Genomic DNA, 72089 nt, shown 5'->3' on the forward strand with positions numbered 1-72089 from the left:
TGACTGACAGAAAGAATACAACGCTGAAAGACTACCATAGCAAGGGTTCTTAAAAGACAGTTCAAAATGCAAACAGACTTTGAGAAAAATGATCGTATACCGTGACTGTTCCGAACTCAGTGATAGTTTGTAACAAAACTGTAGATGTGTGATCGTGTAATGATTTTGTACACTCCATCGACGACTAGGCGATGTCTATGCAAATTATGACAAAGTCTATAAGAGTTATTATACATTGTATGTTAATTATGACGACGTAATTTATGCAAATTACGATACGATATATATGAACCATGACACACATCGCCCATATTTATGATGTACATGCCGTCTCTCAGGCTGAAATATGACGTACTTTACGTACTTGAGTGATGACGTAGATAGTGTAATTATTATGTGAATTACAGTTTACATGACGACACCGGATTTGATGAAGGTTGAATATGGAAGGTCATATTTTGTATTATTTCTCCTTTCTCTATACAAATATATATTCCTTTTCTCACTTTCTTTGAAGTGTTGCAGTTTTATAGGCAAAAATATTGTCCAGGTCATTTCATGAATTGGTTAAATTTCGTCAATTCGACTCTTCATATATTCACACAGCGCAGTAAATCAGGTCGTTAATACACACAGCAGTTCAACTAAATGCACGGCCAGAAGTTGTATTACATTTTTGTACCTGCAAATAATGTTAAAACTGCACTTTTGCTTGTCCTACCGTACCGCTTGGCGGCATTGCAGCAAAGAGACATGTTAGCGCTGTCGAGCTTGAAATTTGATGTCGACTTAGTTCCTGAACATTTTGGCATTTACTGGGTATATTTAGGATGAAGCTACAGTTGACTTGGGAAACAAAGTCTGTCTCGGCAAATCTCTACATTGCCGCTACGTCATTTTACTGCTTGGCTCGACAAAAATCACAGTAACTATTAAAACTTTGCCACATTTCCTCGTCTGACGTGACAAAATCTTGCCTGCATTGCTACATTTTCAAAGCACGTTGCTAACGATCTGGTGGCAATCATCACCAAATCTTTAAACACCATATACCCTTTCAGGCATACCAATGGAGTAAATGTAACAACTGTACTTCAAATGTTGTCATACCAGACCAAAATATGTAGCATTGAAGTAAGATTTTTTCTGCCAGACAATTATTTGTTTCAAGTCAACAGGCATCCATTACTGTAACATTGCGCGGTAAATATTTCTGTTTTAGAGAGATGTAACCTCTATTGTAACCTCAGCGTTAACCTTCATCCTAAGGTATGAATAATAAAAAAAACCAGCTCGTTGCCAATTTAATGGAGTCTCTAACAATGTTTTATTTGCGGTAAGTGTCACTGGTGTTTACCTTGTAAAGTAAACTTCTCTTCTTCAGGATATGCCTAGCGTACCTGGCTATTGGACTCGGTCCTTGTGTATACAAGTTTACGAGTTACTTGGTACCTCTCTGCTGCTGGTCGTCAACATCTTATTTAGATCAGTTCAGCTTCATATGAATGAATGATATATCACGATTTATACACATTTACCCGGCAGCTTGTATACACACTTGTTCGATATTAATAATTAGGTAGTATGCCTCAACATTTTTCACCATTCAGTCAACGGAAATTCGAGTGACCTAAGGGGCCTTGTCTCTGGGCGTCGAAGCCAATACCCTTAGCTCACGAGTATTTTCCGGCTGAAGAAGTATCTAGGGGCCTTCCGCAAGCATTATGAAAAGTAAAAAAGGCGATTTTGAACTTTTTGACTCATATCTCTAGCACCACAGAAGTCATAGACGCGCGTTATCGTAACATAGAACGATTTGGGTATACATCCCATATTTCGCGTTCAACTTGGCTGTGTTTATATCGTATTAGGAGTATTAATGGAAAAGCTTTACTTTTACAAGTCCCCATTCTATTTATATACCATTCTCATCAGCGTTCTCAAAGATATAGTGGGCCAATCGTCGCAAATCCAGCACCTTTTTGCGGCAACATCACGGTCGTGGGTGGTTCTGCTATCTACTGTTGCCACAAAAAAGGCAATGTTATTGTGCATACCTAAGTTAACTTCTTTTTCTCTGAAAATACATTGTTAACTGTCTGGTTATGCTCTGTGTCATAATATAGGCGCCTTCAAGACGCCATGCTAGCAAGGATAGATGCGAAAAACATCCATGGCCGTAGGTGTGCTTTCTTAATTACTAAAAAGACAGCTGCAGCCTTAGGGATTTTTGTCACTTCACGCAGTTTCCCTCGTTAGAGCAAACCAACATGATCTTCAATGTTGCTTTCTGGCGCTGATTTAGTGCAGTGTTCTCACAGCATTTTGAGAAAAACAAACCCTGATTCCATAGGTTACACTGAACGATGTCCAGGTACGCACAGTGACATGCGTGATGGACGATGACAACGAACCAAAGTAATTTAAAATAATGAGATTAGAGTTTGTACTGACGTCACCAATTTTTATCTACCATTCTATTATACACACTATACAAAAATCTTCATGTCATATTTGAAAAGTTCAACTCAGCAGAAGTAGTAAAGTTTGATCTCGTCCTGCACGTTGTATATGTAGGAGACTGATTTCCCTGAAAATTAAACTTTATCATATGAACGCTTCTGCTTTATTTGTCTTTTTGAAATGATAAAAGAAATCTGGAACCGGGAGTTCACAGTCAGACCTCGTGATGTTGAAAAGAGTACGCATCAGCAATAAAAGTGTATATGTAACGCAAAACTTTATTGTAATCAGGACTATTGACAGTACAATATGTGATATCGAATTTATGCAAATTGTTAAACCCGTACTAGCTGCAACTAGGACATTTTTCTTCATGATATATACATTAAAAATAGTCAGTTTTATTTTTAAAGAAAAAGAAAAAAGACTTGAAGTTTATATCTTGAGTGACAGCTTGGTTTTAAACCTGTCACCATGTCAAAACTGCACTAGTTTGTAACTGTAATATCATATTTTGACGACAATCCATTCACGCAAATGCATAATTAGACATTGCACATCTTGATCAGTTGGCGATCTAAACCATCAGTAGTGCAGCAACACGTTGAAATCACGATTACCGTTGAGGGCGCTGATTTGTGTATGTGGACCTAAAATCAATTTGATTTGAGTAATTTTACCATATCATATTATACAGCTGCAAAAAATACGTTCACCCACGTGTGATTCAATACCGTTCAGGGTGTACCATATTACGAGTAAGTAATTATATCTATAAAAAAAAATGTTTCAAAAAAATGTCCCAGTTGCAGCAAGTGTAGCTTTAATGCATAGATGTACTTTCAACAGGATTGTTCTGGCAACATTTTGAACAATTAAAAAGCTCAATGTGCTTGCAATAAGCTATAGTAACCAAATGTAGAATATTATACATAAATATTGATATTGAAGCCAGCCTCTATTGCATAGAAATATGCACGCGTGGTGCAATATATGATTATATAACAGAAACCGATCTAAGGTGATGCCACACGAGTTAAATGTGTAAACACCAACATGCAGTATAATGGTAAGAAAAAAATTACAAAATTTTGTAATAGCAATTTTTAATTGAATTTAACAACAATACAGTAAAAAATATTAATAATACACTATCATCAAATAAACGCGAGTCTACGAATATTATTTATTGCTTTCCTTACACTGATCCGAACATATTTCAATATCGGAAGGTTTTTCAAATCTAAAACGCGGTAAATTTTGTGACTTGGCAGTAGGAACCACTACCACTAATCGATTGACTATCAAAGCACTATGATCGTAAGGAGGACACACATGGGCGCCGCGAGTCTGTTAATACTATAATAGAAATATAACGGTGCAAATTTATCATCCCAGGACCCGTCGACAAAAAACTGCGTTCACACGCAAGACAAGGAAATATCAGGATTGATGTTGGAAACGTGTACAAGCACAACTCATGATGAAAAAAAGTGGCAGATTTGAACGTTTGACGACATAAAATGACGTATTTGCTGCAAATCGAAGACATGGTTGCTCTATACTTGCGGCAAATTAACGCCGCATTTACTGCACTAAATTTTAGTACAAGGAATTGATAATTATTTGCTGCTCATTTAATTGCTGCTGCAAATGAATGACGTATTTGCGACAAATTGACATGTATTGCTTCCCATTTACGGCAAATTAACAACGTATTTGTTGCAAGTGTTAACTGAAATACGACTAATTGACAACATGTTTGCTGCACGTTTATGACTATTTGGCGGATTTGCTGGTCATGTTATAGCAAACTGACGTATTTGCTGTTCATCTACGGCAAACTGACGTATTTGCTGTTCATTTACGGCAAACTGACGTATTTGCTGTTCATTTACGGCAAACTGACGTATTTGCTGATCATTTATGGCAAGCTGATAACATATATGCTGGATGATTAATCGATATGACTTACAATTGAATGAAAGTATATCCTCAAAGTCAAGATGACATTCATTTAGTATTTGTATAACCCTGTGTCTCCAGCAATATTCCTGTTTACATTCATCACTAAGGAAATGAATTGGTTGCTTTTTTTAACCACATCAAAATGTAAATTGCCACCTCGTAGAAATCAGAACAGTTTGTTGTTATATTCCCGATATTCAACCCTTGTTGTTTCCAAAACGTAAATGTCAAATCAAAAATCCAATTACTCGCTTGCATCTATAAAGAGTTCGAAAGGTCATCGGAATACAATTAATTCATTTTACGGAAAGGCCAATATATTTTATTAATCACACACTTTTATCCAAAGAATATTACTTGTATCCCCTTGGGAGGATTTTCAAGAGCTCGATTAATGATTAGAATAAAACTCTTCAAATACGTTTTTTATTCCAACGACAGTGTGGCATCTAAATAACACATTTTTAGGATTTTAAAATATATATCATTTTAAATGTTCAAATACACTGTATTACGTGAAATTTTCAACGCTTCGTGTATTGCATAAGATGACCCGAGGCGTCTTGTTCTATGTTGACCCTCTAGCTTGAGCGAGGTAAAATGTTATTACAGGTACTGAGAATTGATTACAATGTAATGAGTAATGGAAAAACAAGCGAGAGAATAATATTTTAATAGCTAGGAAATAAATTATTGTGTGACGTCACTATTTATGATATCAATTTTATGTAGTAGAAATATTGTAAGATACAAAGATAATATACCGACACTGTTTATATTAACTGGTCTATCTACAAATGGGCATTATGGAATTCCGTATTGACTCGGCTTTTCTTTCCTGTAACAAGATATACCATAAAGTCAGCTGTTGTCTACAAGCTATGTAAATACCTTAAGCAATTACAATACACAGTCTAAAACTATTGCGACGTGTATCGTCGTACGTAACGGAATATTTGAGTATTTGAAATGAAAACAAATACAATGACGTTTTATTGGTAAAACTTCATATATTTTACACACTCTCATATACTCTTCTTAGGTGATTTAATAATCCGATCATTCTCCTCCTACTAGAAATGTTATCACGGTCTTTCCAAGCTTCCATTAATTCAACCTCGTTTCAGCAAGAAAATGGCAGAAGGCTTCGTAATGTGCTCAATATCAGGGAGTTGATAACGTCGATCGGGACGATTACCATCCTCTGATTGGTGTCCATTCTTCCACTATCTTGCTGTCTGAATGCACGTAATAAATACGATGTAACGCCGCAGAGGCCGAACCCTGCAATCAAACACAGGTCACAGACCCTATTATTCTTTAATGTATATCTCACAGCTGTTACCTGTGGAATTCATGAATGTAGAACTGTCAATGAAATGAATTGAATCGCTATGAAATACTGTAAAATACAAATGACTATATTTGCCAGCTGTATGACTTTCTGTCCTAACTTTTATATAACACAATAAACAGTATAGGTCTTAACATTATTTCGTTGAATCTAGGAAAAATATCAACAGGAACACTGATATACAAACTTCGCAAATTGAGATTATTACATATATATATATGTGTGTGTGTGTGTGTGTGTGTGTGTGTGTGTGTGTGTGTGTGTGTGTGTGTGTGTGTGTGTGTGTGTGTGTATGTATGTCAAATTTTTGTGGTTAGACGGACACCATCTTTAAAATGTACATATATACAGTACACACCACGATCTACATAAAGTATCTGACATTGTTCTCGTTTTGACTTCTTGGTTCGTCAAATCTTACACTATCGTTTGTATCAACAGCCGCAAGATGGCGCTTGTCAAGAATACAACCGTGAGTGTAATTGACGTGTGTTTATTTTGTCGACTATACAAACTTCTACCTATGCAATTATCGTAGATTTGGTTGCCAGGCAGCAGTTTTGTCAGTGACGTAATTTGATATTATTGTAACCTTTTGTAATCATTTTGTTTACGATACCAACTTACATTAAATGGAAAGAGTCTCAGAACTGTACCAATAGGAAATCTTGAATGGTCCAGGTTTCCACGTTCATCATCAACAACGCTAGCTTCTTGTTTCATGGAAATAATCCTAGAAATACACAAGGCTGTCATTATATCAGATTAAAATACCACCAGACAAAACTGGTCATAATTTCACGATACTGTATTAATGTTCATTGTAGATTCTAGATTATATTTATCTTTTCTTTCTGCAAAACGAATATGAAGAGAAATGTGTAACTGTAAGTGGTCACATTGCAGGAACCCTATATATTTTAGTTTCTGTATATTTCAGTTTACACTATAGTTTGTTTGATCGATTTATAATAACAATGTGCTAGTAATTATCCTTTTATATTCTTCTATTGGCAGTAATTGTTACCTGTACTAGAATTTAAGGGAGAAATGTTCACCTCAGCGTTTCATTTCGTTCGTTGGTTCGCTCGTTCGTTCATTCTTTCCTCCATCCATCCATCCATCCATCCATCCATCCATCCATATACCCAACTAACCCATCAATCGGTTCATTTAACTATCTAACAATTTGTATTCATTATTCATACTATGTTTGATTATTCACACATCACTGAAGACAAGTGAAGTATATCCCATAATTTATTTACCAATATTCATTCATCCATCCATCCATCCATCCATTCATTCATTCATTCATTCATTCATTCATTCATTCATTCATTCATTCATTCATTCATCTTCATTATCATTATCATTCATTCATTCATTGTCATTACTTGAAGCATTCATTACTTATCAAGTGTATTACCAATTTGGAGAAAGTGTCCTTAAAAATGAAAGCTTTCTATGGTACTACCCATAAGTACAAGTAGTCTGTCATGGAGTGAATAGTATGCAAGCTGACTACCATGACATTCCTAAAGTATTAGTTTCAATTTTTAAGATTTGTACATCTACTGTTTGGTAAGTCTTACCTCAAATGAGGATGGCCTTGGAAGGCACAATATCCATGCTCTGCTCCGTGTAAACTTAACGCTGTCCAACCACAATCGATTAAGATTTGTTTTCTGTTTGGATAATGAGCTATAACCTTTGCCAAAACTTGTATCGCGATGTCTTTGGTTTGACATGCACCGAGCCGTTGGCCCTCTACGTCTGTATAGACAAAAACGAAAGGAGAAACTTTCAGCAACATGACGTAATGTAATGTTTGAGTAGCTAGATATAAAACGAGGCTTAGGTTCGATAATAGCACCCATACCTCACAGTGTATGCAATATTAGAACCAGAAAAGTAGACCTTAAAGGCCCAATTCTGTAACGTTGACGTCGCAACTGTCCTTTACTTGTTTCGCTGTGCCTATACCTCCATTGTCTGTCTGTCTGTCTGTCTGTCTGTCTGTCTGTCTGTCTGTCTGTCTGTCTGTCTGTCTGTCTGTCTGTCTGTCTGTCTGTCTGTCTGTCTGTCTGTCTCTGCCTGCCTGCCTGCCTGCCTGCCTGTCTGTCTGTCTGTCTGTCTGTCTGTCTGTCTGTCTGTCTGTCTGTCTGTCTGTCTGTCTGTCTGTCTGTCTGTCTCTGATCATCGCGTTTTTAACTGTCTGTCTCCCCGTCCATTTTCTAAGTATGCTGTTATTTCCCTCGGTTTCTACGTTTCCTTTTCATTGTCCCAGCCTGGTCCCAGCACCTCTGTCAGCCTCGTTCTTCCATCCCATTGAAATACCATACGCATTAATGATTCACTTAAAAAACCACCATCATGTTTCTACAAGTACATATAGTCCCATATATGATTAATGGTCCCACGCTATTTATATATTTTACAGGGGAAAATCATCCTATTTATTCAGCAAACATGTGTGGATGACAATAAATTGGCTGAAATTGTGAAATGTGCTGAAATTACAAAATATGTAATTTCAGCACATTTCACAATTTCAGCCAATTTATGCACTACATTATATTTAACTTTATCATGTACACAGACATTATGTATGATATATGCATATTTGCTTGTCTTGTCGTGTGTGAAATCGGGCTTTACATATTTGCATCTGCTCATAAATTTTCGTCTTTGACATATACAGTTTTAACGAGAACCCTTCTATTCAATTCACGTAGTGTAGTGTGAGTTTACATCCTTCAGTTGTAGATGTATATGTGCGTTTTAACACATCAAATATTGAACGACCAATAAGTCTAAGTGACTTTACATTCTCTTGTATTTGTAGTAAACAACAAGAAATTCATTGGTTTGGTTCTGCTCAGTTATAACGATGTATAATAATTACAGAACTGATTCAAAATAAAACAGCTGTTGCATGGTGTATACTATATATACTGTATATTACAACGACAGAAAATTAGACTGTATATTGTATTAGACTATGAAGGTTTACCCCTGGGAGTATCAGATGTATGGAATGTGATATCATATCATACATTCATTCGGGTACAGAGAATTGGAGTCAAAGTACTTCTAATTCAGTATGCATGCCATGGCTTGTTATATCAACTATTCCTTCATTCCGAGCACAAATAAATTACAAGTGCTTTAGGGTATTTCATTCTCGTGTTAAAATATTGAACAAACCTGCCGCTGTCATGGTTAACCTTTAACCTTTCAGTTAGGTAGGTGAGGGGTCAGATATGGTTAGAATCTGAAATTGACAATATGAATTGATATACGTACATTTGTAGATTTAACGAGACAATGTAAGAAGTGTTCAGTGTTCGTATGTGTGTAGGGGGGGGGGCAGTCAAACTTAGGGGGTTTGTACCTTTTCAATAATGATATGCTGGGGATCATACTTTTTGTGCTCTTAATACAGAGCGGTCCTCAGCCAAGTGCCAGTTGCTACTGATGAGTGACCCAATGTTCAAAAGAAAGACTGATGAATATTGGGAATACATGACAGAATTCTAATTATGAACCTAAACGTGTATGTTTATACTACAAAAAACATGGTACCAAAAAACGTTCTTCAGGAAGGGTTATAGTAGTCGTTAAAATCTGACTCAGAGTTTTCTTTTGTAAAATCTAAGCATAGACCCTCTATGATCTAAGGCTTATTTACATATTACAAAATCTCACATTCTGGACTATTTCCTGAATCAATATCCTAATGCAGTTGTCTATTTTCACAAACTAAGTGAGAGAATATAAGATACTGCCTGATGACTTTACAGGCCTGTTATTTACATGTAGACTATTTCTGATGGCCCACCCCGGCCATAAAAATGGAATCCTCCCTTGGGCTTAATTTCCGTAAGCGGTTGATAATACATGTGTGTACATGTGTTAGTCATTCGGCGCGGCGTAGCTGACCGAATTTCACCGTCTATTAAGTCCGATGACACCCCGTCATAAAAAATTCAACACTGACACTTCTCTTGGGACACTATAAATATTTTGGTATTCCTACCGTGGAAAATGTAATTGCCGGCTTGCCACTCGGTCACCATCTTCATAGTTGGTCCTGGAAGACTGCACATTGGCGTCGATCCATAACATATTTCAGGAACATTTACTTTGTGTTTTTTCATTTTCCTTCGAGTGAAGACAAGTAAATGAAATCAATTATAATCTCATCTTCGTTCAACTTAGGATGACATCACATTTAAAACTACAACGAACCGTCACCTTGACAACAAACATGATGACATTACAATAACATTAACTGCAGCAGTTACAATCATTAACATTACATTAAAAAAAAAACCAAAACATTTAATTACTGCATAATTGTTAAATATATGGTTAAGTCTTTAGTGTTTATAAATTAAGACCAACATTCTGAGCATTAATGCAACAAAGAAATGCAGTTTAAGTGTATTTATTTCACTCGCCATTACCTGCAAAAGCATATAATTGTTAATAAGGGTTAATATATTGACGTTTTTTCAAAGATTGCTCGTATTATAAGATACTGCGATGTTAATAAACAAACACACACTAAGCATATGTTATCTTAAAAGCAGCCGGTGCAAATTGAAATGAAGTACAAGTTCACAATTTGACTTACGTTTTGACAGCTAAAGTGAGACCATCCAACTGAACAACGTTAAATTTTTTTCCAACAAACAAACAATATAATGTATCTAACAAAGACGCACTGTAAAATTGTTCCAAAATCATAAAAAATAGAGAGAATATAAACAGGTAATCGGGACCACGATTTTTTTTTTAGAAAACATTGTTCAGTCGGAAGGATAGAATTAGATCTGGTGAACACACCTTACAGCATAGTAGTACCTCAGTTTCTCGGCAAATTTGATCACCATGTCGGCTGTTTGTTCGCCGACTCTCTCTACTTCCTCAGGTCCGGAGCATTTGTAAGCATTACTACAATTAACGTAAAGTCCGTTGAATTGCATACTTGCTTCAGATGTAATAGATACAGCCAGTCCTACCCCAGCGTATTCACCAGGGTTAACACCACCTATGAAGAATACATATGTCTATTTTATCAGTCTCAGAAAAAAGAACAATGATGTTTGTTTAATTACCGTTAGATTGAAGGTCATTATTTAATAACGCGTTAAATGTTAACAACGTTAACACACAGAAAGATACACTTCTCTCCAATCGCTATTAATCATGTAATATCTATGTGCTAGACAGTTTGATTGACAGTTTAATTGACGAGTACATTCGTGTAGAAAGGTGTATTGAACACAACACATACATCTTATATTGATTAGGCACATTGATCTCTGGGCTTATATACAGCGAACGTTCGCTTAAATGTTTGATGACTAAACCTGGTACATTTTATCATTTATAGGTAACACGCCACGTTGACCCCTACATATATTTATATATATATAGTCCTTGCAGAATTTATTCATTATATACGCGTTGACCCATACGGTTGGAAGACTTCACAAGAATTAATTGTTAATGACTTGGCTTTGCAGGCAACTTAATCAACTAACTTTTACACAGGTGATTAGAAAGAATCTACTCATAACATCCCCTGCAATTTTAACAGAGAATATATGCGAAAAAAAATTCAATGACATATTTCTTTTCTCATAAATATTATTTCATCATTGAATAACATACACGTTATGTAATGTCGTCATCCTTTCTCTAACAGATTAAATCGAGTCATTTATACATCGGACAACAACGTCACTTTTCTATGACGATTGCATCATCGAATCACTTGCACATCATTGAATGACGTCACTCTTTGAACTCTAAAGTATTACATTGACGAACTACACACTATTCTATGACACCATTCCTTTGTTCTAGATTACTGATTAAAGTGGCATTGTAAAGTTATGAAGTACTGATGTAAGTGCTCGGATACTTACATCCATTTGATTCGGAGTCAACATCAATAAAGATAGACCACAGTTTGCCATTCTTCAGCGGTCTGTCTCTGAGTAGTTCGATAATGTAATAGCTGTCAAGCAGAATATGAAAGCGATCAAGTTGTTCGGCAATTTCAGCACACATCTCAATTTTACTTTTCTCCATATAACCGGTGTATAGAATATCATCATAACCAGCAGCGGAATAGAAACTAGCTTCGGCGAGTGTTGATACCGCAATACCATGTTTCTTTCCTCCCGTCATTATCTCAGCGCCTTCGCTGAAATTCAAAACATCAAATATATATTGTCATGATAAATTGGTACTATTTCTGAGGACAACTGTGTAGTTGAATATTACGTAACTTTCAAAAAATGTATAGTGATTGTTTTACTTTATTTTTTTTCGTATCATTTTTGAAGATTAATATTCAGAACAACAATGGCATGTAGAAATCCCATTGGATGAATTGTATCGTATTTGAATCGATCGTTTCTTCAGCTTTACTTTCCCGCTTCTACCACAACTGCCAAGATGAAAACGATGATTTTTTTTATTGTAGGCACTGAAGCAACCATAAAAGACTAAGTTCTGAATTTCCTGTCATTTTTATTGTAAAAAAACCTACCTAATGACATCATATTTAATCAATGCTTGATATGAACTGCCAAAAATATCATATGTCGGTTGAATGAACGGTATATTTATTTTGTTAGATTGTCTTTCAATGCATACATCATGTCTAATGAGAAATCTCCCAGTAGATTACGAGGATCAAACATGCTTCAGTGAGTAAAGCAAATTAATTTGCTTTTAAGATGGAACTAACAAAACCTTGCAATGTTTTTGAATAATCATTATTCAATACGAGGACACAGTGTGGCTGTATATATATATATTACTGGCTGGTCTGAATTATCTAGATCAATGAATGAATTAAAATACAAATCATCAACGTTTCATTGTCAACATCGGCTCAACTTCGGTTTCCGGACTTCAGTAAGCTATTGGTTACACCGATTTTATTCGTAATGACTTTCCTTCCTCGAAACCTCGACCAATCATGAATCAGCTCAAAAAGAAAGGTCTCTCCCCATTCATATATATTCTATGTCTGGTAATTACTGATTCAATAAGCTCTAAATTTTTATGAGAGGAATTTTTGTCCCCATACTTTTTTACTGTATGTGTACACCCATATATAGATACGTAGTGAAAGTTTGATCTTCGAATTGACCCCAATATCAGGTCACTTTGGTTGGCGTATATCTCACAATGTTATATTAATATGGAGACCCATGTGCCGAGTACATGTATAATTTATTTTTAAACATGTAAATTGTTTTTACTGGTATTTTGCACAGTTACATGATTAATTCATTTGATCTTATTCCATATACATGTTTCCAGTATGATTATAAATACAGAGTAAAAGTTTCTGTATGAATTTTAAAAAAAATGTGTTTATGACAAGAGCCTATACTTAGGATTATGATGTCTGAGAAAGAGTGAAAGAAAGATTAAACGAGCGACAAGATTTCCATGCACACGGTACAGATACACGTGATTAGAACTATTGACTTGCCCTTTGACTTTTACTATGCTAAATAATATTTGAATAGACATCCCTTGACATTTTGACAGTGTGTTCTAGTTGGAGTATTTAAATCCAAGATTCTGGGATTAGTTTTATCTTATTAGTGGAGCCATAAGGATTATACAGGATTATTCCTATGGTTTTGGATTAATATTTGTCTATAGCTCTGCCAGATAAATATGGATCTTTAAAACCATGGAAATGGATTGGAGTGATTAGTCCAAACTGTGGAGAGGGTCACCATCCTTTTCAATGAAAATATAAAGCATGTTAAAAGTGGCTTAGCATCTCGAAGGAGTCACCAAGTTAGACAACTCTTGAGTCGCGAGATGAGCCGACCCTGTCAAAATCAGCCAACAGAGGAAGATACTAAGTTGGGTATAAAGATAAACAGTCACACGATGAATAGTCAAACTGACTTTAATTCACGTTATACGCTAAATTAAATTCAAGGGTTTCACTGTCAGTTTAAATGTTCGTTCAGTAAGACTGTAATCAATTGCCAAGGGAAAACATCGAATCAATTCTTTGACAGTCTTGTTGGGTTGTAAATTACAAACCCTGTGGGATCTACTTTATATGTGTTCTATTTTGAAATCATATTTCTCCTAACTGCAAGTGTTATCATCCATGTTGCTCAATACAGTTGACAGTTTGAATGAATTGAAATGTTCCAATAAAATTAAAATGTCAGCCTTACAATGTTTCATAATAGCTAAACCTGACTATTTCCAGTACTCAGAAGTCATTGCTAGATAATCATGATCATGAACATAATTTTTGAACGTAAATACAGATCAGTGTTATTATATAAATTGTTGCTGTACATAAATTTGTACACAGTAACTCACGGTCACATCCATGACGAGGTGCAATCTCACCCGTATCATGGATATCCGAATACCGCACAAGCCAACCACGTGTAACTATGAAGTTATACAATTTACTTGATATACTATTGGGAATGAAGATATTTATCTGAGACACTGATACTTATTCACATAGATCAGAACTATTGGTCATAATCGAACGGATAGGACTACTACATCAGGTAGAAATTGTATCGATCAATGGACTGTGTTCGCAAGAAGTCTTTTCACCCATGAACACACTGTAGGCTAGATTCCATTCCATTACATTCGAGCATCATGTAGAAATGGTAATGAAGTTGTCACGACTACAAATGGTACAAATTAATAACTTTGTAAAGTCTACAGTATTGATGTCAAGAATTGGAACGTCTGATTGCCTACGCCGTACTCCTTCTCGTGTGTCATCATTAGAACTATGACTCTAGAGTATATTGCCTGTCTAGATAGCTGTCAACCAATTCAACTGTAATGAAGCCATTTTCAGTCTATTATAAACAACGTGCTTATTTTGAAACCCTTAATGTAGCAAATTAGGTGCATGTATGTGCTAGGAATAGATACTAGTAATTGGGGGTTTTCTGAATGGCATATTAAAATTGAAAGAAATATAACACTCCCGTTTATGTGTTTACGGTAAAATTCAGTACAGATACGTTCGCCAGTATCTAGACCCTGACACAACATAAGAAGCCTAAAATATTACTATCAATTCTTGAAACCAACGAAGCAGCCTCACAGAGGCGTGTCAGAAAACGTTTCCCTAAAGAAAGAAGTAGGTTTTAACAGAAAAGAAGTGAAAATAGCAGTAAACCAAGAGATTATGTCATGAGCGTATTTGACGCGATGTTGACTAGATGGTGTCCAGCAAGGGATCGAAAGTGGATGGGAGACAGGTGTTGCAATAGCTATCTGACAATGTGACAAAGGTTCCGCCTCTCAGCATGCAAAAATGTGCTAACGGGATATCTAGACCTGAAAAGCAGGGAAAAATCCGACTTTCTCCAGCACCCGGGGGCGCGACACCCGCAAGCTTTCCACGACAGCATTTATTTTCGATTTTTTTAAATGAATTACAATTTCAATGTGTTTTGTAAAACAACGCAGACCAAGTCCATTTTTGTAATTTAACAAATTGAAAAATGCAAAAAAAAAATAAAAAATAAAAAATAAAAAACCGTGTGAAAAGTTTCTTATTGTACCTACAGGAAGTGATTTTGTACACTTTTCCTTTTGTTTTTGCCATTTATTGGAATATGTACATTGACTTGCTGGTCTATGTTGTTTCACATTATTTGTTCAAGTAGGAAAACATTAACTTTAGAAAGTGCTATAGTATAGATATTTATTACTCATGCATCAGGGATTACTTGCACCGGTGCGCACGCATACTATTGGTATTTGCATTGAAGATACTGAAAACATTATTGCAAACCTGGATGCAAATGATATGCAAATGAAGGCGCGATCGTGGGGTTCTGTCATATTATCAATTCAAAATCCAAATAAATACCCATTTTACATATTGCTAAATTAATAGGAAAGTATTTACTGATCAACTACTGAGTCCTTCATTTATCATATCACCTGTTCACCTATCGTGTTTTGCTTCAGCAATTGCTTTGTATTATGACAGTGCTGATTACTTAAACTATAATTGAAAAAAATAAGGCACATCATGAATTTAGAGAAAAGTTGACCCAATCATCGCAGAATTTGCATTAGGTATATTACTGTAAAGCTGGAAATTTTCGCTGAAGATTTATTTTCACGGTGTACCAGTCTGGTAATTAGTAAAACATTAGTCTTTGAGAAGTAGATGGTGACCGTAAAATTGCAAAATTTTCTAGTGGTGAAAATATCCAGGTTTACAGTATGTTGTCATGTACTTCTGACACTTAACCATATTTTTACATTATGAATTATGACAAGTTGATATCCAGTTATTGTTATTTGCTGCGCCAGATGTGAATTATTTTCATCAATAATGTGGGATTTGCGTCAAAAGCTAAAAGTTTGTGTCTGACTATAAGTTGGCTGTGCACACCTGCCCAATGATTAATGCTGTAATTAATCATTGGTAGTGGTATGTTTGTTACTTGTCTTCCAATTTAGGACGTGAATAAAGTAACCAAACAGCTTAATGATGTATCGCAGTGTTGTACAGATGTGATACATATACAGTGCTGCAATAAAACAATATGATACACCACATGTTAAACACAACGCAAACTACACAAGCACATTCTCGGAAATCAGGCATGTTTTTTTTCGCTGGCGCAACGAAACATGGCTGGAGTGCGTAGGTGAGCTAGCATCGCCGTAAAAGAGGACATTAGTCTACAACAATGCACTAGTTAGGATGCGATGCGATATGATTCTACCATGCGTTGATGCATAACACAGTGCACTTTTGTTGGGTACATCACATCACATCACATCACATCACATCACATCACATCACAACGCAACGCAACGCAACGCAACACAGCACAGCACAGCACAGCACAGCACTACACCACACCACACAACAACACAACCCAACACAACGCAAACAAACACAACACAACACAACATGGTACATCAAAACAGCACAGCATGGCACAGCACAGCACAGCACAGTATAGCATAACATAACGCTAATCAACCCATCTTTACTGTACTTCATGTGTAGCAACTGCTTGCTAACAGTTAGAAGCAACATACGGATACAAATCACTTTATAATTCTAATTGAAGCCAAAATTTGGTAGACAAAATTTCCTTCAAAATCTTTTTTTTTAAGTAGTTGACGTTTCGGGAGTAATTGAAGCCATCATGTTGAGCACCACTTTATTTCATCGAGAACGATATAGGTAAACATAATATATTCACAATATTAGTAAACAAATATTCCTAATGCCATAGCAAAACAAAAATTACATTTATGATAATTCTTTGTAGTATGGTTCAATAATAGTAACACATATAGTAATATCCATGATAACAGCTTGTATGAATCTGACCTTGGTAATCCCATCGTACATTCCCAATTTAAAAGACAACGCAGATGTTACAACACTGAACTAATTCGAAGCTGTGTGAATCTGTATATCATATGTATATATGAACATTTATTGTCAAAGGTGTAATATTTGCATTCATAGTGTAGAATTGCAACGTCCGATAATACAACCAATTTACATTACCAACCATGACTTCACACTGGTCTACATTTGCCGTGTATTTTAAAACGCATTTATGTTGTATTGGGGGGTCGGGGGTTTTTATGAAAAAATATCAAAAAAGCTACTTATTGAAAGATTTTCCATTTTAAAATAAGGAGCTAAGAACCCCCAAAACAGCCGAATTATAACATTTTGACTTCACATTTTCAATTTCACGAATGACAGTAGAATGTATCTTGTCGGTTTAGCATGCAGGATCCGGTTGCTATACTGTTCAACTCTTGTATTGCATAGTGCGAAAATTGATGTTTCCCCATAAGAGCTGAGTAGAAATTACATGATGCGTTTATCACTTTTACTCAGCCATACGAAAAAATACTACCCCTCTAATTGTAATTACAGGAATGTTGTCAGTAATTTCAGAGTTATTTGCAATCAAATTTCCAGATCTTTTATAATTTCAACCACACTAATCATTGTTGGTGGTTAAACAAAACAGAATTTGTGCTCTCCCTGGGAGAAAATTGGGGTTGTCATGGTAACCTGTAATGTATACCTGACTATAGCTTGATTCGAATGTGTGTAGTCATGGAGGTCAACATATAACCATTTGATGAGATCCATTTCTTACACTTTTATAGTCGAGCGAAATCTATTATTAGAGGTAGTAATATTGTGAAATATGAATATGAAAGCCTGACGTCCGGTTTTAGGTTTACTTACTGCTATTTCATATTGTTTGTGTTACTTAGACATTGAAATAATGTATGATGGCTTCCATACAATGGCACCTGCTATATTGCTTTTCGTTGCAAGTTTATATATGTATAGCAAGTTTTATTATAGGACTCACTCTTAACCACTTTTCAATAAGCTAGAAATTCTCGATGTACATAAGCTGCATGGGTTTTTGTCAGTACTTTTGTTTATGATTTGTTCCACAATAATTTACCTCACTCTGTTGATGAATACTGCAATGTGTTAAACTACATACATACATACATACATACATACATACATACATACATATACATACATACATACATACATACATACATACATACATACATACATACATACATACGCACACTGTATGGTTCATATTAGGAGAAGATTTTAGTGAAACACGAGCATCTGAGCAAAATATCTCTCAAATTACTTATTACCAACTTTCATCACTGCCACAATATGTGTTAATTCCGTGACGTCATCACGGATACGACATATACATATTCTGATTGATCGGAAAGATGCATAGGCGCCAAATCGTTATATGTGGTAACTTTTATCACATACACATTTGTTAGAGGTGTGTATTTCATGAATACCTTGTTGTAATTTATGGGATAAAAGTCGACAGGTTTATTTCCATGACTTAGTTTTACCGACAACCTAGTCACACCTAGCTACGGTATCGTAAACAGGATTACCATGTACGGTTATAGGCTCACATTGCCGTCCATACCAATCAGTTAGGTTACACGTTGACGTAGTTCATGTGATCACAATCGATCAAAGGTACAATTTATACAGTCACCGTACCAAAAGTTGTAAACAACTGTAAGCATTTTTCCAGCCTGAATACTGACATGTTTCAAATCATATATTCTAGATATTTATATCATTTGCACCAAGATGCGGTGGAAGATATTCTTTTAAAAAGTTAAGTAGCACCAGCTGAGTATAAAAGCTTTTTACCCGGTTGTTTAATACTAACATAAAACCTAGATTAAACTATTCTATTATAAGATTAATACCTGCATGATTTCAGTGCGATTAAAACTGTCTTCTGATATCGTTAGCCAAATATGGCATAAGAGCGGGGTCCTTGACTATTTAGCATATTGAATTACGTCATCAAATCGTTTACATCATTTACATAAAATGCCTAAATAGCAGGTTTAGTTCTATGATTAGCAAGTGATGGTTAACCATGCTTCCACAAGTAAACTATTACAATTGCGTTTTACTATGCAGCAGGAGTAAAGATGTCAAATGCTAGCTTACATCCCATTTAAATTTGATGATTGGGCATAGCGAATTCTGAATGTTTGGTTACATTTTGGGCTGGGGATTTTAAGGTAAAATCAGGGGTTATTCGTGCATCTTATAATCCATGCATATCATAGTATAGGGTCCTTATTTTGCTACCCACGAGTAAGGAAAATTCAACAAACACCTGTCTCTTCATGACATAATCTTTGACAGGGTCAATCGCGGCCATTATTTTGTAAAAAACTATTGAACATCTCAAAACTTGTCAAACAATATAATTTTGTGTACATTCTGTGTTCAGACTATTCATATTGTCATTATTGACATATTTGTTGTATATTCATATTTTAGCAGGAGCTAGTAAAAAATCAATAATTGGAAATAATCTGTTGAAAATGTTTCTTTCTTCTGATAATTGAGATCGCAATGATGTTCCCATTTAATACAAGCTTCATTTTTTCGAATGCTTACGTATTGATGTGCTAGTACAAAAACATTGGTGTCCGTTGATTTAGTTATTTTATAATGATTCTATCATCTTCTATTGATATCCATCTCGTCATCTTTACATGTTTTTCATCTGTTTTCCACCTGTTATGCATTTTGGATTTTAATTGACGCCTCTATAACTACTTCGTATGCGCATGCCCCACGGTTTTATTCAAAATATTGGTGTTAAAGCAGGATTCTATCATAGATATTTAATTACCTATGATATGGTTTTGACAACATGACCAATAACATATAACGCATAACATATGAGAAGTGACCATATCAGAAACACTGTATGTACACTTCGACTTGAAACTTCAATCTACGTATTCAGATGATGTTATCTCAGGCCAGTATAGTGCTTTGAGGTGTGATTAATGTATTGAGAAGTGACAAGCGTAATTAAAGGCAATTCTTAACCGCGTGGAACAATCGATTTTATATACTAAATCATAGCCTGAATTTAACTTTCATTTGACTTTGCAAGCTTGTGATAAAGGAATTGGGCTGTTCTGTACGTTGCACTGCGCTGTATCTATATCTATATCATTACTAACACGATATTAATGAAAAGAAAACCGTGTACTATATATATTTATCATCTTCAGAAAATAAATATGTAAGCGTTTGCTATCAATCTACATCACATGCAGACTAATATCCTATAAAGTGAATGAATCATGACGTCTGCCCTTATCAATGTTGAATAGGAGCAACAAATTACCATATGAATATTTGATTACATGTATGTACATTCAATGAAGATGTAGTGTTTCAAATATAATTTAACCGGTTCAAATTCATTGTTGAATAATACTGGCAGGTTTTCTGGATTGACGTATTTCATATGACACCATAATTGAAAGTAAACAGCTGCTCTTACAGTTCCTTCTCATATTTCAATTAATCAGAAAAGGCTTTAGGCGTGATTTATTTCTCATTCGATAAAATACAGACAAATTGAAATAATAATACAAGTCCCAACTAATAACTCTTGAGTTTCAATGACTAGGCAACACACTATAGACTGTCTACACATCACATTTAATATCACTCAATTCCTATACTTCAATTAAAGTTAAACGCTTGGCAGATGTTCCCGAGAATACAAACTTCAGGTAATCATAAAAAAAAGAATGAATTAAAGTCTGATTTGAGATAAAGTCTTACCATGGATCAGTTTAATTCATACACATTTGTCTTCATCTGATTATATCTTAACCAAATAATGGCACGTCTTTCCGTAAACAAACCACAAACCTAGGTGCATATTGTCTCCAACGAGTTGTTACACGTACACATATCTCTCAAGAAATTGTTCATTTAAAAACATTACTTCGCGAAATTGGATAATTTACCATATCTACGAATGTTGTCATAGCAACGTCTAATTGCGATTCCTGAAGACAGAAAAAGTCATGTAGCCATATGGACCTTATTAGAAGGGAAAGAGTGATGGATAGATTTATTAGATTCTCATCAAAATCCCATAAGTATTTATTTTCTTCGCGCGAAGCTTAATTGCTTCTTTAGATGGAGCCTATTCGCACGGAAAGCGTTGCTTGACAATGCTATGAACTTTGACCTGTCGTTTGGACTGTACGCATTCTTGTTGTTCAGCACCAACACTGAGTATATTTCTAAATTTAGGAAAAATTCGCCTTGCATAGTACAGTACTCTTATTTAAATATTTGGTGATTTTAGCTGAATGGCTCTTATGGATTTTCAAAACTTCAAGTTAAAGGGTCCTTCCTCCAAAATTCAGTATTTAAACTTCACTAATTTATGTGATACACATTTTTAAAATCATAATAATACAATCGTTTACCGTAAACGTGGAGGTTAATTTTTAATCAATGTGTTTTTATTGAGTCAATTTATAGAGCAAGTCCATGTTGTGAATCATTAATCATACAACAGAAGCCAGATATAAAAAGTCGTCTTGCACGACAAAAATCTGGCATTACAAAAATCTTACCATCCTTCCTATATTTTATGGTCTTGCACGACAATAATCTTACCATTATTCCTACATTTTATGGTCTGCCATGACATAAACATTATCAACGTTTTCTACATTTTCTTTGTGCGAGCTACATTTTGATGATATGCACCCTTAGAAAATGTAATAACTGTGCTCAACATTTTGGTGAACATGTCGATAAAATGCAGTCAGGCTTCATTTTGTTCAGGTTAACAGGTTTCTTTTGTAATCTTGTATATCGTAGATAACTTGATTTTCAATTCTAAACGGATATAAGATAAGATAACTATTCATCTATGTATTTATATATCTTGAATATCTAAATGGGTTTATGACATTGACTTTCATTCAAGTAGTCAGGTCAGATTGTAACAGATGTCTTAACACAGGTTTACTAGGAGGTTATTAATAACTGTAGTAAAGTGTGTATTGTGGGTACACAGATTGCAAAAAATACACCTTAGGGACCAATTTCCCTGTAATAAGGTCCTGACATCTCTCCAAACCTCTCCGTGTGAAAATATGTCCCTGGTCCTTTGAAATAGTAAAATAAATGTGAGGGATCACCATGATCTTGTTTTCAAGGAAATCTACAATCTTTCATTTTCCTATAGGACTAATCAAGGATTTGGCGGCCATATTGGATTCAGAAATGGCCTAATTTTGATATCAGTTTGACCTCAGTTTCAAAGAATTGTACGGTGAATCCTGATTGTAAAGAAAGTTTCTTTTTCAACTTCCAAACATCCTACGTTAAGCTAAAGTGTTAGTAGTGCATCAAACATACTCAAAATCTGTTACAGTGATATTATAACGAGGCAGACTTTACATCCTGCCCAAAAGATAAATATCAACACTTCTTTTATTTGACATTTTATTTGATATTTGATACTGTAACGTTTAAATAAACTGTTTGATACCTTTTTATTGTACAATTATGCCATTCGATTTAAGTTGTTGAAGAGATTATGCGAACGTTGTGAGCAAAAAGAAAGTAAAATGTACGGGTTGGTGTGTTACATTGTACCTTTCAAAGACACTCTTTCTGCCCACGGTAACGATTATTGTTTGTCTCGATCTCAGCATATAGTGATAACTGCCATTCCATTAAATGAGTCAAAAAGTCATTGGGTACCATCTATAACATCTACAAATGTGCCTAATACGTATTAGATTCAACAGAAACAGAAATGAAAAAACGATTCAAATCTTATCTGATTGGCTACAGCTGAAATTTATCAAACAATCACATAATACCTTCAGCATTAACCCTCCCTCAGTGTAGTAAAATGTATAACAGACATCGTAAGAGTTAGGAAAAATGTAATATCAAGGTATAGTCATATATCCAGGGAAGACTGTGATTCGAGTTATGTTTTAGTCCCTGAGGAGAGATTTGGGAAGTTCTAATGTGATTAGGACTCAGTGTTAAATGTGCAAACTATTTTTAGTCATCAGTTTACACAGATCCCCTTTTAACATATCAGCCATTCCTTTATATTATGATCTAAATTTTACATTGTAATGACAAATGTTATGGAATAATCTTTAGAACGCAATATCTAATTGTGAATCATATGTAATTCAATATGATTGAATACATATAAACAATTTAATTATATCAGTAATAAATCTTATCATTATATTCAGTAACTTCCACAAAAACAATAATCTGATAATCTCGGATATAAATCTCGGAATAATCTCGGAAATAAGCTGAAAGAGAAAGAATAACAATGAGTCACCTTGCAAAGGTCAAATATGGTATCAAAATTAAACCGTTTCAGAATCCAATATGGCCGCCGAATATTGTGTTAACTCTTGGAAAATAAGAGATTTTTGTTTTCCTTCAAAACAAGATGGTGGACCCCAATTTTTTTTTTATAATTTCAAAAGAACCAGAAGCCAGTTTCCATATGGCAAAGTTTGGAGAGATTTTAATAACTCTGATTTTCATGTAGATTCATCCCAAGGCGCGTTCTACCTTAATTCAATGAAGTGTATGCAAATTGACAAGGTTGGCTACACATAGCATTATGACGTAAGCAAATTTACATACTAATTACGCCATCATTTTTATTAAAAATATACTTACACTAACTTCATCGTTTCTATAGCACCGCTATTGCTCTGGTATATAGTTATGTAGTAATTTTATTCCCAGCCAATCAAATCATTGGCTTTGCATGTAAGTTTGAACAATGTAGCCACTGCACTAAACATGACCGGATTTCCTTTGTTGTCTAAATTCCGCTCAACTAGTTTTTAAATAACCATTAATTCATAATTAATAAAGGTATTAATATATTCCCAAACAGCTGGACTTGAGCTTGACAAACTTATTGACCCCAATGCATATTGCCATGGTATTATACAATTGATATGTGACAGCTGTAACACATGATATGCAAATGATACTTGTTTGCTGAAACTGAAAAATTCTACATTTCCACATTTAACGGAAATTAATTTCTTGTTCCTTTCCTCGCAATAGGAAACAAGATGAAATGAACAATTTTCTAACTGGTTATGTCTCTACCTCTTACAAATACAAGGTATCGTTTCCTATTGATAAATGCTGAAGTCGATCATTTACTACTGGTTTGGATGAACATTGTAACGAGCGCTACATGTCAATTTCATCCCAGTCGATCAATCGTCTTTATTCCATCACGAGTGATTTTTCGAAAAGAATACAACATGACTATTCAAAACACATGAAACACATGAAAGTCCATGTCTAAATAAGTCTGTTCACGCTTTGTCATATAGATATATATTTACACACCTGATTTTAGTTTGTGTCTCTAAGTGGTTTGCTTAGTTTCATGACCCCCTATCTCACAACATGTAGAGCAGGTCAGGTTAAGGGTAACTGTACTAACGAAGAACGTATCCATATGAGCTCATTACAGTGCCTAAGATAATTATTTCGTAACTTGTTCATTTAAAAAACCATTCCATGTTATTTTTAATTAATAAAACTATACTTAAACTCTAAAATTAATTATATTTCTTTTAATTGATGATTGATTCTTAATTATACGCTTCATGGAAATGCAATTACGTTTTTTGCCTACGTTTCTCGTACTTTTCATGGTAATGCGATACGAAGACATGATGTATCTGATGTAGCACGACATTAATATTGCGTGTGTGCACAGACTTTCTTTCTTATCTGTGGTGTGCATGGGGGGGGCGCTTATGTCTATGCGTATGTGTCTGTCTGTCTGTCTGTCTGTCTGTCTGTATGTATGTATGTATGTATGTATGTATGTATGTATGTATGTATGTATGTATGTATGTATGTATGTATGTATGTATGTCTATCTGTCTGCCTGTCTGTCTGTCTGTCTGTCTGTCTGTCTGTCTGAGCAAGCATGTAGAGATGTGTTCCTCTTTTGAAATATGGAAGAGATCTGCACATAGCTAGACACATAGACATGTTTGTGTAATAACTGCTGTGCTTGTTTCATTCAAAGTAAAGGGACCGTATGACGTTTCAAACTAAAAAATTACACACAATGTAGTCTTTCACGGCCGATAAGTAATCCAACTTTAGACGAATAAGATAATGCCAACTAATTCATATTCTATGTGGAAATACTACAAATCAAAATATAGATGTAATTACTCACAGTGTTTTGTGTGCTTTCATGTGAGGTCTAAAACGAACTCCATACTCCTCAGCTCTGTCCATCATTTTTGACACATTGGCCTGGACTTTGTTGATGTCGATAACCAATGCTGGTGTCATCAGATTCTCAATTGATTTACCAATACTAGTAGTGTCCATCCTTTGGAGCGTACCCGTTTTACTCTTCGATTCCATTACTTTTGGTTCTTCAACTTCAAGAACATCTTCTTTAGTTTCGTTCAGATTTGGCATCTCTGTGTGATTAATTTCTTCGATCAAGGTTGTGATGTTTAGCGGTGCTGATGGTGTGCTCGGTGCGGATTGTGTCGGTTCACGTGTTTTGTTAGATTGGTTCTTGGAAGGTGCTATAGGCCCAGATTGACTGCTCGTTATGCGAATCTCCTTCTTTCTGTCTCCGTCCTTTTCAATCTTACTTGCCATTGTCCTACATAAATAATCAAAATGAATTATTCATCTAATGTAAGTTAAATTTAATAGTGCTGTAATGTTTTACAATAAATTAGTCACTCAGTATAAAGCTCTCATCAGTGACTGTTACATCTGAGGACCTTCATTTGTTTTCATTTTCATACTCGGCTCCGTTTCATTTGAATGAATGGTTGTTGGCTCAGTGGTCTAATCTCATACAAGAGACCGATATGAAAATGACGACACTTCTGGGACAAGGAGATTTGTGGATCCTTTGCCAACACAGACAGACATATTTAAAATGTATTGCACAAATTCAAATCAATTTACGGTAAGAGTTACGTTCTTTAATGCGACTGAATAATTACTTGACAGCTATTAAATTATGCCCTGGAGAATACTGACTTGGGTAAAGTATGCACTTTTCCTACTTTTGTTGGTTTTCAACACGATAGAGTTATTGTACACTAACCATTAATCACTGTAAGAATGTCTGAAGTTGTTGGGTTTTACAACTCACAGTGACACATTTGTCTCTTTCGAAATTACTGTAAAGAAACACATTTCTCTCAATTGTGTGTATTACACCTAGCAACCGACAACATAGCTGTCATGATGTCATTTCTGCAAACTACACTCTGTACCTTGTTCCTAGCCATCAATATTGTTGGACCCTTGATAATTCTGTTGTAATTATCGATTGCAGAATTCGATTTACGGTTACGTTACGTGTTTATGTACCATTCTATGTCGTGGGAGTGTAAGAACTATTTCCTTGAAGTGTAGTACATCACGAGTCTCACGGAAAACAAAATAGTTTTATATTCCTGTTAAGGGTCATTGGAATTCCGTGCGTCGTTATACTCTTAACGACTGGGTTGTCCGCGAAGCGAATAACCCGAAGTTACCTGACTTTTAGGTTAGTTGTTGCCCTTCGAGAACACTTGTATTGTTTTGACCTTGCCCGGTACATGAAAGCGCGACATTTCCTATAACCATTCTCCCTGTGATTGGAAGGCAATAAAAGTACTTCATGAATATTCATATATATATATATATATATATATATATATATATATATATATATATATATATATATATATATATATATATATATATATATATATATATATATATATATATATATATATATATATATATATGTAATAGACACACGTATATATATTATACATTTAGGCATCATCAAACTGTATATGCAAACATATGGATGTATAAGTGTATATGGATGTAAGTACATATTCAAATACTGTAATTTTATGTACATTTCTATGTACATTAATAAATAATGTATATTTTATTTTATTAGGTCATACATATCATAATGTCAAGAATGATTTATGGGCCTGTCACTTGATAATATTTTGTGTATCACACTTTTGTTCCGACACCCTTTGATATATATTGGAAATATGAAGTTGTTGAATTTCTCGTATTACATTGGGTGTATCCTTGTCTATTTCAGGAAGTTATTTAATGTATCGCACGTTTCGACAAATACTGGTTATTTGGTAAATGAAATTTCCTATTTACATAGCTTATGACTAAACAATTAGAAATATCGCAGTCCTTTCCTGACAACTTTGTGAATAACGACTCACACATTGGAGGTCAAAGGTCAAAATTTAGAACATAATATCATTAAAGTGCAGAAGTCTAATTTGGCACATTCATCTACATGCCTAGGGTAGTGTTGTTTAAATAACGCTGATAGCAGCTGCGTACCATTATACGAGAAATGACGGTATGAATGATAAATAGGCTATTGACAGTGACAGGTGTCGTAATAATAAATACAGTACGGGAAGAATGACGTAATGCCAAAAACAAGGCTCTGAGGCCAAGGGAAATACAACGCAGTGCAATCAAAAGTTGAAGAGCTCAGCGCTGTAATTAGTATGAAGGACGCAGTTCACGTGATCGTTCAAGGCATATGGATGCACCAAAGAGAATAACAACGTAGTGAAAAGCAATCCGTCTACAACTATGGGAAGTGTGGTGCATTTGAGAAGCAAAGGCCCTTGGCCAACGGAAATATTGATGTCCAATATGTTATAGATATATTATATCCAATAACATAATACCTTAAATGGACACAAGCTGCGTTCTGAACGTGTTTGGGCATATTTTTTACTGCATATTTAAAAGGTTCTCACATTATTGTACCTACTGAAGCATACTTAAGCACCACTTGCAATTGACTGAACTCAATCTTATATTAAGATATAACGCATAAACGATCCGATGATGTAATTTTTTATACGTATCAAAAGATGTTCTGGAAATCTCTACTATACAATCAACAATGTCATAACACAGGTGTAAAGTCACGTGCATCGACATTAAACATTTTACTGGGATATAGTTTTATCTAAATATTTTCACTTGAAATTTTTTTTTTTTATAAATTCAGCTTGTGCCACTGTCTATCATATTATCATGACTGGGATAATTAATTTCGACAATTCTATATTTATCAACACTAGACAGGTCATTTTCTTTCTGATAACACAAAAATAGGAATATTTTAAATAAGATTTGCAGGTACATTTTCTGGTTACCAAATTAACCTTCACCTACATTGTAACGTGTACTGTACAATACACAGTATCACATTACTTTTACGAAAGGTTATTGGTGATCTATTTGGTCTATTAATATCATTTATATTACCATGTTTTCATGCAAATATTCGTGGATACGTCATATCTTCACGTTTCTCCGCTGATACAATTTAACAGGAAAATAATGAACAGAAGGAGAATGGAATCATTATTGAATTGTATTGAATTGAATTGAATTGAATTGAGATTTATTCCCACAACAAATAAACATTCAGAAAACAAATAAATGATAACATCCAAAAGGAAAACGATTTCAAGTTGTGAGTGAGAGACTAGAAAATAGTTTTGATAAAACTAATCGAGTCTAGCCACTCAATTTCAAAAGCATCGAATTGCATTATCACATAAAAATGTGGTGACTGTAGTTGCTCAAATGATAACATATTATTTAACTTTGCTATGATACAACATATGGCATGTTTTGCCACATAGCATAATTCTATCTATCTATCTATCTAATAAATTTATATAGCGCCAAATATCCAAAGAAAACAATGTTCAGTGGCGTTTAGAGTTAGAAAGGAGATGAAAAAGCTCTCTGAAATATGTGGGATTTCAAGCGTCTTTTGAAAATGTTAACATTGGGAGAGGTTTTAATGTCCAGGGGTAGAGAGTTCCAAAGTTCAGGAGCTGCTGAATTACACATAGGGCCTGTAATGTGCCATACTCTATACCATTCTGTCGTAATTTACACTTGACAGAACACTGTCTCAACGCTTTGATGCTATGTTTACTTAGAACATTGCTATACCGCTTAGTCTAATTGCTTCACATTGATTCGTAAAAAAACACATTCAAAAGTGCGCCGAAAAAATCATTGCGTATAATTGTGTACGGTAAAGCATGGAAGTATCACACCACATGGGTGCTACTTCCATGGATAATAAAGTGATATTCGATGTCGTCAGCCCTGAACGTGAATAGTTAGCCGTAGCGCGTAAAGAAAAGGGACACAGTAGTAGTAGTACACAGATGTCGGATTCGGAAATTGGAAATTTGTTATTCATGGTGCCAGGATCACACAAAGTTGAGTTCAAAGAATACAACACCCATGATGCAAACGGAAAAAAGTGTAACTACACTTTTATCACAATAAGTAATATTCTCCAATCCTTGAGGTTGAGGTAGAATATGGTATCAATCCTATTAAAATACTATTTCGTTTAGGCCTGTGTTCGCGAAACCGCTAAGTAAGTACTGATTGATAGAATGTAAATAAACAAGGTGGTCATCCAATTTTAAAATCAGGAATATGTAGTAATGCATGAATAATTCCATAAAATTTTATTTACGAATTATATACATACATATACATATACATATACATATACATATACATACACATACACATATACATATACATATACATATACATATACATATACATATACATACGAATAAGAATCCCAATTATAATTTGCTAAAATTTGATAAAAAAAAAACAAATTTACGAAATATAGAGTCTATGGGTCTACCTCATTTACCTACATTGCAAATTGATTACACAGTGTGTATTTCCAATCGACGGTGACTATATGGTATCCCCTGTGAGTCAATATGTAATAACACTATATGCAATTTAACTGAACAAATTGAACGTACCATATCCCAGTCTTTTAGCGTCATTATTACTAAATACATGATATTTAAAAAAGTGACACATCACAGACTGATAATGGAGATGTGTGAACCACTAAGCTTATAACAATTATGTTAATGAATAGACTGCAATGTTAAACATGTCTTATGCATTCAATCATTCCAACAATAAAAACTGTCTGCCCAAAAAGAGTTCAAGTGTGTGTAAACCTGTACATACATCCATTACATAATGTATTATGTAGGTGAATTGAAGAGGTCGGGTGACTTGTCATGATAAGATCCTTCACTTTAATTTGTTAAGTCCTTTTAAGAGTCTATGCCCCTGGGAACCACGATAAGTGGATTAATATTTCTATATGTAATTTGCTAATTGGTACATCACCGACGTGAACACATTCTATTCAAAATGGCAATTATGGCATTTTGAAGACAAGAAATACTACTTAAAATGACGATAAGTTGTGGCTTGAAAAGAGACTGTCCATACCACGTAATGTTTACTGACAAGTTACGTGATGTGCGGTTTACAACTCGTTTGCAGCATTTCTTTAACTTGGTGACGTCAGAATGATTAGCGGCACTGATACTTACGTCAGACATTTAAATTTTTAAATGACAACTTATGTAACTAATGATAGAAGCGATTAGTTACGTTTATGCAGATATGCATACTGTATACATGATTGTATGTATGTATGTATGTATGTATGTATGTATGTATGTATGTGTATATATGTGTTTGTGTGTATGTGTTTGCGTGTGTGTTTTGTAGGGGTGTACGGATTGCTGGATGGAAGGATGAAGAATGTATAGGAATGATATATAAATGTCTGAGTTGGGTTGTGGCTGGCTGGGTGAAAGGAATGTGGGACGTATGTATACTTATCACTGGATTAGCATAGTCCTATTGCCGATTCATGTATATTTTGTGGATATATGTATATGTACTTTAAAACTGGTCATATCTTATTAAGCTATGGATAGAAGGTATTTAAAACTTCCGACAGCTCCAATTTGAGATTATTCGTTGGTTTCCTGTTGCCGTCAGGTTTAAATTATGTGCACAGGAAATGCCGACGAATGATCCGATCTAACTAGCACATGCCGGATATTAATTAGCATACAGTACTGAGTACAGGGACGACATGATATTTAAAATGGAAAAACAATGTGAACGTTTTAAATGGAATATAATCCACAGCCATTTTTTGTCAAATGTAAAACTGTGCTTATATAGCTTTGTCTCTTTGAATTTGAATTTTTTACCTGAGTGATTCTTTTCATTTCATAAATGCATTATGGCACTATCCTGCCTGTCGACATTTTTTGACAACACATATTAAGCCTGAACACTATACTAGAATATACTTCTATTCACTGTTTGTTACATACATGTAACCAATGCTGTGGGGAGTACTAAATATCCGTTGATATTTAATACATATATAGACAGCTCTCATTGCGTCAAAATTTGACCGTGCGTTATCCCTGTGCTGTATCATTTCGACGAAAAGTTAGTCGTGGTAGATTTGTTTCGAATGTTAAGTTAGCAACGTTTTGTTAGTATAAAATGCTTGTGTATGATGACTGTATGATGTATGATGACTGCATCTCAAGCCTGCATATTAATATGGTTATATAAAAGGTCAATCACCCTATAAAATTGATCACTATCTATACGTCTCCCTTGTATTTGCTTATAAGGTTTTGTATATTCGATACATCGTTACATTTCCATTTGTCCCTCTATGCTTTCAGACTTCAGTGTACTAAAAAGCAGTTATACAGAAAGCGTAGACCGAGAGTTGAAATGCAAATGACAAAATATGCATATCAGATGAATGCGAACACATACATACATACATACATACATACATACATACATACATACATACATACATACATACATACACACACACACACACACACACACACACACACATACACACACACACACATACATACATACATACATACATACATACATACATACATACATACATACATACATACATACATACATACATACATACATACATACATAATTCTAAGACCAAAATAGAACGGACAATGAATATTATACCATGCTCGAGTCAAGTTGAGCAAAAAATATGGAATATACACTCTGGTCGTTTTACGTCACGACAACGCGCGTCTATGTCACAACACAAGTCTAAATGACTGGTTCTGCTGTGTTCGAAATACTATTCAAAACTGACTCGTAGCGACTCGTAGGGACAAAGGTCCCTTAGGTCACTCGTATTTTCCTTGGCTGAACGACAAAAATATTGGGGAATAAAATCTAATTATCATAACTTATTTAAAGTAATTATACATAAATAATACACTCTTTACTTATTCATTATATCATAAAATGGCATTATTTACTTCACCTTTATTTATTCAAATGTATTCATTAATTTGATTTATGCCAGATTTGTTATTTTACTTTACAAATAATGTTTATAATGATAATATTTATTTGCCAGAAATCAAAAGTTATACATCAAAGAAAACAGCCTAAATACAATGGTAATAAATAAATAATGATAACAAATTTTCGGAATCTGGCTGGACCACAAAAAAGTGTTTCCAAACTAGTCAGGTGCGTGTCTATTGTGTATGTTTGACTGTTATAAGCTCTTTGCAAGGTGTCATGGGTACCCTTTGAAAAGTACGAACTTTTATCTCCCATTGACAATATGATGCAACTCAAAGCTATTAATAAAATAATTTCTATATGATTCGACGACGCAATGAATTTTAGAGTTTATTATCTGTTTTAAGAGAAGCAATTTATTGAATAGCTTATATCAGCTTTTATATACTGAGTCAAAAGTGACAGGCCAAACAATGACATGCTACACGTGTATCATTTATAATACTTTAGTGGGCATGATCACCATGGTTACTGTTAGTAGAGAATGACAGATAAAACATTAGACTCAGATAATTTCAGAACTCTGTCTCTCTAAGGCATAAGAAATCAGCTAAATCCATATTCATTTAGTAAATGAAGAATATCAAACACCAATTATAATTGATAAAATGGCACACACAAAAAATAAAAGATTATATTGGTCTCCTTATTCAGTTTGGTGCCGCCACTACCCTAGATATGATTCGAATTTAATCTACCCTAATTATGATATATGATCAAGGAAAAGTTTAAGATTCCTCAGTGGTGGGTAGATTACTGAAACCTATAAATGTGTCATGTATTCGACACAGCAGTCGGTTCCAACGACATAATCACAGAGGCATTAGTTGATTATAAACTGACCATTATGAGCCTGCCGACGCCAGATATATAGGCGACTGTCTTTTGCAGGTTAAAATACAGTGCACTATACCCCTGACACGCGTATTCAGCAATAACAGATACAAGTACGTGTTCCAATACAGTAAGCTGAGTTAATATGATACCATATATTTTACATTAGGGCCTCGGTGATTGTAACGTTTAATACATTTATATTATTTTTAACTATTGATATATAATTACTCAGTGAACTTTATCGGTACAGAATGCGTAACAACACAGTTTTTGAGCTCTGGCATTCGACTTTGGTAATACGGTGACCATGAGTAAAATTGAAATTTATTTATTTTTGATTAGTTAACACATTTGGCAGTCGAGTTGCTGTAGGTTAACATCATATATTTTAACTGTCACGCTAGCCAGTACCCCTACCTTCATAGTGAAATCTACGTTTTAGAATGTTTTCCATGAATTCTAGACGTTTTCACTACAAATTTGAATGTGTACAACGTTTTTTTTATTAAAGGCAATGTTCAGCTAATTAAGACTGCGTACAAAACGCTCCAAATATACCTCTGCAATACAGCTAGAAGTAGAGGAGTTGTGATCATCAAGGTGTCAGGGTAATGTTTACGACTACGAGTTGACAAAGATTTGAAGGCTATACTAACATTGCTGTGAATACATAGCAAGAATCTTAAAACGGACGGTAATCAGTGAGATTACACGCCAGTTCCCTATGACTACTTATCTTTGCAATCATTCTCAATGGGACTGATTATTCCATTGAGCTTTTAAATTGGCAATGTGATGCGATCGTCAGCATACCTGATTAGGTATATAGGCACTAAGTAATAAACAAACAAAAAATGTCACATAAAATTTAGTAAAGGGGGCCATAATAACATGAAGGTGTCTTCATTGCTTTCATTATGATGTTATCTCATACATGACCGTGGAGTGAACCTATATATGCTACAAACATGGAGGTATAACCAACTTTGTTTATACCTCCACGTTGTAACCATAACACGTCTACCCTGACCGAATCTTTTATGAGAGTAGAGGCAAAGACGTAAGGCGTACTCATTCTTTTAATTTATGCATACTGTATGTAATTACAAGCTCTTGTTCATTATAGCAATAAATTATTTAAAGGTCCTGGCTCTGCATGCCAATGCATCTTCAACTCTTAACCCAAAAATATATCCTGAATACTATAAATAACGCTGTAACGTTTCCCCGGTGGATTACCTGCCTAGTACATGTATTATATTGGAAAAACATTCGGTATCCAATGGCGAGAATTGTGGCTTTATTATATATATAGTCCTAATTTTAACTAAATCGAGAAATACATAACTCGTTTAGGTAAATACGACTTTAATATATTTACTTTTAAAAGTTGCTTGTATCTCGCCCATATCATACACCTGGGAAAACATTATCTCAAAAAAGATCTGAGAAATAGCCTTAAGTTAAAACATTTCAAACCTGTAACGTTGGCCGCACATATACTCTGAATCGTATAACCGTTACTATAGCTAGGTATAGTGTGCATATGTGTGGCACAACGATGATTAATTCATGATAGGTCAAGTCTTTTGAAAGTATTACCTTATCCTACAGCGAAGGCCATGTTTCTTAGCAGTGGGTATTCAGCGAACACGCTTTTATAATAACGTACGTATGACTTGAAGGGGTCAGGGTTTTTTGATCGGAAAAGTATACATTTATGAATTTGACAATGAAAAAGAGATAGAATACAGGAAAGACAGATGCCACTCTAATTGTCAAACCAGAGCAAAATGATTAAAATAACAATATTGAATTAATCATATTCAACGATAAAATTGATTGTTGCCATGGGCCCAAAACATAAAACAGTGAGCATTTGCTGGACTGTTATGCAACACAGTGTATACGCAGTCATGTCTGCGGACATAGCAATACTGTGTATTTGTTATGCCAGCATTTATTTTGAGGCATATCAATAATATTAGGCTTACCATTGCTGGTATTAAGACAGTCTAATACAGTATTACCTTTACATGGTCATCTTAGGTAGCTCCTGTAAACCCATTGTATTTACTATGTGAAAGACTCAACAATTTGAAAATAAATCAAACGTAATTTTTGAAAATATTTGGTCTTCGGTTCGAAAAAAAGTATCAAATTGTGCCAGTTTATTGGAGTTGCATTGCCTCGTTGCAATAACAAGTATGTCAAAAGATAAAGAAAGGTAAAATTATGCCGATTTCTGTTGACAAGTTAGGCCAAAGAGTGCATCAAATTGCGGTAGGAGCGTAAAAATATAATATGATTATGATTTAAATTGACATGATGGTCAATACAAATGTATGGTCCTAGATCTATCCTTCGTCTTACATACACACTGCACCGTTTACAACCGTGACTACGAACGTTACATTGTATTGTATAGTCAGATAACGAAACCATATAGCTTACCGTTTTAAACACAACATTGTTCCTGGTAATTGTACACACAATGGTCACAAAAAGCAGTTTTCTTTACGATGTAATATGGATGAAATCTAGGAACAAAAACACAACACACTGGCCTTTGTTATACTAACAAATGCAAACACTTGTGGTATGGCATGTGATAAATAAAGGTGCTTGTGTTCTAATTAGCATATCATACTGGATAATTGGCTGTTGAAGCGTGGCGCCATTTACGGTTCATATAGCCGCGTTTCACATCTATGAAGCTGGGTTGAGATAAAAGCCAAAACAACATTGTCAGTCCTCGTCATCTCACTTAAAGACGTTTTTTGTCAAATCAATATTTAAGTAAGGTTTCTCTAAATATTTATGTGAAATACTAAGGCTTTAATATATTCATTTAGCATAATTTAATCATATATCATATAATCATATTCATCCAAACCATCAAATCAATCATAGACACCGTTTATATAAAGGTGTATGATAAATGCATTTATGGTGTGCCTGTACTAGGCTGTAGGCTTTCATTTTATGTCTTATATAAAGACGGTCTGATTTAAACAAAGGGTTAGCTTCACACGCTATGAAATGCAGATTTGCCCATTAATTTGTATTCGACACCCAACTCAAAACAGCTATAAAAATAAGTTGGATAGTGCGTGCTCAGACATGGCATCACATAAATAGGCAGTAAACGTTCCTTTCCTTTTTCGACACGTAAAATAACGCTTGCAGTGAAAACCTAGGGTTTGCGATCACATTGCAGTATTCAAATTACGAATAAGATTATATATAGCAAGCTAGGGTTATTGGCGTATCATGTGCAAGTGCAAATATGTGGCAGAAAATATCAATTTAAAAGTATGTGTTATTTTTTCCATAGCAACAACACCGTTTAACGTGCCGTAAGCGATAGAGAACGATCTCAAACGCATACACCTACAAACGTGCATGAAATGACGATTCTTTATGTACCTCAAGGGAATAAACATGAGGCGGACTAATTGCAATTAAAAACGTTCACTTCCCTTTGTTTCCTCACATACATTAGACAGGAGGCGCTTCTCGTTATAATGAGCTTAACATTGAGATCGTCTTTTCGCCATACTATTAGGTTTTTCATTACATATCTGCAAATACATTCTCAGACGCACTACTATGTTAATTTTATATTACATCACACATGATTCAAATGCTCCATGTTATTTTAACTGTATACATAGACTAAGCAGTTGTTAGGGGAAACTCGTGAAACACTAAGTCTTCATATGAGAACCATGCACTGTATGTCAATTGAAGGTAAACTCGGTCGTCAAAGGCCTTCCCCTTGATTACCCAAAAATGATGGCAAAATAGTTTTTTTTATATGATAAGGGGATATAAACGATCCCTGTTTTTCATTGACAGCAAAGGTACAAGCAAATGAAAGTTCAATCACAAAATGATAGTAATTATCAGCTACATGGGTGACACGGTTGATAAAGTGAATATATAGTTGATTGGCAAAAGTCAGGGGATACCACAGCTGATTTCTTAAAAGTCATACTGGGGATTGTCGTTGAAGATGTTGTGTCGATCAGTTAATGTCACAGGAAACTTGACACTTGAACTTGCTGCGACAAAATTACAAGACTTAAACGTAAGAGATGGTCATTGGTTAAAGTCACAATAAGTCTCGGTGACTGGTTATAATTACCTGTAAAACACACTTCCATAGTTAAGGTCACCACAAGTTGTGGTGATTGGTTAAGGTCACCGGAGGTCGTGGTGATTGGTTAAGGTCACCGGAAATCGTGGTAATTGCTTAATGTCACCTCAAGTGTTAATGGTTAATATCACAATAGAAGTTGGTTTGGACCAATAAGGGGTCGATGATAGGTTTACCAATGTAACTCACTCAAAAGCTATGTTGTATTAATTATATCAGTGATGAGTATGATAATTTAAAGTCATATCAACACATGACTTGTCAAAATTGTTGGGGATATGATGTTAGTCTGTGTACTATGTACAATGCACGGAAATATTTAATAACAGAAACAAATTATGAGCATATTGTATTGTATTGTATTGTATTGTATTGTATTGTATTGTATTGTATTGTATTGTATTGTGTTGTGCTGTGCTGTGTTGTGTTGTGCTGTGTTGTGTTGTATTGTGCTGTGCTGTGTTATGTTGTGTTGTGTTTGTTGTGTTGCACGTGCTGTGTTGTGTTGTGTTGTGCTGTGCCGTGTTGTGTTGTGTTGTGTTGTGTTGTGTTGTGCTGTGTTGTGCTGTGCTGTGTTGTGTCGTGTTGTGCTGTGCTGTGCTGTGCTGTGCTGTGCTGTGTTGTGTTGTGTTGTGTTGTGTTGTGTTGTGTTGTGTTGTGTGGTTGTATTAGCATCTGATACAATTACTATACTCTCATTTACTAGTACACTGCTATAGCAGCTGTTTCTAATCACAGCACTACAGAGATACCGTGTGACGTCGAGAGAATGGCGTGATGCAATCCTAGATTGGCCTGCGAAATAACGAAGACCACTCTTGGTGGTGTGTCTTGGACGGTGCCGTAAAAGAGGTTGGGGTTTACGATGACGAATTGCGTGCAAGTGCCTCATTTACAAATGATAACAACGGATGTAATTTCAGCAGATTTAGAGTCATCGAAGATAGATTGTATACCACAAAACCAATTAAAAACGTATTGAATATATCATGTGTATTTGACAGTATAAAATGAATATATTAAAAACAATTTTGTATTAATATATGTAAAATGAAGTGTACACCACTACAGTTATCTCATCGAATTGTATAATTGTTTGAGCAATTTGGTGGATGCTTATATGTTATTGAGTTCGCGAGTTCGATGAGTTTAGTCTGCTGCAACATCAAATGAAGCGAACCCCTTCAACCTACAGATTTCCTTTGAGGTTGTTATACATTGACAATAGAGAAAGTTGTGGTATAATGTCATTTGTTTGACCACGACTTGCAATTAGAAACACACAAACTTTACACCACACACAAAAGAATATGTAGAGATAAAACTTACCTCATCGACAAGATAACCTGTGAGGCTATTGCTTAACGACTGCTTCAAATCACATTTATATATGACTGAATATGAAGGCGTGTCAGGGTACATTGATGTTATGTATAGTTCAACTAATTATTATCCCATTAACAGTATATAGTTAACGGATTATCGAGCTAAATTATCTGTGATGTAAAACACACCAGTATTTGTTTGCTGAATATACAATGCGAAATATGGAAACATCTGTTCGGGAAGCGAACTCGTTGAAGGAGAAGTCGATATAAATGGACTTGTAAGCTTCCGTCCAACACTTCCACTATCTCATTATTATAGCCCTTTCGCTGCATTATTCAAAGCCAAGAAACAGATTTACAAGGGCATAGGTATTGGAGGGCTTCTTTCATGGTCAGTCATTTGCATATCAATTTTTGCTATCAGACAACGTTAATTTGATTTCATAAATGTTGTAACTATCTGTATAGTGATGAATAAAAGGTCATACTCTTCATAGCAATACACACGGTGTAGAATTCTACTTGATGATTCTGTGTAGAAATCTACTTGATAATTCTTGTACATATAGAAAACTCCCTAAGTGTCTCATCATTAATTAATCATGGATTCTAAATGCGAAAATATGGAAAGGTAAAGAAATACACTGACAGATTTTGTTTAAAACGGTAGACAAATGTGTAAGACGATCGATAGAGATAGTTCTGGAGTGAGAGACCTCCTGTCGACACTTGTATCAGCTAATTGCACTAACCGAAGCCACCTGTTACATTCGAGATCACAGTTGCATCTTTAAGTTAATTGTAGTCTACGAAACATCATTATAGTGTCTATCTATGCGTCTCAATTCTTTTCTCAAAGTTGTAACAAACACTTGCAAAACCAGAAATATTGAGTGTATTCAAAATAAAAATAGTTTATAAGATTTAGTAATTAAATAAATAAACGAGATTTTTAGACTAATTGCTGAGAAATAAAGTATGATTGGGATACTGCTATGCAAGTAGAACTGTGCACGAAATACATGTATCTATACAGTCATGGTAAAGTCAAATGAATGAGTCATCTGGAATTCGAAAGTGAATGACGATTAGTTATTCTACGGACACTTGTCGAGAAGACCAACTTGTGCCACGTTTGCTATGGAAGAATTTCCATTATGGATGAGAAATGTGTATCCATTTTGATGTTTAATCAATAAAAGAAATTGCGAGATATTTCTACTTGAATAAACAATGTGAAACACGTCCGTATATGTAACTAAATCTAAAATGTGACAAATGTTTGTTGGTAAACAGTCTTCCTAAGTACATGGATAATTAATCACTACGCATGCGTAAATCTGTTCCAAGTCCCCCATATATTGGATCGTCACCATGGTGCATAAATTATGAATAATTATGTAGAATTAAGTCAGAAAATCTTGGGCATGATGGTGACGTAGTCGTTTCTTTGTTTACCCAATCCGTTTACGATCGACTTCTTTACGTTCGAAAAACAAAATATACACCTTTATGAAATCGAATTTTCAAATAATTTACTTGAACTTAAGGGGCGCTCTACAGCGACTTTCCAGTCCCTTTACAACAACACAGCGGAATAGTCAACATCTTTCGAGAAAATAGTGTCTGAGCATACATCTCATCCTTAATAGACCCTATCACTATCCCAAATCTAACCATAATACATAACTTCTACACATATCTTAAATATAATTGTGTTTCCTTCTAGTCTTGCTCATTGTTATATTGTAGATCGGTGAAAAAGGAAATAACACCTTAAAGATGTGTCAACATTTTACCTTTGCAGGTTTGCATACATTTAGGGAAAAAGTGTACTCGTGAACTTTGACCTTTGCTCATCCTGGCACGGAGCCATACTTCATTATCACCATTATGTTAGACACGGACTTGCCTCCTGGCTCTGTGCATATATATGTAGATTAATTCAAATATATATAAACAGGTGTGTGTATCAGCTGTTTCACGATTGGTCGTTCAACACCCATATACAACGACAGTTTACTGGAATTTGGTCAACAAAATGAGCATCATCCAGTCACCCAGTTCCGAATAACCAAACATAATTCACACCCACATTCGTCCCCTCTCTCCTCTCCCCACGCACACATACATACATACATACACACGCATGAGAAAACTGGAAGATCATTTTTCAGTTTTCTATAGTATTTATTACAGTTAGACTACTATGCATGCAAACATGGCTGTAACAAGTTGATGAATCGTTTCGAAATTTTATGAAAAAGCTTCTACAAATTCTCGAGAAACTAACAGTGGAATTAGATAATGACAAAATGTGAAAATAGCTAACTTATCAATATGAATAAGATAATGGGAATGTCTGAAACTATAATCCCGTAACAGATGTATTCACTCTTGCTCTATAAGGTTATGCCGCACCACAGAATGTAATCTCATCATTTTTCACTAGAAACACTATGGACTGTGTAGATATTATAATGAGATTCTTAAACTTATAGACCCAATTTCCAACCAAAGTGCATCTGCTGACCAAAATGCACAACTACTAATCTAGTATTAGTATTAGCATGTAAGCAGAACATGCGTTAAAGTGAGGTCTTTTCCATCGATATTTATTTATCACATCAAATATTTCATTGCATGACTATTTACCATCACCAATAAAACAGAAGTAGACTCACAGCTACGAGAAAAATAACAACTACTATTCTAATTAGGAACTATTCATGTTTGACTGAAGACGTTCCCCTGTCCACTGTTTCCTTTCACAATTCTGAAACAAGAGCAATGAGACGTGTATTTGTTAGTTTGACTGAGGATTAACTCTTGGAGTCTGTGATTCACTCACAGAAACTGATCTAATATACCAGGAATACAGACAGACAGACAGACAGACAGACAGGCAGGCAGGCAGGCAGGCAGACAGACAGACAGACAGACAGACAGACAGACAGACAGGCAGGCAGGCAGGCAGGCAGGCAGGCAGACAGACAGACAGACAGACAGACAGACAGACAGACAGACAGACAGACAGACAGAGCCAAACCAATGACCATTAAAAAGGGATACTTAAGAAGAGGAGAAGAGGAAGTTAGCAGACAGTGGAAAAATCTAACGGGTGTTACATATAAATGGTAATAAACTAATCAGTGGTAACGCTTATACCACTAAAACAGTTAATTGTGATCCTTTAGAAGTGTGTTGAATTCATTACCATGGTTTATAACTGTTTTTTAGATAGTTGTCCTTAGTTACTGGGTATATCTCAAAGAGGAACAAAGGCAATGCTGTTTTTGTCCGTCCTAGCTGCTCTAGTTAAATGTTCAGTCACTTTCACCACCCTACATTGCACGACTTCTCTAAGAGAAATGTGATTATTCAAATTATCCACGAACTGACCTATGTACACTGGAGAAGGGAATTCTGGGATTGGCTCTCAGTTACCAATGCTGATGTCACTTGTGCCTCTTTCTCCCAGTCTGTCTATTGTTGCTACCTAATCTGTCTATTGTTTCTACCTAATTGGCATGTAAGGTAGAAACAAGAGACACAGACACGAATAAGCATAAGTAATTGGACTCCAATCCCAGAATTCCCTACGACAGTGTACATAGGTACTAGGCAGTTAATGATTTTGCATAACTTTATTTCTCTTATTGTTAGAGAAGTCGTAAGATATGGAGTGGTGTAAGTGATGCTCTGTGACTCAAAGGACACACAAACCAAAAGCAACTACGACAAAATCAGCCTCACCTTAAGCCCTTGGTTCTTCTTTAAACAATTTTCACATGCAGACTTTCTGGTCATATTAAACAATGACCTACCTGTCTTTTTGGTCAAGTTTAAGTTCACAATCAAAGATGCTGTCTCTCGTGCTTCGCCCTCAGAATTAATCATGCGACATTCGTATTCCCCAGCATTGGAAGGTTTCACGCCATAAATCTGTGCATGAATAAGAAAATCAAATATACAATGCTTAAGTTGCAATATGGATGAGACATTGTATTTAATTGTATTCCTATTTTCAATCATAAAAAACAGGTTTACTACTACATTATGTATGTTCATCATGGAAGCCCTATGATTACTGGATCTGGCAGAATATTCTGGAACTCAAAATGTATGGATCATTCTGTCAGATCCAATTTAGACACTTAAGATTTTTTGTTCGAAAGGTATCTAGTGGAAAAAAAGAGAACTTGTGTATTAACTACTGAATGTTCCTACTTGAAACAACAATATGAAAAAGCAAAGACCAAAGCTGTGTTTGTAACTCAACGACTTGCAAGAAACAAAAAAATGTGTGACAAATTTGTTTTTGTACAAATCAATAATCTGAGTAAAAGCAGGCGACCACCGGCACGGTGACACACCTGCGCATGCATATGTCGATTCCCTATGTGCAATCCTTATGTTTTGACTGTTAAACTGAAAACAACATGGAAAGTAATTACAAGTATTGCCACTCACACTTGCCCAGCTTTCCATTTCGTGTTTGCCTGGTACACTGCGTGCCTGGATATTTACGTTGTAATCCCCAGGGAGTTCTTCTCCATCATAGTACCATCTCACCTTTGGAGTCGGAACTCCACTTCCTGCACAGTGAAAATACATTTCGGATCCTACATCTTTTGTCTTTTCTCTGTGGAGAATGCTAACCTGGGGAGCTGAATAAAAATGTTAACAAATTTAGTGAAGTTTTTATAGTGTTTGAATGTTCACACTGTCTATGCATGTCATTCTTAGTCTCTGTTTTCCGAGACTCAAAATCTTCAAAGTGATTGGTGTCATTTGGGGGGGGGGGGGGAGGGTAAGATAAGATAAGAGAACATAAAGTAAAAATTTGCATAGCGCCAAAATCCAAAAAGCTAATTGTTCAGAGGCGCTTCCCAAAGCATAAAAATGAAAACAAAGTCTGTCTTTGAAAATACACAAACCACAAAATATACACATGACAATTCTACTATAAAACGAACATCACATATGGCTGGCAGCGCTTAAAGTGACCATATGATGAGGATTGGTTATTTTGGATTTTGAATTTATGAAACAATTTTATAATGGCTTCCTATTTGAAAAATCAATGTGAAACAACACTGGCCAAGCCTGTGTTTGTCACTCAATATAGTGTAAAATGCTAAAAGAAACGTGTAAAAAGTTTGTTGTTGTATGTACAATAACAAAGATTTTACACATTTACTAATCTTCTGCAATTTATTGAGAAACAAGGACTTGGCATGAATTATTTCACATTGATTTTTTTACAAATAGTAAGTCATTATAATTAAAATCCAATATAAATCCCTATCCTCATCCATATGGCCACTTTAAAAGTACCCGGAAGTGACGACATCGAGAATGTAGAATAGTATCGTATCTCGCAGATGCGTAGGTCGCAAGTACACGGAGTAGATAGACCGTCCCAGAGAGACGGTCTCAGCGAGGACTGATCCCCCGGGGGCTACTCCCCTTATTTGTGTAATGATAAGTATATGTGCCGCCCTTTGGGGTGCGTTTTCCAGCCCTTTGGTCAAAACTGGGGTTTGTTTGTTTTCGAGCTGAAGAGTCTAAAATGGAAAACTTTGCATTATTTTCGATTTTGCTTGTTATCAAATGTCCTTTACCAAATCATAGCTTCCATTACAAAATGTTGCCTCCTAAGGAAAATGTATTTTGGTCTAAAATTTCATCTTTTCAAAACCTGTAATTGTCTAAAATGGGGTATTATTTTTTGTCAAAGTGGGTCTAAAATGGGGCCTGGGGTTTCCGGCACTGGCCACACACCCCTACCAGAGCTGGTCACCGGTACCGTCCCCGGGGCTGAGCATCACAGACATTCAGCAGTACCCTATCATGTCTAACGCAGGACGGTGCGCGTGAGCAGTATCCCAGACAAGAATAGAAAAGAATAGAATATTCTTGTCTGTGGCAGTATATACAATAGTATACTAGTAACACCGATATACACTGACGTAGAGGGCGTAACGGCATGCCGAAAGAACTCTCTGGAAATATCGAACGAGTCAGCACGCAGGCTCAAGGCCCAAAGTGCCAACGTGGCACTTGTTCTCCTCATGAATAACACAGACACGCTCGACTCGTCTCGATATTCATCCACATTTGGTGAAACTGCGTTAACCCTCACATTTAAACTAACCATAAAGTTGTCATTGCGGCTCATCCTAGAAACATCTTAAAGTTTAACTTTAAGTTTCATCTACCCCATGGCATCTACCAATACACATATGTATATGAATACAGCTTGTGAGCACCATTGGATCCAGTGCTCAGTTTGTTTACCAGTTGTCTCGGCCTAATTGAAATAAGCATATTTAATATTGGAAAGCATGTACACATACAAAAATAACTATATTCCAAATAAAAAGTGAAACACTGAACATAGGCAGAATATCAAATAAAACGCAGGGTCACTGGATAGGAGTTCTTCTTAATACCGAACTCAGTTTGCTCATGGGAGCATATTAAAGTGTTATTTATGCCTCCGTGGTTTGCTCAAGAAAACAAGTACCACTGTGGGTGTGATACTTTCATGACAATATCAACGTGAGAATATACATGAAATGTAGCAATTGCTGGAACCATATGGTATCAGGTTTGAAAAAATTAAAGCGAATAACTTGCTATTTGAGATATATTTAAACTTCTACTGACCTCTCTTACAGTAACCTTTGTAAGCGACTTCCAAGCCTTTTCCCCCACTTTCTACCAGTTTTTGACTCGCAGAGTTCAAAGCGCAAACACTGGTATAATCTTCGTTGTCAGAGCCACATACGTGTTCGGGTTGCTCGCATTCACACTGACCTTCGTCGGAGCACACAAGGCCATCTACACATCTCCCGAGTTCTAAGTTTTCACCCCCGCATTCTTCGCCTTCAGTTCTAGCACATACATCACAGCAGTCGCAGAAGTCCTTTACAACACCGGCTTGGCAGTCGACTACTTCGGGACAAGCATCTTGATTACAGCGCTTACAGTCTTTGGTGGTCGACTGAGCGATCGGTGAAGCCAGAAGTAACACGAAAAGTACAAATAATACAACCTTCATGTTTTCAAGGACTTTTCAAAAGTACAGTCAGCTCTGTCTGTCTACCAGCCTTCGACCTTCCTTGTTCTGGAGCGTAAAAGCACCAAGTATGCTATATATTCCCTCAAGCTTCTTATATAGGAGTGGCCAGATATAAAAAGGCTTTTGTTTCACACACAAATCATGCAAATGGGTGTGATTTTGTATTTAAATTTAAGGAGTGTCTGGTGACCGGCGCCTGTCAGCAGACTCTTAGTTTTGACCGACAGGTGTAGGCGTAGCTAGGTCAGGGACTGCCTTCTCACTGCCGTCTCTGAGAAACTTCTAGAAAAGAAAGGACACATACGTGCAGTCATTGATCCGACTTGCCGATTCAATGGTTCAGGAGATAATACCTTTGTGATCTCATGACGTTCTCGACTCTACCAGGGGTGTGTGTTTTTACCACAAAACAACTTCTTTGTTGTTGTTGTTGTTGTTGTTGTTGTTGTTGTTGTTGTTTTCACTCTATATTTCAGAGATACTGAAGAGTATATAATTGAATCCCATGGTTTCTACATGACAAGGCTAGTAGTATAACTTCGAGGCACTTTGGTAAATCTGATGTATAATTACATATATTTCAGGTAGCTATGGACACCGAGTTATAGTCATCAATGAAATATGGCAATTTTGTCATTTTATGTCAAATGTATACAAGTATTGAATTTCCTCATATTTTTGGTTCTGGCGTCACTATTTACATGTAAATCGCCCATACTTAACGATGTAATGTCGACATTATAATTATGTACAAGTTCTTTAAGAAGCATACGCGGACTGAGGTAGCATAGATGGCCTCATTGCACTCACATACACAGTTACACTGGCTATTTACATTGCTTTGTCACGCTGCCACCAGGCTTTAATACCGCACATAGAGCTTACAGAGACAAAACTGATTATGCATCAATTGTTGTCGCAACTGGGAGGTAAAGCCAGCCCCAGTAATTTGACCACAAACTAATGGTAATTATTAAAATCTGGCCGAATTGATGGGATTATTACTATATTTTACAATGATGGCTGTGGTGGGATGTGGCAGCAGTAGGGTTTGGAACCGGTGGCAGCGGTGGGATCGGGCCAAAAGAACAAAATAATGCAAAGTCAGATAAAAATGAATCAAAGTAAACTGTGACCATCCCCTAATATCCATTTTCTAAAATATGGCCCTCCCGCGAGGACCAATTTGTAAACAGTGATTCACCCCTACTTCCACTGCCCCCCCCCCCCCCTGTAATAACTTAAGGCTTCCTAATACATCATCGCTGAGTGGGCGATATACGTATAACGTACTGTCAGATACACCTAGAAATGTCATGCTGCGCTCCGTGAACTCCGATACGTCGTCGATAGCGTGGGATGGAGACATGTTAGAGTCCTCCGAGCTCAAATTGACAGAGCTAAAGTGGAAGTGGTTTAATGGTCAAGAATGTAATAATTTGCAAGATGTTTAGTTTGGACCATTCAGCGTGAATATGTCTTGATCATTAGCTCTGGCTTTGTATCGTCCTAGAGCCCTAACAATGAATGAGATAACGAATGTGAATGAAATCACAAATATACGTAAAATACAAATATTGATGGTGTGGGTGGGATAACTGCCAAAATGAGGACAAATGCTAATGAAGTAATCACACCAGTATCCCTAAAGGTGTTTTTACCACTTTCTACTAGTTTTGACTCGCAAAGTTCAAAGCGCAAACAATGGTACAATCTTCTTAGCTATGTCAATAGTCCCAAACATATTTGAACGATTTTGCGCCTTTCCGCACATCAAGATAATCACGATATAAATGATCTACACACACACACACACACACACACACACACACACACACATGTATGTATAAATAGTTATCAAGTACAAGATTACACTTTGGCAAGTTATTATTTTTTTCTTGTTTATTTAGAAAATTGAGGAAAAGAATACTTGTCTATTTTCAGGAATGTACAAAACACATAATCAACCATTATATAGCCTATTCTCACCACTTAGCTACAAGACAATGAACCGTGTGACATTGACCGTATCTATGACAACATAGTAGTACTACATTGTTAACGTGGACTAAAACATTGATGGTTAAACAAAACGTGCATTATGGCGACAATACATTTGAATCGTACACTAATACTAACTAGTCTACTGGTAATACCATTGACACTGATTTGTTCACGTTCACTGGTCGACAGCCCCTTACATTGTATAATGCTCAAGGCTCTATGAATCAAAACTCCCATTCAAATAAATAGCAAACCTTGACACTTGCATTGCATTGCATCAGATATACATGTACTTTTATGTATTACATTCAAGCTATTCTTTGAAAGATGTGTCACCTTCTTACAAGCTGGAGACTATTTCTCTGCTGAGCTTCTCAGACCATAGTCTGACATTTCCAGGTGTATTTGATTAACTTCACAAGTATTCTACAACTAAAACTTCAGAAATCTGCACTTTGACTAACGTTTATCAATCTAACGAAATCTACAAATCCAATGAAATTTACATGTCACTATTAGCACCATATTGAAGAATAGCTAGTACAAGCACCATTGGAGAAAAAAGAAACTCTGTTGTCATTCTTTCAACCATTGTATTCCTCAAGTTCTCCTTTCATAACTCTGTAAAATAAAATAAAGAGATATCTATAAGTATCACCACAAAATGTTGTTGCAGCTAATAATTTGCATATGCTCACATTTATTATAATTCATGCATTGCAAGTGTCATTTAGTATGTAATGCATCTGGATATTTCTGGATGATCATTTGGATTGACAGAGTCGACTTCAAGTTGGGTATTCTCTCGAAGACTACAGTGTGGTGTAACATGAATAACTATAAAGTTCCCACTGATTGGAAAACATGCACATCTATACTCAATTATTATAACATACAACATAATTTTTTTCTTCTTCCATGATTATATTTCTCACCAATCTGAGTGAACTTTACATAGTTCTTCAGTATTTTATCTGGTCTTACCTGTTTTCTTTGTAATGGTCGGTCTGACAACAAGGTTTCCTATTTCACTTGCTTCGCCTTCTGAATTGATCAGTTTACATATATAGTCACCAGCATCGGATTGGTCTATACCATCAATCTGTACGGATGAATGAATGAATGAATGAATGAATGAATGAATGAATGAATGAATGAATGAATGAATGAATGAATGAATGAATGAATGAATGAATGAATGAATGAATGGATGGATGGATGGATTGGATGAATGGATGGATGGATGGATGGGTGAATGAATGAATGAATGAATGAATGAATGAATGAATGAATGAATGAATGAATGAATGAATGAATGAATGAATGAATGAATGAATGAATGAATGAATGAATGAATGTATTTCACAGATTAGACAACAATAAACCGCTCAATTGCCACAACACTATAGCATGACACGGGATACATGTAGTAGTACAGTACACAAATGCAAGTATAAGCCATCATCATCATGTCGAGCTAAACGGCACTTTTGACAATTTCTCTCCATTGATCTTTTTGTTGAATGGTTGCTGGTAGGTCACATCGATATAATAGAGTTTCGTTCCAAAGCTAGTGTCAACAACTTGGTTGTTGCGAAATGTCCTTTTGATTTCTTTCCGTTCTGTGGTTCGCAGAATATAAGTCAGAAACATGCGACTAATCAGCTATCTCGCTTGACGATGTTGTTTGCCTGAACTACAGAATTTTAAACTTGGGCGAAGGACATTGCACTGTAACTTAGCCAAGTCTTTCGGCTACATAACTACTCTTAAATTGGGTTACTTGATTACAATTTTGATCACGATAATGTAGTAATTCCATCTACACAAACACAGACGGTTGTACCTATAGGATATACTATAGTATTGTTACCCGCATTATTGATGTCACATAGGGTAGAGAACAATGGCGTAAATTGCATGTCTCTTTTACGGCACCGCTTGAAACGTACCCGATAAGCAGATCTGGCTTGCGAGAATAGGTAGAAAATGACAAACTACGAATATTTTACTTACAACAAGCCATCCTGAAGACTCGTGTCTGTTTGGTCCACTGCGTGCCTGTATGTTGGCTTTCAGATTCTCTCCGGGTAGTTCCTCGCCATCAGAAGAATACCATCTCACTCTGGGTATTGGTACACCATTGCCTTTGCAGATAAAAAGTGCTCTGGTACCCTCTAGCTCATTGATATATTTGGGTGGTATGGTTATTTTAGGAGCTGTGAGTAAGGAATGTTGATAACATTTGTTTGAATTTGTACACAACATGTAATTTGCTATGTCAATTTGACATAGCAAACTTTCTACCGTTAGCGGCGTTAGTAATAAATGTATATATCAACTTGTCACAGTAGTTCAGTCATAAGTTTTGACTTCGGCAGTTCTAAGTGAAAGCGTAGGGGCTATGGTAAAAGTAACCCTGAGACGAATGATTGCAGTGTATTGTGTAAATTGTAGTGGTCTGAGGTTGAAAAGAACGTAAATAAAGACCCTTTCAAAGTAACTTAAGGTCATGGGTCACTTGGTCATCGTCCCTAACCGGAAGCAAGATTGGAATGCAGACGCTGAAGACACGTGGCGTTTCCGCTGTCAACAGTTTATAGAACCATACTAGACGAATACGCTGTATAACAAGAATGTCGTTCAATAGATTATCAAATGACAACAATCCCCCATAATTTGACTACGTTGTTGTCATTCTACAGTATTTATTGAGAAGATTGTCAAAAAGCAAAGCATATTCGTAGTTACATTTTATAAGATTTGTGTGAAGTGAAGGAGGTCACATCTGTGATTGCACACATCGGCGAATCTAACATCATCAACAGCGCACTTATGCATAATGATCTTCTAATGAATGACTGACTAACTAACTAACTAACTAACTGATGATGATCGAAAAAACGTTATGATGCATGGCCACATACAATTCCTTGTGGAGATTAAATAAACAGAGACCAAATTAAATGAATGAATCCAAGCTACGATTGACATACACATGTATGAGAAAGGAAAGGAATACGCCATTCACAAATGAAATGCGATTTGTATTCTTGTGCACAGAATTGCATATTGACATATACGCATTCTGCATTTCTGTGCATACATATGCGAATACTTCATGAGAAGATGTGACATTTATGCCAAGCGGCCAAATGCTTCATTACAATTCAAATGGTGTGTCGCTGAAGACACAAGCTTCTAATACACTGACCTCTCTTGCAGTAACCTTCATATGCGACTTCCAAGCCTTCCCGTCCACTTTCTAGGAGTTTTTGGCTCGCTGAGTTCAAAGCACAGGCACTGGTATAGTCTTTACCGTCAGATCCACACACATTTCCGAGTTTCTCGCATACACATTTACCATCGTTCGAACATACTAGCCCCTCGGCACAACTTCCCAGTTCTAAGTTATCACCACCACATTCTTCGCCTTCAGTTTTCATAGCACATACATTATAGACGGCAGAAGCTGTCAAAACTGCCACAAGTAGTGGAAGTACGACCTTCATTTCAGTTTCGTTGTATCCTGATGAGATTGATATTCTGAGGTACTCGGCAATGTTTGGCACGGCGAAAGGTATGGCTACCAGGGTGTTTGCTACTGAATTGGACGTGAATACCCTAGACTGCCCTTCTCGAATTTCAATTTTAAATTATGACGACATACCAGTGGAGGTCTTTGTTTCCCAGATAAATGGATTGGTAGTTTTTGTCATGCAGATTTAGTTGTGACCTGCACATGCCTCGGCCAACTTCTCAGCACAGACGAGACAAGTAAGAAGACATTCTTAAGTTGTCTGTCTTCTCAGGAAGGCGGGCCATGCCCCCGGGGTTCACGAACTGGCGAACACATTGTCAATATTTTAGCGTATTCAAAACCAGTCACAATAATCAGGATTTGGAACAGACAGGGGAACCTGTGATAGGAGATTCGCCTTTTTTGCGCAATACAATTGGTTGTACCGAATATTGAAGACAAATATTTATTTTCATTCTATCGAGTCGCTCTTACTCTGCATGTATTACTAGGTCTCCCCTAAGACAATCATGCTCTTACACGCAGTATTTAGAAGAAGAAAAAAACTATTTATGTAGAAGTCAACGCAACGGATATGATTTAAATGTAGTTTTAGATTATACAAATATGTATGTCACCTTTAGAAGCCGGTCATTTTAACTGACGGTGGTCGGGGGGGGGGGGGTGTCGGTATTAAAGTATTTAAAGTGACCCCAGTAAAGACCATATTTCCAAAATAACCCCACCCTGACTCCATACATATTTGTGACACTTGATGATGATGATGATGATGATGATGATGATGATGATGATGATGATGATGATGATGATGATGATGATGATGATGATGATGATGGTGGTGGTGGTGGTGGTGGTGGTGGTGGTGGTGGTGGTGGTGGTGATGATGATGATGATGATGGTGGTGGTGGTGGTGGTGGTGGTGGTGGTGGTGGTGGTGATGGTGATGATGATGATCAGGATGAGGGTGAGGATGAGCAAGGGATCTGATCTGCTACTGGTACTCCTGCCCTCTATCGGCCAATTTGAAAATGCCATTCCCGAGAGTAACGTGCACAGCGAGATGTTCACGAGATAATCTACAGCTGAAATAAACGTGTGACACATGTAAAGGTAAACAAGGTAAGGCATGACAATATCCATCGACGGTTTCGTCGTTTAATTATGACATTACAGATGTGTCAGTAGTGGTAATTGATGTGACATTCCATTCAGTAGTAATTATTGCCAACGGGACGCGATCGACGTGGTGTTCCGTCCGTGTTGCTCATACTAGTAATAATGTACGTACATGTGCGCCTGCTCACGTCCCACGTAATGTAGTTTTATTGACGGATGCAATGAAGATTCTATTCTATTTTAAGTCTGTGTAGTATCCGGGTGCCCTCAAAGACAATCCCGGAGTCTTTTCTACAACAGATTAATTGTATACGTACTACATATGTACATATGTGAGAAAATTTGGTAGCGATAATTCACTCGCATATCACAGGCCCTTGGCTATCGCCCTCTTCGGCGTGTTGACATCACAGAGATGGTAGATGCCCTTTGCGCTCTGTGCACTCTGTGATTCACATATCATATGCATGCAAAGGCCCTTTATTCTTCCTTAAACTTCCTTGGGAGTCTGTTATTCATGTGTTGTCTCCACAAAAGTGTTTCTTAATTTTCTTAGTCAAGACTAAAATGGATAGAGATTTAATCTTTACTAGTCCCCCCCCCCCCCACACACACGCTTTCATCTAGGTGAGTAGGACCCAATCTAAATATACCATGGTGAGCGTTGTGCTGTAAACCCCCCCTCCCCCCGGTACTCAGATGGGTAATGGGTACATATATACCAAGGTGGACAGATATTACAACCACAAATGCTACAAAAATCCAAAAAGTAGATGTCAAACGTCTAGAGTCAAAAGTCTACATTTAGCCGACCACAACGTTCACGACACTGCTCCAATCGTCTGGGTGGTCATGAGTTTTGAACACTTTTGATACACTTTCACATGACGTGCATGCTTCAGTCATCGCTAGTTCATTGGCTGCCCAGGGAGAGGGGGGGGGGCCTATGTCTGATAAAGATGACAGAAAACAACCCGTGGAAACAACCTTGTTCAAAATATGGGGTCAAAAGTCATACATGCATTCAAAGAGGATGGATCAAATCTCTACATAATGCTTTAAAAATCAAGACTCAAAAGTCTACATGAGTCGAAAAAAGGGGGAGGGGGTCAAAACTGTGGTACATACGTATATACTCTTTCTATCTATGGGAGATCCCCCCCCCCCCCGGAAACTGTGGTACATACGTTTATACTCTTTTCCCCAGTAAATAGGATTTCTGAACAGTTCCATTGAAATGCATGCATATTAGAATTTTGTGTATGATATTTTGTAAATTACCATTTGGTTTGTTTCACAGCGTGATGGTGTTTTTTAATTGCAATGCTTGTGGGCAAACGGTGAAGAAGAACCAAGTTGAAAAACATTATCAAACACAGTGTCCCCGATGTGAAGTATTGTCCTGTCTTGACTGTGGTGTAGAATTCTAGTAGGTGTACTATCAGAAATATTTGTACTTGTATTTATGGCAATAAAAGTAAAAAATAAACTAGCCATGGTACTACCATTTTCCTTGTCATGTATGCTTCAAGTAGATCTCAAGGCTAGATATACTGGAGAAGAAAATAACAGAGATTCCCCCCCCCCCTTACCCCACCTGTGCAACTGCATGATCCCAAAAAGGCCTTGAAAGTATTACATAATTTACAAGACCACTCCTACCAACTGTACTTCCTCGTGATAATTGCAAAAAAGTCATGCTTGCCGACCAATATCTCACCATTATCGACCCTAGAATAGAATTTCCCCAGTGTCTCATTTTTTCTCTTTGAGGACTCACAAATTGTCTGATAATTTGAAAGGCAGGTAGGCGGTATAGAAATTGTACCATATATCCATGACTATACTGATGGTTGTTAGGGTGAGAAAAATCCAGAGTGGTGTCCAATTAGTGTACGTACAGAATAAAGGGCTCACCTTGAAATGTTCAATTATATTACGTCATCGCTGCAAGTGATGTAGACTAAAAGATCAGCTATTGTGGGCACGGTCTAATTTCTCTTTCCTCTAACTGATATTAAACTAGATGAAAGTAATAAGTATATGTTATTTGCTAAATACCGTTCCATATCTTGCTGCGAGAGGTATTTTTTCCGGTAATAACGGAGAGCCGAAGGCGAGCCGTTATACCGGAAAAATTACCTCGAGCAGCAAGATTTGGAACAGAATTTGGCAAATAACATACTTATACGTCACCTGCGACTATGAATTCCTTTTTGAATGTCTAAAAATGCTGTTTCATTTTAAAATAAAATCACTTCCGCGTTATACTGTTGAGCGTAGTATCATGCACCTCTCTGATAACTGCAATGCGGTTGTTTACATGTCAGCCTTAACTTTATCATCCAATCAGAGTGCGCGTTTGCTCAGTAGTATGACGTAATGTTTACTATTTGCATATCACTCAGCGATATATTCAAACTTATAACCATGAGCTGAAAAATGAGTGCGTCTTTGTTTTGCGTACTGTATTCCATTAAATGTACATAAATGCTTTGTTGTTCTAGTTAAGCAAAAATTACACCCTCTGTGGTGGTGATTTTCATATCCTTCATAAATTGAGGAATTCATGTTTACGATCGCGTGACGACCGTGCGTTCGCCGTCACTGGACTTTCACGGTTGTGTGTGGAATTTTTGACTATTTCCATGTGACATGAAAAGTACAGTTCAAAGACTTGTTACAATGTATACAACGGTGATATTTTGTTCGATTGACCAGAAATTTGGCATTGGAAATGCTGGTTATAGCTCGATCTCTAGTTGTCTGCTAGATTTGTTTACAAGGGGACGTGTAGTGATCACGTGATACAACAAGCAAAAATACGGCTGTTGGTGAAAAATACGCCTGTGTATCTGCAGGGCTCTCGACCAATCAGAATGCGAGATTGGTGACAGGTGACGTATAATAAGTGGTTTATGTACACAAGATAGAAATGTTTACAAACCATGTTGAAACAAAGGAAATTGTAACAAAAAAATAGAAAAGAAGAAATGGGGATTGAGTCAAAAAATAGTCACAAATACATTCTAGCCCCAATATAGGCTTTTGCATTTATGAATAAGATTATTGAATCTATCTTCATTGAGTATTTCATCACATGTAACCATGTACTTGTGTGTTCAGTAAAGCCTTGTTCAAACCATGCAGAAAATTCAAACCTGACATGTAAAGGTTATGAATTATGAATGTCACTTTGTTTCATGGAATCATGGTACAACCAGCAACAGACAGGCCTTCACAAATGGAATGTCTTAAAAACAGGGAAAGTAAACAAATGAATTGGATTAATACCACTTGGCACAGCATGTTGGAAGTATAGGGACAAGTATTACATATTCCAACATTTGATAAGAACAATTTCATTACACAAAATCTCACATTCACAGGTGAATTTCAAGTTCCCCTGGCATTTCATGTACATGTATGTTAAGAAACATAAAACTGTTCTTATCAAGCCACATGTCACTGCAATTTCAATAGGTTGAGCCAAGTGTTATTAATCCAATTTAGTTGTTTACTTTCCAAGTTTGGAACAAGTTCAGCTTGCAAATACCTGATGCTGTTTTTTTTTAATATCAAATTACACAAAATGTACATGAGAGTACATGTCATAAAATCTACTCTTTCTGTAATGGTGCAAGAAATCAAAGGCATACATATAATAATCTAAGAAAAATGACATGTTGACCCGGTGTATGTTAGCAAGGTTTTTGAGGTCAGTTTTGTATTTGGTTTCAGTGGAGACGGTTACAAGGCACATGTAAAGTGCATCACAGAGGATGAAAAGTATGGCAGTATTGAGAACCGACCAATTGCCGGGAAAGCCAAGAAAGGAGATGTTAAACAAGAGAACTGGATGCAACAAGTCAGACAGGCATCAGAATCGGCAAATTTAACACCTCGTCTGAAGAACTTGCTGCAACAAATATCAGATTACTCTAATGTACCAAGAAAAAAAGTGAAATTTCAGGTAACTGTTGTTTTCTCAAACGCCAATATAAAATGTGTTTCTCTGTATAATTTGTACTCAATAACAAGGCTTCTTCTATGGCTGCTTTAGCCAAAACATGTTATCAGAAAAAGTAATTATTTTCCAATGCCAAGAAAACCACAGAAATGAAGTGGGTGTACAGTCTGTGTCAGGTAACAATTTACATCCCTCACAATGATTTTGTAATGACTTCCTGTAGAAACAAAATCCAAGCTTAGATTGCATGTAGAAGTCATTTCTCTCTTCAGATTAACCTAGCAAATCTTGTATGACCAACAGGAGAATAATTAAGATCAAATTCAAATGGGGAGGGGGATGGTTGCTATGGGGATGGTTGTTAAGGTAAATGGTTTTAGTACATTGTATCAAGGCCCAATCCTGATCTGTGGTATGGTCACTACTCTCTTTTTACTACCTTTTTCAAAAATTAGACAGTTGAAGACTTTCACATTACATATATGAGATTGAACACTTTGTTCTTGAACCCATGAATATTAGATTTGCTCTCAGCCCAATGGCCTTGTTGGAGTTCTGTTATATATCAACTTGGACCAATAGCAAGTAGCATATCTGTGAATTCAGAAACTATCCCAATTTCACTTTTACATAATTATACTTCAATGATTACATACAAAATGTGAGACTGACTATTTACTGGGTCAGAGCTGATTCTGGACTACCTTAACAACTCTTAATTGGAAAGTGCAGTCCTGTTTTGAAACAGCAAGTTTTATGGCGGAAATCTTGTCTTTATATACAATTACAAAAGGGCTCCCACACACTAGTCTGTCCAGACATAACATCCAGTGACAGTAGGAAAATGATTAAGGCCACATGGGACATACTCAAAGTAAAAGGGTCTAGATATAGCCACAATGGCTCTACAGTGTTCGAAATGTCTGGTAGACAATCAATGTTACAATTATATATTCCCAAATGTTTCCATATCAACTGTCATTATATGATATTTACATCATTTATATTATATGACATAACAACTCAATAATGTTACTAATGTCTGGTAGACAATCAAAATAATGATGATATAATAACAAATGTATCTCTCTGATGATCATCATGATGTCTTCTAGGAATTCATTATTTGTTGTCCTACACGACTGAGGTCATATCATGTTTAGTCAGTACTCTCCCTAAACCTGGTGACTGCGTTGTCAAACTGGTCATATCGTGTTTAGTCAGTTCTCTCCCTAAACCAGGTGACTGCGTTGTCAAACAGGTCATATCGTGTTTAGTCAGTTCTCTCCCTAAACCAGGTGACTGCGTTGTCAAACAGGCCATATCTTGTTTAGTCAGTTCTCTCAATAAAGCAGGTGATAGGGTTGTCAAACAGGACATATTTTGTTCAGTCATTGCTTTCCGTAAACAAGGGAACAGGGATGCCAGACATGATGGGACCTACAGGATCCTATAGGGCAATAATGAGTTCCATTGGATTTTGTGGTCCATTGGATTTTTTTGTAAGTAAATTTTTTTTTTTTCGTTTATCAGAACTTCCTGAGAAACAGTTTAAGAGTTATGGATGACAAAACATGTGAGCAGCTATGGGAGATCTTTTCAGCAACAAAGAACAAACAGGTAAAAGTATAACAGCAGTCTTGTCATAAAATTTAAAGTATTTCATATTCATTGTAGACTAGAATCTAGCCATTGTCTTTTGAATCTAGCGATTAGTATCAACGGCTGGTCTAAAGGATCTACTCAAGTGAAAATCATGCTGACAAAAGTGCACAGCACATGTCAGAACTAAATTCCATCACACACTGATAGGTGCTTTAAATTGTGTAATTTATTCAAGAAAACGTGAGCCTGATATGCAAATAATGTTCTTTGTACTTTTCTCCTATGACATTGTATGTAAGTTTATAGATGTTCTATTTGTTTTTTAATTTGTTTTGAAAAAATACCTTCGGACTTATAAGTCCAAAGGGGCTGGGCAGATGTATATCTATATACATATATTTATTGTAAATTATTGTAAATCTGCATATCACTATAATAAACTATTACTACTATCACCTTCAAGTTCGAATATAAGTGACTAGTGGATATGATAACCTCCAATTATATTATATATAGCTGTCGTGGTAATCCAAAATTCAGCACAGAGATGGTCGTTCTACATACATCCATTTGATTAAAAGAGAAGAAATTCAAAGTAAATGGATAGTGTCTAGACTACAGATCTCTTTGAATCACTAAATGCATATTTTGTATGAAATTAGGTTCTTTTACATTTCCTGCAAAATACACAGTCTCATTTTGATGAGAACATGTAATTTATCATTCTGATGAGGACTTGGAATACGTTATTCTGACGACCACTTGTAATTTGTTATTCTGAGAGGCCCTGGAATTTGTCATCATTCGGATGAGAACCTGGAATTTGTCATCATTCGGATGAGAACCTGGAATTTGTCATCATTCGGATGAGAACCTGGAATTTGTCATCATTCGGATGAGAACCTGGAATTTGTCATCATTCGGATGAGAACCTGGAATTTGTCTGTCTGATGAGGATCATTGACAAAGATAGATTGAAATCTAAAAAATTATCTTCTTGTGCATTATAACTTTTGTAATTCATTTGATTTTAAATACAAGCTGATTAATATGTTTGGTTACAACAAACCTGTTTGAATGTATAGATTTAAATGACATGTAACAATAACTATGAGATATCTGCTTGAACGTCTTTCTTTGTTTGTTTCTTATGTGTTCTTGACAACAGAACCAGGAGCAGTCAGTGACGTCACAAAGTGATAGGTCAAGTGACAAATCTAAAGAGGAAACAAATCAAGAATCTTCAGAACAAGGTGTCAATGAGACTGCAATTCAACCCGAAGCGAATAAGAAAGAGGCAACAGACAAGAAGAAGAAACACAAGAAGGGTGCAGATAAAGATGATGCTAGTGAAGCACACAAGGATGGAGAAACAATACATCTGGAAAAAAAGAAGAAAAAGAAGGAAACTATCATTGATAAAAATGTTTCTGAAAATGGATTTGTAAATAAGAAGGGCAAAGAAAGAACACACAAAACACCAGGTGATGATAACAACACAACTAATTCTCCATCAGACCCCACATCAAATGGTCTTTCAACATGCAACAGTCATAAAAAGAAAAAGAAAAAGTCAAAGAAGAATAAAGAAGATAAAGTTGTAGACGCTGAAAGAGATGATGAAAGTATGAAGTCAAGGAAAAGGAAACGAGAAGAAGAGGAAGGTATGGTTTGTATGATAGAATTACCAGTTTCGTGTACTTATATGCTACTTGGATATGTGTTGCAAAGTTCTCTGTAGGGGTACTTTTATGTATGAGTGAAAGTGCAGCAGAAAACATTGCATGGTCAAAGGTCAATACATGTAGCATCCATTAGTCTTGATCTGTTGGGGAACCAAGCTAATGATATTTTGTACAAAACATATTTAACACTTTTCATTTCATATCTGTCTTGAACATCCTGTTGCTTTAACTTGAGATTAATTGGGGCACCCCTATTTTGATTCATACTGCTAATAGTCATCAGGGAAAAATTTCGCGTCCAGAAAAAATGCGACTCGCACATTCTCAGATGATGCTCGAGGGATGAACACCAAAGCACATTCGCTTTTTTAATCAAACAGACATTTACTGTGTATATCACCTGGAAGGGATATAGGGAGACCAAATGTTTGTACATCACTAGATATTGCTTTGCATTAGTGACATGTCAAATTGGCTTACAGAGAGCACACTGCCATGAATCAATTTGACTGGTCATATATGACGATGATGATGATGTGACACATATTTATTATATCATGCACAAGCCAGGTTCAACAAAAAATATGGAATATATACTCTGGTCACCCTATATCATGACAACACGCATCTATGATAACATGTGTCTACATCACTGGTTCTGCTGTGTTCGAAATATGAGTCAAAACGTTCAAAATTACTATTACTTTCCCTGATTTACTGGTGCTGGTATAATTATATTATTCCCCAAATATTTTTTTTCATTCAGCTGGAAAATACTCACGACCAAAGGGTTGTCACTGCTTGCCTTGAACTCATAGTGACAAGGGCCCCTTAAGCCACTTGTATTTTCCGAGGCTGAACAACAAAAAAATAATGGGAAATAATTGTTAATACTGTCACTTGTGCTACTTTGACATATCATATCTGTTTATAGGAAACCATAAAGTAAAACGACAACACAAAAGTTCAGAAGATATCCAAGAGGACATTGTGGCAGATGAAAGGGACACAACCAGTGGGGAACTTAAAAGTAAGGCTGAGTTTTAACTCGTTTGTAAGGTATCAAAGACCCACAAGTATACAGTCATAAAAATGTGGATTTACTGGCCTTTGATGTTGCACAGTCTTTAAGTTGGTCTCTTTACGTAATGCAGACACAAGTCTTAGAAGCATATCAAAGTTGACGTGATGTAATAGAGGTGTATGGTGGCCCAGGGCTGCCATATATTATATGCGAACTGTTTAGATAAAAACATTAATAAAATGAAGAAAAAAGATTAAAATATTTTTTTTTTAAAAATAAAAAAATAAAGATAGAATTAAAACAAAAGTAGAATGAAATAAAAATGAAAGTGAAATGAAAACAACATTAAAATTAAAAGGAAAATAAAAGTAAAGTGAAAGCAAAAGTAAAATAGAAATAAAAGTAAAAATAAAAGTAAAGTAAAATTAAAACAACAGTGCAATAGAAATAAAAGTAAAATGAAAACAAAAGTAAAATAGAAATAAAATTAAAAGTAGAATGAAAACAAAAGTAAAATAAAATTTAAAAAAAAAAAAAAAAAAAAAAAAAAAAAAAAAAAAAAAAATTAGTGGCAGCTCTGGTCCGCAATGGCCCAGAGCTGCCATAGACCAGCATTCCTTGCGATCTCAACGGCGCCACTGAAAGTGCTGTATACATGTAGCGCCCTCAAAGGCGAGAGTGTGATTATCAGACTGAATATGAGGCTGAATCTGGCTAACTTTGAATTGACATTTTAAAATTGAATTTTAAGCCAAATAAAAGCGAGAACTGAACACTGTCTCGTTAGACAGAACTACGACTGATGAAGGACCCCAACAGCCGGTCCGAAATGTCTTAAAAGAAGGGTCAACTAGGTATCACCCCGGGGACGTATTGCCAATGTCTTCCCTGCTAATTTACGCTAATACTAGGGTCAATTACCTTAACAAACTGGTCATGTGGCTAACTGACCTTCAAACCAATTTATTAATACCAAAAAAATGATCAAGTCTGAACCAGCGTGGAAAAATATTTCCACTTATTAACAAACTTGATCTAACAACCCATAGTTGGTTACATGGTAAACGCAATGTCACAGTCATACACGTATTTAACATTGATGGTGTTCGGAGTCCCCTTCCCCTCTTTCTACCATCACATACGTCTATCCAAAGTTCGCACACTCTAGGCATACTGAGGGTAGTCCCTGCTCACAAAATCAAGAATCTCCATTCGCTGGAGCCCCAGTCTCACATATTTCATCAAATCTCCTTTGAGAAACTCATCCTCCTTCCATAAGCTTGACTGACACAGCGCCATGTATAGTAAAATGCCTGTGATGCATGATGAGCGACGTAAGGTCAGTCTCATACTCATATTCAGGCTTATAATCACAGACTCTCGCCCTTGGGGGCGCTATATGTATACAGCACTTTCAGTAGTGCCGTTGAGATCGCAAGGAATGCTGGTCTATGGCAGCTGTGGGCCATCGCGGACCAGAACTGCCACTAATTTTTCTAATTTTTTTTTTTTTTTTTTTTTTTTAATTTTGATTTTAATTTTATTTCTATTTTACTTTTGTTTTCATTTCACTTTTATTTCACTTTTACTTTTATTTCTATTTTATTTTTGTTTTAATTTTACTTTATTTTACTTTTATTTTTACTTTTCTTTCTATTTTACTTTTGCTTTCACTTTACTTTTACTTTCCTTTTAATTTTGATTTTGTTTTCATTTCACTTTCATTTTTATTTCATTCTACTTTTATTTTAATTCTATCTTTATATTTTTTTAAAAATATTTTAATCTTTTTTCTTAATTTTATTAATTTTCTATCAAAACAATTCGCATATAATGTATGGCAGCCCTGGGCCACCATAGAGGTGGTTGTTATGGAGACCTGAAGGAGGATACTACATTGGGTTCCAGCTATCCCGCCTGTCAGTCCAAACGTCCATTTGCACCCGTATTTCATATATATGAAGTTGACAAATTGATTCAAACTCGGTAAAAAGGTGGATTACCATATTGAGCATGTGCAAGGTCTTTAGTTTTGCCACATTTTCACATTTGGATGTATGGTGGCCATGTTTGTTGGAAAAATCAACTATTTGCACAATAGCTATTAGGAACTATAATACAGAGATATGGTTCAAGTGTCTACTCCCATGTTATCAGATATGATATATCCAATGGCATCATTAGATGGACACATGAATTATCTTAAGAAGCTCACATAAATTTTGACTGAATGACTGCCATATTTGTTTGGAAAAAAAATGTACTTACATACACTAGTTAGGGAGTCTTCAATGTAGACTTGTTTGGCAATATGCAAGTTTTAAATTTCATAAAGAGTGGTACATATAATAGTGCAGAATATCATATTCCTACAATGTGGTAGGAACATGTATGATCACCATACTCACTTTCTCCCATTTTGAAAAGTATTCCGTTTATATCTTGGAATTATGAACTAGAGCAGAAAATATTTCCTTACAGATTTTACATTGTATTTAGATTTAAATCCCTTATGTATCCATTGAACTATTGTGCCTTTAGCCAGATGCTCCCTTGTGTATTCTGATACTTCCTTGGTTCGGCCCAATTATTGATTTTAAGTACTATATTTATGATAACAAGACTTCCTGCACCTTTGCCATATTGCACAAACAACAATTGTTTACCTACATGGCCACTGTTAGTGACCAATTAGCGGAACTCAAGTCTTTTGAGTATTTTTTTCAAACTTCCCTGACAGTTGTTGTCACATTGGTTTGATATTGTTTTGTGTGTGGGGGGGGGGGAGGGGAGGGGGTTGGACATCTTTCACTTTGCATTTGTGAATTGGGTATTTTATATCAAAATCTACTGAGCAAATAGTTCTGAAATGTGGTGTGGATGTTTCTAGGGGTGTCTATATGAAGAGTTGTTCAAAGCGAGGTGACCCACCCCACCTCATCCCCATTAATAGTATGCCAATTATGTCTAAAAAAAAGTATGATTTTTGTCAAAAACTCAACTCTCAATATCTGCTTCTAAGATGTGGTGGAAATTTGGTGGGATGTTTCTAGAGGTTTCTAGCTGAAGATGTAGTTCAAGCTGTATTGACACAACTGTTCTTAGTTAAACTATGACCACATTCATAGCAACATCCGAATGTTGCAAAGATAACAAGTGAATAAGTGAATAAAGATTCATAAAAATGGGTACAATTATTCCTAGCAACCAATCATACTCATAACATGATGATGTTCAGTGCAAATATAACAGCATTGGGAGTCAAGTAAATAACATTCAGAAATGAAAACAAACATGTCTCTCAACTTCATTCCCATAGCAACAGTCAAAAGCCAGTGTGTTTTGCAATGATAGTATTTGGTAGTAAAGTGTAAACATTGATTGATTATGCCTAGCAACTAAGACAATGTCAATAGCAATGATGAAATGACAGTGCTTATTGCCAAGATGCCAACAGGGATGGGTAGTATTAAAAGTGAAAGGAAAATATGGATACTGCTATCTACAAATGCAGTTTTTAGCACAACTGAACTGAAGGTTCAGTAGTGCTATAGGCATGGCAAAGTGTCTGTCTGTCTGTCTGTGTGGATGTGTGTGTGTGTGTGTGTGTTTGTGTAAACAACTTAAAGTCAAAAACTGCTGGACCGATTGCTTTGATATTTGGTGGTCATGTTACTTCTGGTGTGTAGTTGGGAAATTGTTGAATGAAAATGATTGCATGAGAGATGTGGGTTTTGGGTCAAAAAGTGTGATTTTTGGTCAAAACTCTTATACTGGGCAGATTGGCATGAAATTTGATTGGGACATTCTTAGATGTGGGTAAATTAAGATTTGTTCATGACATGATGATTCCCCTGGTAATATGCAAATTAGGGCTAAAAATGTGTCTTTTTGGTCAAAAACCTATAATTCCAAAACTACTCAGCAGATTGGGCTGAAATTTAACAGAGATGCATCTGTGGGTGTATAGATGAAGAAATATTAAGCATATAATGATCTCATCAGTAATATGCAAATTAGGTTTAAAAATGTGAATTTTGGTCAAAAATTTCTAAAAAAGTACTTGGTCAGTGAGACTGAAACAACAACTCAAAGGCAGTATATTTTGCTCAAAATAACAACATCATCTGGTAGGCAAGTGAGTAAACATTCAAAAAAGTATGCAAATATCCCTAGCAACCATGACCATGCCCATGGCAACTGCCAAATGGTCGTGTATTTCACAAAGATAACAACAGGGATTAATAGACAGTTGAACAAACATTCAAAAAATGTACGTAATTTTGCCTAGCAACAAGACCACGCCCATAGCAACAGCCAAATGATCACGTATATTGAAAAGATAATATCAGGAATTCATACACAAGTGAAAAAAAACATTCAAAAATGTATGCGAATATATGTAGCAACATGACCACGCCCATAGGAACAGTCAAATGATCGCGTATATGGCAAAGATAGCAACTGGATAGTCATTCAGCAAATGAACACCTATTGTTAGCATGGACTAGGATATGGATAAACATTTTTAAAAACTGTACAGTTGTGCTACAACGCCATTGGCAGTATTTTTATAGTCTTTTATTTTTATCATGAACAGAAACACTGATTTATGTGATTTCTCATAACAGACATTTTCAACTGGAAAGCATCCATAAAGTTAGCATTGAAGTCGGCCCCAGAAAAAGAACTGTCAATCAAGAAACTGAGGAAGAAGGTATTGTCAATGCTCTGCTGTTTTTTCCAAGTCTTAATGATGACATACAGTAGATTTAAACTATGCCTGTCATGGTAGATAATCAAGGCTCAAACGCCACCATTGTTCATCATTGTCAACTCCTGCATTCATTGTAGTTTCATGTGTACGTTTACATAATGACATCCCCGGAGAGCCTCAGACCAGGGTAACTGTCGTCACTTTGCCGGCACCTCGGGTCATGTGAAAATTGAACATATTTTATTGCATTTGGGGTATTCCTGGGAGCCTATAATTAAATCTGTGATTCACGATAAACAATTTGGTCCGTCTTTCAAAAATATTTTAGACAGTTTGAAGTGAAAAATTATTTCCCCACTAAATGTGGAAAGATATCCTCAAAGTACGGTATAATTCTTTCGGAATTGATAACAATAACCAATCACATGTCGTCCCCATCTTGGGTCAAGTCAGGTCAGGTCAATCCCCAAGATGCCCCTGCTCCATGAGGAGAGTCGACTTTGGGCACCCCGACGCGAGTGTGATGTCATGTAGTAATCGAACGCAATTTTGGGCAACTTTAGGTGCCTCGAGGCAACCTGGGTTGCATAATCGAACACACCCCTGTATATTTAAACAGAATGACATGTAACCCCATCCCCATGCAACCAATCACCAAATTGAAGGCAAATTTTCAAATCTAAATATTCACTTCATATAGGATTCTATAACAAGGTGAGCCCAAAATTATAAGAGCTGTCGTACAAATGGATTAGTACCATAGACAGGCCAAAGATGATGAAGTTCACCGAGTATTGTAACTCTGATTGAACTCAAAACACCATATGATAACACACTGGTTGTAGGTGACAAGCATATTTGCAATCTAATGTTATTCTAATGGTGATATATTTGTACATGTTTTATGAAAAACCTAAATGTACTTTCATTAAGCTATGAAGCTAAATATGAATGGTGCATGTCTGAATGTATCATTTATGAAGTGTATGGTACATAAGTAGGATAACAAAACAGAAGTTGTATAAACTGTGAAATACATTTATCTGGTAAAAAAGCTGTTAATTAATATACATACATACATACACACACACACACACGTACCTACGTACGTACCTACATACATACATGTACATACATACATACATGTACATACATACATACATACATACATACATGTACATACATACATACATACATACATACATACATACATACATACATACATACATATTCATTTATTGATTTGTTTTCTTTATACTCGGCAGGTTTTCAGGGACTTTAGGTCACATGGAGGGATTCCTAGACTGGAAAATGAAGAAGATATGACAGTAGCTTTTGATCACAATATACATGGCAGTAAAAAATTTGTTGTATTCAAGAAGAAAGTGAGACTAGTGAAATCATGATTGAATTTGTGAAGTCATAGAATTGCCGTTTTTAAAAAAAATGAAAGTCGTCCATTTTATTTTATCCAAACCTGAGCAGAGTTTCATGTTGTTGACATGTTTCCCCTGATGTAGGCGTCAACAGCAAATGCTGAGTGCTCTACGAGAATTGAAGAACATTACAGTGTGTTTGAAAAGAACCACTCAAACATTGACCATGCGGTAGCTGCAGTGTTTGATTTGAATCTTTACAGTTTACCACATAGTAACAGAAAACCTTGCAGTTTAATCTAATATTACATGAAAAATGACAATACTTTAAAAGCTTGTCTTGTCTTGTTATTATTTGTAATGTTTTTACTTATGCTAACTTAGACACACACACATACAAACACATACGCATACACACACATTCGCGCATACATACATACATACATACACACACATACATACATACACACATAAATGCAGTTTACATACATCATACGTACATAGGTACATATGTACGCATACACATACATATTTACATACATACATACATACATACATACATACATACATACATACATACATACATACATACATACATACATACATACATACATACATACATACATACATACATACATTCATGTGCACATACATTCATGTGTAGACACATGCACACACACACACACACACGCACACATATAAATACAGTGTACATACAATGTTGCATATGGCACTTCCAGCTTAGATTTGTTGTTTTTGTCTTCCAGGGCCGTAGCCTGACCAAATTGCCAAGGGGGGCAGAACTTTGTCTTGGTGCAATCATGCATTTAAATTTTAGAAAAATGCTAATTTACATAAAATTGCATGCAATTTACATAATATATATTTTAGCATACGCAATTAAATATCATATGTAAGGTCAGAAAAAAAAAAAAATGCTTGTCAACGGGTAACCTAACCCATCGCATTGGGAAGTAGGTCGATTACAGTGCTTGACAAGGATAATACAAACCATATATAACGTTAGCAAAATATTTCAGGTCGAGTTTAGGTAGAAGTTATTCAGTCATCTTGATACTATCTCATGCAATTTGTCTGCATAGCTACAGTTAGGAGATGTATTCAATTTACGGTTAAACAAATCACCCTCTCTTCTCAAAAAATGTTAAGCCCCGCCTATTGAAACTCAAGCATTATTTTAGCCACCCCTTCTGTCACCTACACTACAGTGGAGATATAAAATCATATGGTACAATGATGCATTGGAAGGAGACAACTCCAAAGGTGAAAAAAATTGAAAATAAGACAGTGTAGAAGGCCATTTAGAGGCATAAAATATCAAACCATAGACATAATAAAATACCAGAATTGAAACAATTATGCTATGCATTACATATTATCTGGAAGTGGGTAACAGGACAACTGCCCCCCCCCCCCCCCGGACAATTGCCCCCGAAGGACAACTGCCCCCCCGGACAATTGCCCCCGAAGGACAACTGCCCCCCGGACAACTGCCCCCCCCCCCCGGACTACTGCCCCGAACGAAAAAAAAATAGTATTTCAGATATACGGGTTTGTCATTCATTAAAAGTCACCGTCGGCAACTTACCGCTGCAATTTGCGTACATTATACTCACTAAACACAAACACGAAGTCATTTTTTTACTGGAAAAGATTTATTTATTATCAGTTCAATACAAAATATACAGGTAACAAGATAGAAAACGAGTCAAAAGTAGAAAAAATATTGAGACTCAGAATGTACATTCTCGTAAGACTTTGGTGACAGTAAATGGTGACTTGGCTCGGTTTATCATGATCAGCCAGTGTTTAAAACTGTAAAAAAAAATTTACCGTGAATTTACGTGGGGTAGGAAGCCATTGAGGCTTTTAAAGACCCCTTACTGTTCTGAGGTGGTTATCAATACACGCTTTAAAATGATTAACTGATGAATTAGCAATAACCCTTTCTGGTAAACTGTTCCATATGTCTACGACACGTTGACTGAAAAAATATTTACGAATATCCAATCTGGATCTGTCCTTAAATAATTTCAAACTGTGTCCTCTTGTTGTCGAAGTAGATACGTTGAAAAACACAACTGGATCAACGAGAGTATGCCCATGGAAAAGTTTATACACTTCCAGCAAATCTGCTCTGATCCGTCTGGTTTCTAAAGTTGTCAGTTTCAATACGCGTAACCTGTCCTCATAATTCAAGCCACCAAGCTGCGGAATCATCCTGGTGAACCGACGCTGCACTTTTTCCAAAAACACAATATCCCTATTCGCATGAGGGGACCACACTGGGGAAGCATAGTCAAGGTGTGGACGAACTAGCGATTTATAGAGTGGCAATAGAATATCCTTCGATTTGAAGGTGAATGTTCTTTTTACCAAACCAAGTACTCGATTTGCTTTATTTACCTTCCCTGCGATATGCAGTTTCGGTTTCAGTGAGTTGTGAATCAAAACCCCTAGATCTGTTTCTGACTCTACAGATGACAATCTACTACCATTCATGGTGTACGGATAGTTGGGATTGTTGTAACCCACATGCATGACCTTACACTTGCTCACGTTGAATAGCATTTGCCAGTCACTAGACCAATCAATTAAGGTTTCCAAGTCTTTCTGTAGCACTTCCGCATCGTCTTCAGATATAAGGGACCGGACAGAATTTACGGCAGAGGGGGGGCCTGGGGAGAAATTGGGGGGGCCATGAAAAGAATGGGAGGCTTGAAGGGGGGGCCATGAAAATTCTCATGGTTTGAAAGGGGGGGCCGCGAAATATTTTGTCATTGAAAAAAATTAATATGTTAGAAAATTTAGCATTGCATGAGATAGCACTTGATATCGCCTTTAATATTGAATGTCTACACTTTCATTTATGTATTAAAATGGAAGTGTGTACGTTTGTATTTAGTGAAGCATAAAAACACTACTCAAGATTAATTTGATACACCCTTAATTACTCTTATATACTCCAAGTTGTTCACACACACAACGGCACACACACATATGTATACATACATACATACATACATACATACATACATACATACATACATACATACATACATACATACATACATTTTAGCACTGTGGAAACAGGTTCAGTGTGTAATTACCATCAAGGATACATTACAGGTCCTAATATATATATATATGGTAATATACTAGCATAGGACCTGTAATTTATGTGTTTAAAAAGTGACCTTTTGGTGAAAAATGTAAATACAAAAACGTCTGGCCAGATTAATTTAGATAGGTGTTTTATTTCTTTCCTTGACACTATTCTTGAGTTTCACTCTCAGACTCACTAGAGTCTGAAGATATGAGGCAAGACTTGTCTTTCTTTCTATCTAAAACCAGTGAAATTAAACTATTTCCCTCCTCAGCATCATCAAATGCATCTATCTGTACTAAATATTGTAAAGCATTTAGATGTCTGCGTGGTGTTAAGTGTTTTTTCATCAGTGACATGAAGTCACAAATGTCTTACATTTACAGGTGTATTGGTAATGCATTTGGTGTAGGAAAGTGAAAGCTGCATAAAATCCTTAGTTTGCTAGCACTTCATGACATCACAAATGTCTGACATTAGATAGTTATTGTGTTATGAGTATAAATAGATATTTGAATACACGATGTAGGTGATGTGATGTTCTTAGATACTCCCCACAAATGTCCCCACTACAGTTTTTCACAAATCACGCATGTGAATGTGTGTTTAACTCTGTGTCTGTGTTTCTGTGTATGTATCAGTGAATGACAGTTAAAACCACCACATCAAATGCCTTGGTATTAAGTGATGACTACTTATGGTGTCTAGTTGGGAAATGCACAAGATTATACCACATGTGTATGATTACATGTATGGTCAAAATGTTTTATTTTGTTTTGTTTTCTAAAAAACTTCCTCTACAACTACTAAGTTGTTTGGGCTGAAATAGTAACATAATAGTAGTACCAAAAGAAATATTACAGTTGTGCTACAGTAACAACAAAAATTGTACTCTTTTTAGTTATTGTAGGGGGCAGAATATTGTGCACTTTTTTCTTTTCTTTTTTTTTGGGGGGGGGGGGCCATGAAATTTTTATACTTTTGAAAGGGGGGGCTGTGAAATTTTGGTCACAGTGGATGGGGGGGGGGCCAGGAAAAAAAACAAGTCAGAGATAATTTCTCCCCAGGCCCCCCCCCCCCTGCCGTAAATTCTGTCCGGTCCCTAAGTTTGCGAATTAACTTTGTATCATCTGCAAACTTCAGAACTTTGCTAATAATATTTTCCTCAATGTCATTTATATAGATGAGGAACAGTACGGGACCTAACACGGACCCCTGTGAAATTGTGGGCTATTCCCCGAAGAAAATCTAGCACGTGACGATTTTCAAAATCTTGCACTATTGGCATTGCATGGATTCTGGCTGCAGAATCTTGATACTGTCGACGTTGTTATTCATGTTCCACATTGTCATTGGGAAACGTGGGGGTCGTCGCCCGTTGCGTCTTGGTCTTCCAATGTAGTTACTTTCAAAATAATCAACTACCTGCTCAGCATCATTTGGCATATTCTGGGCTAATGTCTCAAACGTATCAATCACTTCATCTTCAGGCACATACGCAATGGCGGGCAACATGCGGATAAACAGGGCGAAATCGGCATCGGATTGGTACAAGGTTTGAAGTCCTTCTGATACAACTTTGCGATATACATTCTGGGACAAATGGTAGAAACATCTGTAATACTAGTTATTTTTTCGTTCGGGGGCAGTAGTCCGGGTGGCAGTTGTCCTTCGGGGGCAGTTGTCCGGGGGGCAGTTGTCCATCGGGGGCAGTTGTCCAGGGGGCAGTTGTCTTTCGGGGGCAATTGTCCGGGGGGCAGTTGTCCTTCGGGGGCAATTGTCCGGGGGGCAGTTGTCCTAGAATCCTGGAAGTGTATTATGTTGTGGCAAAGCTGAAAGATATTATGCGGATGTGCACATGGTAAAATGACTGCTCCTAAAGTAACACAACAAAATAATCACTTTCTTTACCCAACTCCCAAAAC

General features: G+C 36.0%; 4 protein-coding genes across 6 annotated transcripts; 1 reads left to right on the forward strand and 3 right to left on the reverse strand.

Moving 5' to 3' along the window:
* Positions 1 to 3623: 3623 nt before the first annotated feature.
* LOC144446649 (D-serine dehydratase-like) lies at positions 3624 to 36015 on the reverse strand. 2 transcript variants are annotated; one of them, XM_078136464.1, is made up of 8 exons: positions 35874 to 36015; positions 25471 to 25914; positions 11728 to 12008; positions 10658 to 10844; positions 9828 to 9952; positions 7381 to 7561; positions 6413 to 6518; positions 3624 to 5715 (listed from the first exon to the last, which is right to left on the reverse strand). In XM_078136464.1, exons 1-8 carry the CDS (start codon positions 35888 to 35890, stop codon positions 5626 to 5628), a joined length of 1431 nt encoding a protein of 476 aa, XP_077992590.1. In that variant the 5' UTR covers positions 35891 to 36015; the 3' UTR covers positions 3624 to 5625. The 2 variants fall into 2 exon arrangements, with proteins under 2 accessions (XP_077992590.1, XP_077992589.1); XM_078136463.1 differs by having other exon boundaries at positions 10640 to 10844.
* A 5076-nt stretch (positions 36016 to 41091) lies between these two features.
* On the reverse strand, positions 41092 to 46077 carry LOC144446479 (insulin-like growth factor-binding protein 7). Its single transcript, XM_078136247.1, has 4 exons — positions 45585 to 46077; positions 43383 to 43579; positions 42737 to 42854; positions 41092 to 41685 (listed from the first exon to the last, which is right to left on the reverse strand). The coding sequence occupies exons 1-4, from the start codon at positions 45976 to 45978 to the stop codon at positions 41678 to 41680; spliced, it is 717 nt and encodes a 238-aa protein (XP_077992373.1). The 5' UTR covers positions 45979 to 46077; the 3' UTR covers positions 41092 to 41677.
* Positions 46078 to 47920: 1843 nt separating this feature from the next.
* Positions 47921 to 51787, reverse strand: LOC144446630 (insulin-like growth factor-binding protein-like 1). The gene is made up of 4 exons (XM_078136432.1): positions 51218 to 51787; positions 50020 to 50222; positions 48988 to 49105; positions 47921 to 48624 (listed from the first exon to the last, which is right to left on the reverse strand). The coding sequence occupies exons 1-4, from the start codon at positions 51513 to 51515 to the stop codon at positions 48617 to 48619; spliced, it is 627 nt and encodes a 208-aa protein (XP_077992558.1). The 5' UTR covers positions 51516 to 51787; the 3' UTR covers positions 47921 to 48616.
* Positions 51788 to 52608: 821 nt separating this feature from the next.
* LOC144446750 (uncharacterized) lies at positions 52609 to 67353 on the forward strand. 2 transcript variants are annotated; one of them, XM_078136576.1, is made up of 8 exons: positions 52609 to 52663; positions 53961 to 54089; positions 56402 to 56633; positions 58164 to 58250; positions 59404 to 59899; positions 60855 to 60950; positions 65576 to 65661; positions 66927 to 67353. In XM_078136576.1, exons 2-8 carry the CDS (start codon positions 53965 to 53967, stop codon positions 67065 to 67067), a joined length of 1263 nt encoding a protein of 420 aa, XP_077992702.1. In that variant the 5' UTR covers positions 52609 to 52663; positions 53961 to 53964; the 3' UTR covers positions 67068 to 67353. The 2 variants fall into 2 exon arrangements, with proteins under 2 accessions (XP_077992702.1, XP_077992703.1); XM_078136577.1 differs by lacking the exon at positions 53961 to 54089 and having other exon boundaries at positions 52613 to 52663.
* Positions 67354 to 72089: the final 4736 nt, after the last annotated feature.

The sequence above is a fragment of the Glandiceps talaboti genome, chromosome 15 (assembly GCF_964340395.1).
Source record: "Glandiceps talaboti chromosome 15, keGlaTala1.1, whole genome shotgun sequence".
In the NCBI taxonomy this organism is placed as follows: Eukaryota; Metazoa; Hemichordata; class Enteropneusta; family Spengelidae; genus Glandiceps; species Glandiceps talaboti.

Excerpts from the sequence above, each read along its gene's own strand:
- LOC144446649 (XM_078136463.1), bottom strand. Across the intron at positions 10,845-11,727 it reads TGACTCCGAATCAAATGGAT|GTGGTGTTAACCCTGGTGAA; the intron begins GTAAGTATCCGA and ends TATTCTTCATAG. Across the intron at positions 7,562-9,827 it reads CGGCAATTACATTTTCCACG|ACGTAGAGGGCCAACGGCTC; the intron begins GTAGGAATACCA and ends TTGTCTATACAG.
- LOC144446479 (XM_078136247.1), bottom strand. The coding sequence starts at position 45,978 with ATGAAGGTTGTATTATTTGTACTTTTCGTGTTACTTCTGGCTTCACCG. Across the intron at positions 43,580-45,584 it reads CAAAGGTTACTGTAAGAGAG|CTCCCCAGGTTAGCATTCTC; the intron begins GTCAGTAGAAGT and ends ATTTTTATTCAG. Across the intron at positions 42,855-43,382 it reads AAATGGAAAGCTGGGCAAGT|ATTTATGGCGTGAAACCTTC; the intron begins GTGAGTGGCAAT and ends ATTCATGCACAG.
- LOC144446630 (XM_078136432.1), bottom strand. The coding sequence starts at position 51,515 with ATGAAGGTCGTACTTCCACTACTTGTGGCAGTTTTGACAGCTTCTGCC. Across the intron at positions 50,223-51,217 it reads TGAAGGTTACTGCAAGAGAG|CTCCTAAAATAACCATACCA; the intron begins GTCAGTGTATTA and ends CCTTACTCACAG. Across the intron at positions 49,106-50,019 it reads AGTCTTCAGGATGGCTTGTT|ATTGATGGTATAGACCAATC; the intron begins GTAAGTAAAATA and ends TCATCCGTACAG.
- LOC144446750 (XM_078136576.1), top strand. The coding sequence starts at position 53,965 with ATGGTGTTTTTTAATTGCAATGCTTGTGGGCAAACGGTGAAGAAGAAC. Across the intron at positions 58,251-59,403 it reads CAGCAACAAAGAACAAACAG|AACCAGGAGCAGTCAGTGAC; the intron begins GTAAAAGTATAA and ends TCTTGACAACAG. Across the intron at positions 60,951-65,575 it reads AACCAGTGGGGAACTTAAAA|ACATTTTCAACTGGAAAGCA; the intron begins GTAAGGCTGAGT and ends TTCTCATAACAG.